The following is a 72,089-nucleotide window of genomic DNA, read 5'->3' on the forward strand; positions in this document are numbered from 1 at the left end:
CCTTGTAACTCTCTTAGTCCAGAAACCCGCAGGTGGAAATATCAGAGCAGTGTATAGCAGTAATGGAAGGATCACTGACTTCACAATAAGTACCTTCCCTCTCAGAGACAAGTTCCTTAATTTCCAATAATTCAGTTTCTGTTCCATTTTATTTTCCAGGATCCTCAGGCTCTTCTTCCCTTTAAGTTCCTTTTCAAAGATAACACCGAGGACTTCTATCTCTTCTTTTCTTTCTACTCCCATCACACTGACATCCACCTGCCTCCCAAAGTTGCAAAACTGACACTTACTCCAATTTACAGCCATTCCAGCCACACAACAAAAAATTCTTACATGAAGATTTATCCTATAAGGCCGGGATCACACATGCGAGAAACACGTCCGTACCTCGCATGTGAAAACCAAGCTCTGGCCCCGGCACTTGGGAGCGGAGCGTGCAGCTCCATGTGTTCCTATGCGGCCGCACGCTCCGCTCCACAGTGCCGGCGCCAGAGCTTGGGTTTCACATGCGAGACACGGACGTGTTTCTCGCATGTGTGATCCCGGCCTTAAGCTCAGCTTGCAAACCACAAATAAAAGCAATGTCATCCCTGTAACTTAATGATTTCACAGGACCCCCCATTCCTCCAGGGACAAAGGCACCAACCACACACTTATCGACTTGTACACTTTTTAAAAGAGCTTCAACCACGCAAATAAAAAGAATTGGTGATAAAGGGCACCCTTGCCTAACGCCAGATAGAATATTAAAACTAGAACTCACGTGACCATTAATTAAGATCTGACTACTAACTCCACAATAAAAAGACTTAATAATGTTCAATAATTTAATGGGGATCCCAAGGTGTCTAAGTGCAGCAAATAAAAATATGTGTGAAACTTTATCAAAAGCTTTTTCCACGTCAACTGACTGTACAAGAAGGGGGTTCTTATTAAAATTAGCGTAATAAATTAAGTCCCTTAAAAGCAACAAGTTGTCCGATATTCTCCTACCTGGCACTGCACATGCTTGGTATTCACCCACCATGTCCATTATTACTTCACTCAATCTACTTGCTACAATTTTGGAAATAATCTTGTAATCACAATTGAGCAAAGTTATTGGTCTCCAGTTTTTAATTTCTCTCACATCACCCTTCTTATGTATCAAAGTGACGAACCCTCTACGCATAGTTAGACAGAACCGCATGAGTAAAAACATATTCCACCACCCGATAAAATTCCACACCTAAAATGTCGCAAAATACTACATAAAATTCCACAGGAAGGCCATCACAGCCAGGCGTCTTCCCTTTCGCCAATCCATCCACAGCACTTCATCCTTTCTGAGCCCACCACTTAGAAAAGACACCTTTTCTTCAGGAATATTATTAGTCAAAATATTGCAATAATCATTGATTTCTGCATCACTGGCTCTGCTGTCATTCGAAAAAGGGTTTTATAAAAAGAATGAATACCATTAATTATTTCCTCCCCAGACTTCTCACCTGCAGGAGTAAAAACAGACTTAAAAACCCCTTTAGGCTTAAAACATTTCTTAAAAAAATATCTTGTACATTGCTCATCTTCTTCCATATGCTGTATTTTTGCTTTAAAGATAATAGATTTCCCTTTTTCAATTAATGTTTTTTTAAAATCCTCCTTCGAATCAGCAATCTCACTATCCACCTCCATCCCAGCTCTTATAGAGCGCTTCCATCTTAGAAATTATTGCTTCCTCTTGATCTTTTAGCTTTTGCCCTTTTAAAACACACCCCTTTAAAATATGCAAATTTCTCCTTAGCCCAATCCCACCATTCCAGTAGATTTTTAAAACATAGTTACATGGTTATTAAGGTGGAAGGAAGACTGTAAGTCCATCTAGTTCAACCCATAGCCTAACCTAACATGCCCTAACATGTTGATCCAGAGGAAGGCAAAAAAAACCCATGTGGCAAAGAGTAACTCCACCATGGGAAAAAAATTCCTTCCCGACTCCACATACGGCAATCAGACTAGTTCCCTGGATCAACGCCTCATCAAGGAATCTAGTGTATATACCCTGTAACATTATACATTTCCAGAAAGGTATCCAATCCCCTCTTAAATTTAATTAATGATTCACTCATTACAACATCATACGGCAGAGAGTTCCACAGTCTCACTGCTCTTACAGTAAAGAATCCGCGTCTGTTATTATGCTTAAACCTTCTTTCCTCCAGACGTAGAGGATGCCCCCTTGTCCCTGTCTCAGGTCTATGATTAAAAAGATCATCAGAAAGGTCTTTGTACTGTCCCCTCATATACTTATACATTAAAACAAGATCACCCCTTAGTCTTTGTTTTTCCAAACTAAATAGCCCCAAGTGTAATAACCTATCTTGGTATTGCAGACCCCCCAGTCCTCTAATAACCTTGGTCGCTCTTCTCTGCACCCGCTCCAGTTCAGCTATGTCTTTCTTATACACCGGAGACCAGAACTGTGCACAGTATTCTAAGTGTGGTCGAACTAGTGACTTGTATAGAGGTAAAATTATGTTCTCCTCATGAGCATCTATGCCTCTTTCAATACATCCCATTATTTTATTTGCCTTTGTAGCAGCTGCCTGACATTGGCCACTGAATGAGTTTGTCATCCACCCATACACCCAGGTCTTTTTCATTGATGGTTTTGCCCAGAGTTTTAGAATTAAGCACATAGTTATACATCTTATTACTTCTACCCAAGTGCATGACCTTACATTTATCCCCATTAAAGCTCATTTGCCATTTATCAGCCCAAGCTTCTAGTTTAAATAAATCATCCTGTAATATAAAATTGTCCTCCCCTGTATTGATTACCCTGCAGAGTTTAGTGTCATCTGCAAATATTGAAATTCTACTCTGAATTCCCCCTACAAGGTCATTAATAAATATATTAAAAAGAAGAGGGCCCAATACTGACCCCTGTGGTACCCCACTGCTAACCGCGACCCAGTCCGAGTGTGCTCCATTAATAACCACCCTTTGTTTCCTATCCCTGAGCCAGCTCTCAACCCACTTACATAAAATGAGAGTAATGGGGATAGGGGAAAATATGTGTAACAACCTTTTGTGTGGCACCGTATGTTGTTCAGACACACAGGATGTAAACACGTTTTTAAAACCACTTCTCACCTCCTCTTCTTCCAGCAGGCTTACGTTTAGCTTCCAGAGCCCCCTGCCAAAAGCAAGGGACTCAACAATACACAGATCCACCATTACCATCTTATGATCAGAAAAAGTGTTTGTCACATGATCACATTTGGCAACTTTAATCCTTTCAGACACAAAGACATAATCGATCCGGGAACTACAACGCCCACTGTCCGCCACAAATGTAAACTTGTTTTCATTCGGCCGAACCATCAAACCCACATCCGTGTAGCATAAATCCTGCACCACTTGTTTTAACATATTAGAAGTCACATCCGTCATGAATTCCGCAGAGCTCTTACGATCATTTGCAGATCTAATGCAATTAAACCGGTTTTTACTTACCGGTAATAGGATGTTACAGAGTCCACGACAGCACCCTACAAGAGAGGGGATCCGCCCACCATCTGGACAGGAACCTACAGGATTTAAAGGGGCGGTCCCCCTCACTACTCCAGTTTGTGTTTCAGAGAATAATGGACACCGCCATTGAGTTAGTAATGTTTAAGTATATATGCTTGTGTACTAATACCATCACCTTCTAAAGAGTGACAATTAAAGGCACACCTTCCAATAGAGTGCAGGAATCCAGTGATTAACTACGGGGGCAATGTGCGGGTGCTGTCGTGGCGATAGGAAAACCGGTTTTTACTTACCGGTAATGGGATTTTACAATCGCCACGACAGCACCCTATGAGAGACTTTCAAAGACTAATCACCTGGGAGGGACTACAGCACTAAGTACTGAACGGCCAAAGTCTAAATTGGCCTTAGATGATAGATCAAGACGGTAATGATTATAAAAGGTGGAAGGAGATGACCACGTTGCCGCCTTATATATCACGTCTATGGAGACGTCCGTTTTCTCCGCCCAGGATGAGGCCATGGCTCGAGTGAAGTGGGCCTTGATGCCTTCTGGTGGAATTTGACCTTTTGGCAGTATAGGCAAGACATATTGCATCTCTGATCCATCTGGCAATAGAACATTTTGTAACACTCGCCCCCTTCCTTGGGTTCTGAAAGGAAACAAACAGAGCCCTACTCTGCCTCCAAGGTTCTGTTTTGTGCAAGTATTCTAATACTGTTCTTGTAACATCTAGCATATGACATTTCTGCTCTTCTGCTGAAACTGGATTATCACAAAATGATGGTAAATATATTTCCTGACTTCTGTGAAATTTAGAAGCTACCTTTGGCAGATATGCTGGATCCGGTTTCAAAACTATCCTATCCTGAAAGACCATTAGATAAGGAGGGTCTACCAACAATGCTTGCATATCACTCACTCTTCTAGCAGAAGTCAAGGCCACTAGAAGAGCCGTCTTTAAAGTTACATTTTTAATGGAGACAGAATCTAACGGCTCAAAGGGGGGTTCTGTTAAAGCATCCAAAACCAAATTCAGATCCCATGGCGGCAATCTAACAATATGAACCGGGTTACTACATTCAGTAGCTTTAATGAATCTAGATATCCATCTATTTCCCGCCACATTGCTGTTATATAATGCTCCCAGGGCTGATACCTGAACTCTAAGGGTATTTACCGCCAAACCCAATTCTCAGCCCTTCTGTAAGAACTCCAGAATTGCCGAAATTGGAATTTTGTCCATAAAAGGATGTTGATAAAAAGCAAGGAATTTTTTCCAGATCTTAGAGTAGATTTTAGTAGTAACTTCTTTTCGGCTACTTAAAAGGGTAGATATCAAAGCGTCAGAAAACCCCTTTCTTTTTAATAACTCCCTCTCAAATTTCATGCCGTCAAATGCAGAGATTCCACATTGGGGTAACTAAATGGACCCTGAGAAAGAAGCTCCAGACTCACGGGCAACACCCAGGGGTCGGTCACTGACATTGCCCTGAGTAAGGAGAACCATGCCTTCCTGGGCCAGAAGGGGGCAATTAGGATTACTCTCGCCCCCTCCTTCCTGATCTTCCTGAGAACTAGAGGGCTCAGACCTATTGGGGGAAATGCATATGCTAGAGGGAAATCCCAATGAATCTGAAGCGAGTCTATTATAAAAGGTTTGTCCGCTACCTGAAGGGATGCAAACTTCCTGGTCTGCCTGTTTTTCCTCGTAGCAAACAGATCTATAACAGGTAACCCCCACAGACCCACTATCTGTTTGAACACTAGCCGATTTAGAGCCCATTCCCCCTGACGCAGAGAATGACGGCTGAGGTAATCTGCCTCTGTGTTGTGTTCTCCTCTTATGTGAACTGCTGAAAGAGAGCGAAAATGAGCTTCGGCTATGTCGAGTATGTCTGCGGTGGTGTTCATCAGAGACTTTGACTGTGTCCCTCCCTGATGGTTGAGATATGCCACTACTGTTGTATTGTCTGACTGGACTCTTAAGGTACCTTCACATTAAGCGACGCTGCAGCGATAGCGACAACGATGCCGATCGCTGGAGAGCTGTCACACAGACCGCTCTCCAGCGACCAACGATGCCGAGGTCCCCGGGTAACCAGGGTAAACATCGGGTTGCTAAGCGCAGGGCCGCGCTTAGTAACCCGATGTTTACTTTGTTTTTTTTTACATTTTACGCTGGTAACCAGGGTAAACATCGGGTTACTAAGCGCAGGGCCGCGCTTAGTAACCCGATGTTTACCCTGGTTACCAGTGTAAAATGTAAAAAAAACAAAACACTACATACTCACCTTCGCATCCCCTGCCGTCTGCTTCCTGGACTGACTGAGCGCCGTAAAGTGAAAGTGAAAGTACAGCACAGCGGTGACGTCACCACTGTGCTGTTAGGGCCGGCGCTCAGTCATTGCAGGAAGCGGACGGCGAGGGACGTGAATGTGAGTATGTAGTGTTTGGTTTTTTTTACATTTTACGCTGGTAACCAAACACTACATACTCACATTCACGTCCCTCGCCGTCCGCTTCCTGCAATGACTGAGCGCCGGCCCTAACAGCACAGTGGTGACGTCACCGCTGTGCTGTACTTTCACTTTCACTTTACGGCGCTCAGTCAGTCCAGGAAGCAGACGGCAGGGGATGCGAAGGTGAGTATGTAGTGTTTGTTTTTTTTACATTTTACACTGGTAACCAGGGTAAACATCGGGTTACTAAGCGCGGCCCTGCGCTTAGTAACCCGATGTTTACCCTGGTTACCAGTGTAAAACATCGCTGGTATCGTTGCTTTTGGTGTCAAACCTGACGATAAACGCCGGTCTGACGACCAAATAAAGTTCTGAACTTTATTCAACGACCAGCGATGTCACAGCAGGATCCTGATCGCTGCTGCCAGTCAAACTAAACGATATCGCTAGCCAGGACGCTGCAACGTCACGGATCGCTAGCGATATAGTTTAGTGTGAAGGTACCTTTACATGCGAATCCCCCAGGAACAGTAGCCATCTGAGCAGTGTATTTTTTACTGCCGTAAGCTCCTTCCAATTTGAGGACTCTTGGGTCTCTAAAAGAGACAATTGCCCTTGGGTCCAAACATCTCCTATGTGAGCTCTCCATCCTATCGGACTGGCATCAGTTGTGACCGTGTTGTCTGGTACTATTTCCCAATGTACCCCTTTTGCCAAATGTTCCATATTTAGCCACCATCTTAGACTGTCCAGAGTGGTGGTGGATAGTCTGAGTCTTCCGCTTAGGTGACCTTGAAGACTCCTTTCTGCATCCAGGACTTGAGCTTGCAATATCCAAGTGTGGAATTGAGCCCACTGAACAGCCGGAATGCAAGATGTTAATGACCCCAACAGGGACATTGCGTCTCTCAAGGTCAGATCTGTTTTTTTTACCACTGTCCTGACTTTGTGTATAATCTTCTGCTTCTTTTCTTCTGGAAGAAAACATAGCCGATTCTCTGAATTTAGCAGAATACCAAGGAAAGTCTGATTCGTTGATGGCTCTAGTTTTGACTTTTCTAGATTGACCAGCCAACCCAGGTCCTGTAGAGAAGATATTATACAGTTTAGGCAACTTTTACACTGGAAAAACAAACTTCCCACTACTAGGAAGTCATCCAAGTAGGGTATAACTAATGTATCCTGTTCTCTGATATAGGCCATTACTTCCGCAATGATTTTAGTTAACACCCTTGGTGCCATAGATAATCCAAAAGGCATTGCCGTAAACAAAGTGCCTGACCTGATCGTTTAAGCGCACTGGCATTCTGAGGAACCGTTGGTGATCCTTGTGAATGGGCAGATGGTAGTATGCATCTCTTAAATCCAGGACTGTCATATAACACCTGGGAAAAAGAAGTTTAGTCGCCGTTTTAATTGATTCCATTTTAAAGGCATGGTATTGTAGAAATTTGTTCAGCTTTTGTAAATTTATGATGGTTCGAAAGGAACCATCAGGTTTGGAGATTAAAAATAAAGGGGAATAGAACCCTTCCCCCTCCTGATCTTTTGGAACCTCTGCAATAACCTCCTTCTGTCTCAACATCTGAACCTCTTTTTTCAGGGCCTTCTGTTGGTCTAAGGAATCAGGGGTAGTCAATACATAGTAATCGGAAGGTTTTTCCCGAAACTCTAATTTTAATCCTGACCTAACTATACCCAGAATCCAATTGCTGGAAGTTATTCTGGCCCATTGAGTATAGAAATGTTTTAATCTGCCCCCCCCCCCCCCTACTGGAAGATGTGATTTAACGGTAATTTCGCCTACGTCTTGAAGAAGATGATGAGGTATTAAAGTCTGAACTTTTCTTCTTCGGCTCTGTCGACTCTCAATCTCGGGTTGATTAGGGTCTCCGGTATGGGAAGCGTTTCTTGAAGGTATTCCTAAAAGGTAGGATTGAATACTTTAGGAAAACCCTTCTTCCTATCCTCAGCCTTAGCCAGGATGTCATCCAGCACCGGACCAAATAAGTACTCACCACTACATGGAATAGTACACAGTTTAGCTCTAGCCTGCGCATCCCCTTTCCAGGTCTTAAGCCATAAAGCTCGCTGGGCAGCATTTCAGAGTCCTGCTGATCTGGCTGCAAGTTTCAGGGAGTCCACCGATGCATCCGCCAAATACGCCACACCTTCCCGAATCTGGGATAGTGAATTCAGTAATTTGTCACGAGGTACTTTAGTCTTTAGCTGCTCCTCCAGCTGGGCTACCCAGACCATAACCGATCTGGCAATGCAGGTACCGGCAATTGCCGGTTTAAATGCCCCCGACGATGCTTCCCAAACTTTAAGGAACATGTCTGCTTTTCTATCCGAAGGATCCTTCAGAAGACCCACATCCTCCAGCGGTAAGGTGTCTGATTTAGATGTTGAAGCCACAGCCGCATCCACTTTAGGAACCTTTACCCATTCCGCTAGGACCTTATCATCAAAAGGGTATCTTCTCTTTGCTGACGATGGTAGGAAACCCTTATCCTGCTTATCCCATTCGCGCTTTATAAGGTCCTTCACCGTATCTACTACTGGAAATGACCTACGGTTCCTCTGGCACAACCCTGCAAACATTATATCTTGGGTTGACCTTGGCTCCTTGTTCTCTGCAACCCCCATGGTTGTGCGAACCGCCTTAACCAACACGTCCATCCCATCTACTGAAAAACATGGTCTTCCCTCTTCATCCGAAGAGGATGGTGATGAGGAATGTGAACATTCACCTTCTTGCAAAGACGGGCTCAATCCTGGTGATATCTCAACGGATCTCTCATGCCGACTGCCTTTAAGGGAATAATTAATTTCTTCCCTTATGACCGCCCTGAGGTCTGATGCACGAAGGGAAACCTCTTCTTCTAAGGTCTGACAAATACAAGTTTGGCAGAGTCTTTTTTGATAGCTATCAGGCAAAGGAACCGCACATAAAGCACATTGCTTATGTTTGGATTTAGCTGTCTTCTTGGCTTATAACAAAGCACAAGAAAAAACGGACCATATCAGCTACTAGGTGCTTTCTGATAACACTCACCAAGGCTGAACTGGGCAGTACCGGTCTCTGAGGAGGAGAATCCATACGTGACGTTGAGGCACCTGCATGCTGCTGCCCCCGTACCACACTGCTGCTGCTTCTGGAGCGGCTGCTGTCACTCTTTTTGTGCTGGCCAGGCACCTCCACCTGAAGGTGCTCTGTGTCCGCAACCGAGGACATTTCTGCCGCTTATTGCCCCGCAGCCTCCGCTGCTTAATACTAGCAGCTGCTCCTCCTCTCCTAGCTTCTCCCGGAAGTCCTACCTTCCACTTCCAGGTCATCAGCTTGAAGAAACGCCGAGCTGGCACCGCGCCCACATGACCCAGGGCAGCACAGCCCGACCCCTGGGATCGCATTACCTAATGGCCAGACGAGGAGGGATCTGAAACAGAACACCCCCGACGCTGCTTCCAGAGTCCCCGATTCTGCCTTTCCTGTGGATACCGCGCAGAGGCCTAGTGGACCTGGGTAAGCGAATCCTGCAGGCTCCTGCCATCCGGACAGGAACCCAAACTGGAGTGGTGAGGGGAACCACCCCTTTAAATCCTGTAGGTTCCAGTCCAGATGGTGGGCGGATCCCCTCTCTCGTAGGGTGCTGTCGTGGCGATAGGAAAAATCACCTGCAATTATAGAAAAATCTCTACCTGGCAGAAACCACTTTACCGACTCCAAAAAGGACACCCGTGCTTTCTTGTCCGCAGGGGCATAAATATTAAAAACCCTTACCCGGTGACCTAAGAAATCTAATAACAAAAACAAACATCTTCCAGGTATAATAATTTTAAACTGTAATACTTTTAAATTATTATTTTTCAATAGTATGCCAACCCCCTCATTTTTATTGTCTGTACAAGGAGACCAAAAAGACTGCCCCCTTCTCCATTCACTTGCATGTGGTGAGGCTTTAATTGCACATTCTTTTAGACATATAATGTCAGCATTCACCCTCTCCATATAATCTAATATACCTGCTCTCCTGATAGAAGAACTGATCCCTCTCACATTCAGGGAAGCAACACAAACTCATCATGGCAAAAAAAAATATTTTCCACCATACATTCTCCATCATGATTCAGACAAAGGGATATTCCTACCATCCACTTTTCTACGTATATCAGGCGACTCAGGATCCGAGTCCCTGTTAGAAACACCTGGCCTTGGAGAGACAGGATCTCCCTGCCCACCAGACCAACACCCCTCCATTCTACTCTTTTTACTGAGCGAGGAAGCCATTTCCTCATCACCACCATGCTCAAAAACCCTTTCATCACTACTACTAGTCTCCCCATCTCTCTGCCCAGGGGTGAGTGTCCTATCTGAATCCTCCTCCTGAAACTCCATTCCTTCCCCATCTCCCTCCCCCACTACAGGGTCCACACATACGCCTGCACTAGCATATGCCAATTCACCACCAAGGCCCTGTCCTTCAGACACAGTCTTCATTGCATCCTTGGCCTCGCCCAGATCAACTATAGGAGAACTCGGAAAATCTTTTCCCCCTTCCTGGCCCCGCCCAGCATCCTCCATCTTAGATCCAGCATGGCCCACTTTACTTCCACCATTTTGTTTCTGACTCCTTTGCACTTTAGCTGCATTTGAAACTATCACACCAGCACGATGCTCAGGTGTGTCTTTTCCACCAAACTCACTTTTCTCATCTTTAGCACTTCCATGCTCCCCACTCTTACCATCACTCTTATTCCCCCAATGACCACTAGTTGCATCTGCATAGGACTTAGGGAATCTGCGTCCACAATCTACATTTCCTGGCAAAGTGACCTTCCAACCCACACAAATCACACACCTTTGCCTCAGGGCAACTATCCACCATATGGCCATGCTTCCCACAATTCTTACAAACAATTCCTTGCACCGGGCATTCTTTCTGCACATGTCCGTACATATGACACTTTCTACAATATTCAATTTGTCCAGTGTAGAAACAAAAAAAAAAACCTCCCTTCCAATTGAAAATTGTGCAGGAATGCTCAGAGCCCCCCCCCCCCCCCCCCCCAATAGCTGTTGCATCAGAAATTAATTTCACCAAGTATCTTCTTTTGCCATTATAATAGTTATGCCTATTTTTCATCTTCCCCAGGAATTTAACTTCATAGCAGTATCTTCTCAAAAAATGGGTTACGTTATCATCTGGAACCTTGGGATTATACATATGTACCACAACATACTTGTAAGTCTGCTGAAAAAGGGGCTCCACTACAATAAACTCCAGGCATTCCACTTCTTTCTTCTCCTTCATCCGCACCAGCTCCATGTAGACTTGCTGACATATACCCAAGGAAACAAACGTGATATCATAAATTCCCTGCTTTTGAAAATCCTGCAGTGCTAATACATCTGTTACCTTTGTGATAGAAATATACAGTATATATCATGTAGATCTCACTTGCATGTATACTGCTCTATAATCATATATACTCATATACTCACAGCTAATATATACATTATAATCAATGGTTTAAAATGGCTGACAAACTCATATAAGCCAGACAGACTTAGTTAATAGAAGAGAACAAAGGAAGCTTTCTCAAATATATAAAAGCGATAAATTTATTAGTTACAAAAAACACTCATACAAAAAAGACCAATAAAATAGACATGATACAAAAACACATGAACACGTTATCTGTAAATACCCGTGTACAGAACACAAGAGTGTAAAGAAAGACACCAGGATTAATAGAGGAGCGTACCACATAAACCATTAGCTGTACATGTTCTTAATGTGGACCATAACTAAGGTGCTACCAAGCCAAAATCTCCATGTGTAACTATGAATAAAATACTATGTCTATCACCCTCTGTGTGTCCTATGCCATATGGACACGAGTGGTGAAAGAGCTATAGACCATGCGTTATGTGCACCCTAAGGTCCTAGACACAAAAACCTTGTGGACCCTGGAAACGCTAGTGGTCCTGAAACAACGGTTATCATATTGAACACATGGGAGGCTGGTCTCACCTGGTATGCGGACGCTCCAGCACGCACCCCGACGCACGTTTCGCTACCTGTAAGTACTTGCTTTATCAAGGGGAATAGTGTGGATTGAGAATGGTTTTCAGGACCTTATATCGTCCTGACAACGGTCATGTGACCATCATGTGATGGTAACCACCCCCCGGCCGTGTTGGACGGCGCACGCCCACATCACTGCAGTCATCTCCCCGCCCCCGCCCGGACCTGCCCAGCCACACATAGGAGCAGGCACCGATAGGTCCCGATCCCATGCGCAGATGGGCGCCGCCGGACGAGAGCGGGTGACCGACCCCAGTAACACTGTTAGTGCGCACCACGGCCAGGGTGTATATAAGGTGACCATATGCTAGATAAAAACTAAAAAATACATGTGTGACACATAAATAAACGATAGAGGTTCTCCCATATAGCAGGGGGTCCAAACTTTTGCAAAAATTCTCCCAATATATTGGTATTGTCCGATCTTGTGTTCCAAATAACCATATAGATCTTTTGCTGCTTGTAGCATAAACGGGACTAAGTCATATTGCAGTATTCACTGCTCACTATGGAAGACACTTGCATCATGTAGAACTAAAAAATGTATCCATATGTGGCACATAAGTATACGGTGGAGGCTCTCCCATGCGACAGGGGGTCCAGACTTTTGCAATTGTTCTCCAATATGATGGTATTGTCCAATCTTATGTTCTCAAGTGACCATATAGATCTTATGCTGCTTGTAGCATATACGGAACTTAATCATATTGCTATATTCACTGCTCACTATGGAAAAACCTGCATCATGTGAAACAACAACAAATAAAAAAAGTGTGATTAAAACCAGACACAAAAACACATACAAATAAAATACAGGATGGTAAAGGGGAAAAACAATAATATATTGGATGGGGAGATAATTCTACAAAAATGCAGCGAAATTCAGGGATTCATTTAGCCCAGCCGGTTTCATAGTTCCCAATGTTACAATCCATCGCAATTCACGTTGCGCTAACAGCTTTTTAACATCCCCCCCTCTAATGCCAGTGTGTATGACATCTATACCTCTTACAAAAAAATTTTTTGGATTGCAATTATGTACCATACGGAAGTGCCTCGGTATTGTTTTGAGGGATGACACATCTTCTACTGTTGCCGCAGCCTCAATGTCACGCACGTGCTCTCTAATGCGTACTCTTAACTCCCTAGATGTTAACCCGATATATATAAGAGGGCAACCACAAGTAGCGTAGTAAATTACATTCTGTGTACTACACGAGATATACTCCCCTATTTTGTACTCTTTATGATCCACTGACGCAAAAGATGACGTTTGGCATGTATTACTGCATGCCAGACAGTGACCACATTTGAAAAATCCTTTTCTGGGTTGTGTGTTGCCAAAATACTTTTTAGTTGGGGCCACATAGTGGCTCCTGACCAATAGGTCTCCAAGATTTTTTGCGCGTCGGGAAGTCATAAGAGGTCTGTCTGACAGAAAGGGTCTCAGGGAGGATTCCGCCCCAAGCACAGGCCAGTATCTAGTCAATATGTCTCTCATGCTGTCCCACTCATGGTTATATGTCGAAATAAATCGTATGTTGTCATCCTTTTTCTTATGCTTTTTTTGATACAACAGAGAGGTGCGGGACACTGACTTGGCCTTATTATACCCGTGCTTAATGCACCTCCGACTATAACCTCGATGTTGAAACCGTTCTCTCAAGTCTGAAGCCTGCATTTCGAATCTCTGGTCTGTCGAGCAGATCCGCCGCATCCTCAGGAACTGTCCAACCGGGACGGCCCTTACTGTAGACTGGTTGTGCGCAGTCGTGGCGTGAATCAGTGAGTTGACAGACGTTTCTTTGCGAAAGACATCAGTCTGGATGGTGGATGTGTGGTCCACCTCCAGGCTAATGTCCAGAAAGTCAATTTTGGTCCTGTTATATTTGTATGTCAACTTGATGTTATAATCATTTCTATTCAGATCCGCCATGAACTCCTCCAGCTGCTGCACTGTCCCCCGCCAAAACATCAAGATGTCATCAATATAGCGTAACCAGCACAGCACATGGTCCGTGGCCCCCGACCCGGCGTCACCGAAAACCAACCTCTCCCAGAAACCCAAAAAGAGGTTAGCGTACGCCGGGGCACAGGCCGCGCCCATGGCTGCGCCGCGCTTTTGTTGATAAAACTGATCTTTAAAGGTGAAGAAGTTGTGCGTGAGGACAAAGTGCAGCAGCTCAAGAATGAGCTCACACAGGGGGCCGTCCAAGTTGGAGGTCCCGAGGAAGAAGCGGACCGCCCGAATACCATCATCATGGTTAATGCAGGTATACAAGGTTTCTACATCAGCTGTTACTAGAATAATATCACGACCCACAAAGGCACCGTCAACCCTCGTGAGGACATCCGTTGTGTCCTTAACATAAGAAGGTAAGGTCTCTACAATTGTTTTTAAATAATAATCAACAAATTTACAAATGGGGTCACACAGACCACCTATTCCTGACACGATCGGACGTCCCGGAGGATTGACGGCGTCCTTGTGCACCTTTGGGAGTAAGTAAAAGGTAGGTATCTTTGGGAATTTGACACTGAGGCCCTCAAAAACTTTTTTGTCAATGACCCCCGAATCTAAAGCTCTCAGTAAGATTTTTTGGAGTCGTGCAGAGAAGGACACCACTGGGTTATATCCTATTTTTGTATACACATCATTATTACGTAACTGTCGATAGGCCTCCCGTTCATATTTGGCCACTGGCCAGATCACAATATTCCCTCCCTTGTCAGCCGCTTTAAATACAACATCATCCATGGATTGTAACTGGCGGATGCTATCTCTCTCTGCATGGGTCAAATTGTCGTACCGGCGGTAAGTAGACAGTTTCTTCAAATCATTGCTCACTAATTTAGTGAAAACATCTACCGCCGGGCAGAGTGACAAGGGAGGGAAACTTGTAGATCTGGGAAGAATATCTCTGGGGAACCTACCTTCCGTAGTTGGAATCTGTTCCTCCAATAATTCCTCCAAAATTCTTATGGTGTCTCTCTCTGCAGCACTCCAACCTTCCAGGTCATTACCACCTTTGCCAGACAGACTGTATGGGGGTTTTCCATCCAAAAGCGGAACAACATCAGATGTATTAAGTGCTGATCAGATGTCTCAACTCTGTCCTAGATGCAGAGAGCTCAATTTTAGTTGTTTAATCAGCAGTAGTGTTGAGCATTCCGATACCGCAAGTATCGGAATTCCGATACCGAGATCCGATACTTTTGTGGTATCGGGAATCGTATCAGAGCAACATTAATGTGTAAAATAAAGAATTAAAATAAAAAATATTAATATACTCACCTGTCCGGAGGCCCTTGCACCTTACCGCTGTTAACCGGCAGCTTCCGTTGCTTAAAATGAGCGCGTTTAGGGCCTTCCATGATGTCACGGCTTCTGATTGGTTGCGTGCCACTCATGTGACTGCCACGCGATCTATCACAAGCTGTGACGTCATTCTCAGGTCCTAAATTCCTAGAATTCGGAATTTAGGACCTGAGAATGACGTCACGGCTTGTGATTGGTCGCGTGGCGGTCACATGAGCGGTACGCAACCAATCAGAAGCCGTGACGTCATGGAAGGCCCTAAACGCGCTCATTTTAAGCAACGGAAGCTGCCGGTTAACAGCGGCAGGGTGCAAGGGCCTCCGGACAGGTGAGTATATCAATATTTTTTATTTTAATTCTTTATTTTACACATTCATATGGATCCCAGAGCCTGAAGGAGAGTTTCCTCTCCTTCAGACCCTTGGAACCATCAGGATACCTTCCGATACTTGGTGTCCCATTGACTTGTATTGGTATCGGGTATCGGTATCGGCGATATCGGATACTTTTCGGGTATCGGCCGATACTATCCGATACCGATACTTTCAAGTATCGGACGGTATCGCTCAACACTAATCAGCAGTCATATGTGCATTAATCACAATATTCCATATATGTTTAGATAACCAATGACAGAGGAGCTAGACAATATGGTAATTAACTAACCACCCCTAACAACCCCTAACCACTCCTTTCTATATGCAATTCTAAAACTATGTATGTACAATAAAGTATCAGTATTGATGGAATGTTCTGTAACAATGGTGTACAGTCCATTCTTGATGAGCGCTCAAAATACTCAGTCTTATTGGGATCGGCCGCAGCACACACAGGGATAAATTTATCCAAACCAAATTTCCATATCACCTTAAGGCTTCTTATGTTCTTCAAGACACCCATTCAAATTTGGTCCAGGCCAATTTCTTCCTCATGTCCAGACAGGACTTATAGACGGACAGAGTCCTCTAATCCACGTGCCTTCTCCACCATTTTCGTAGCAGATAAACACAGTCGCCACTCTATCGCACACCAGGGCCCCACAAGGGGAACCCCGATCGCAACCGCCAACCAACAAGAAACAGAAGTAGTCTCCCACCACTGCTGCCCGTCAGAAGGCTGAGAAGCGATACTCACCCAGAGAGAATGGTATCTCCCCTGCCAGGTAAGTATGAGTTGGGGCCCGCTGGCCCGACGAGCGCCCCTCCGACGCAGCTCCCCAACATCGCAGAGTCTCGGGCCCGAAAGGGAGGGGGCGGGGGTGGCGTTCGGTACAGACCGCACGGAGGCTCCTCGAGTGGGAGGCGCCGGTTGCTCCCGACGCCCAGTCCGACCCCCACAGGGCAGGCCGAGCTCAAGTCCAAAGCCGCCCAAGATGCACAGCAGCAGCCTGAGTCATTTGCATAGAGGAGCGTTGGCTCTGCCCCAGCCTCACGCTGCTGCGCTGGCCTGAGAACATGCTGTACACAGCTCCAGCTGCCGGCACCTTTTCGTGACTCATTCATCGCCGGTCAAGAGGATTCACGCTGGAGGGAGGCTCAAGGGCAGGAGGACCAAACCGCAGATAGCCACGCACCAGCGGCCCACTCACAGCTCCAGCTCCAGCCCGAAGGCTGCAAGATGGGGATGCTGCAGGTGCCCTCCCGTGAGCGGGCCTGCCTGCCCCTGCAGACAAGCCGAGCAAGCCATGTCGTCACCAAGTCAATGAGATGCAAATTAGTTGATCAATCCACACCAGCCAGGGGGGGCAAAAAGGGCAAAAGTGTCAAGGCAGCAACATGAAACAAAGCAAGAAAGCTGTGGCGACACAGAGAAGGTGGCATCCTTCCCCCACAAGGGGGAACCAAAGGCCACATCTGCCTGCTTTGAGCTTCTCCAAAGTCTCACTTTGGCTCAGCAGAGCATCTTTAGTGTTCTGTCTTTGACCATAGGAAATCAGGGGAAAGTGCGAACGCAGTCCCCCACTACCACAAATTATGCAGTCGAGTTTCCCGCATTTGGGGAAATCACACCCGGAGTGCAATGGATGAGCCTCACCCTGGGAGAACCTTTTTCCTCAGATTGGAACTCTCATTAACTCATGCATCATCTGCTCGTTCAATTAACAAGTTTCCTGATCATCATATGGAAAAATCTCCCATAAACAAAAAAAACAATCCCGATCACCAAAAATGAATCAAAATCCTACTTACAGTAATCGTTCCACTGGGAGTACTTCCAAAGTGTTTCTGCTGTTGTTTCACCGAGTCTCTTCTTATCTAATAGATAAACAAACATAAAACAACCTGGCAAGAAAAATGTTCTTACAGTCCAGTGGAGAGAGACACACCTTTTTAAAAATAACCAGGTTCCGAGAATCCCACAAAACTCCCTTATATATGGCAAAAATAATCCAACTCATCCTTCTCCTTTCCAAGTGATTAAAATCTTGACCTCTTAATATCCTTCTAAAATCAAAGCAATGGAACCCAACGAGAGCAATAAAAAAAGGGAAATTAGACTTACCGGTAATTCCATTTCCAGGTAGTCCCTCAGGACAGCACCATGGAGGACGTCCTTCCTTGACCTATAGCGGGACAGGATCACAGAGAGGTTAAAAGGACCCTCCCACCTCCACCCTCCAGTGTTCTTTCAAAGTACCACCGAAGGATGGAAATAAATGGTCTAAATGTGCCCTTACAAACACGTATGTAATAACCATTAAACTGCTTCATCTTAATTTCGATCCGTGGTGACCCGAAGGACGAATAATCTGCCGGTAGATTAATCCCGAACAATCCTAAAACGGAAACATAAGGGAGGGAACTGTGGGTGCTGTCCTGAGGGACTACCTGGAAATGGAATTACCGGTAAGTCTAATTTCCCTTTTTCCATTACGTCCCTCAGGACAACACCATGGAGAATACCAAAGAAACTCTCCCAGGGTGGGTACAGAAGCCCAGGAATCAAAGTCCCAGGCAAAAAACAGACTAAATATATACAGGATCTGAAAGATCAGAAAAAACAGATATCGAAAGAGTTCCGCAAAGAAAATCACCGTAGTGAGTGTCCAATATACATCTATAATGGCCAATTTCAGTATGAATGTGGTAAATGAAATAAGCATCAGGAGCAGAGAGTGAGATACAAACATTGTACTCCAATACCAATAATGAACCACAGCAAGTTATTTATTGTGATAGATACTTATAGACATCACAGCCCCAGAATAGGGTTAGAAAACGTTATTGCCCAGCAAAATATGGTGAAAGTCACAGCCACCACACAATGAGGACTGTACCGACCAATAATAAGCTGCATGTGCTTATAACCCAGGACTGTTCCTTCTTCGGACCTTCTGGGCTCAGGTTAAACCTTGGTTACAGACCAGCTTACTGTACTACAAGGAGACCTGCAGGACAGAGGCCCTGGACTGGGAAAGATCAAACCAATAACAGTTAGTACATGGATAATGGCACAGCATTGGGATGGACGCACATTACTCATCCAGGAGATCACGTCTATTCCAAATTCTTAGATGTCTAACCCCAAGAAGGGTTATATTTTATTGAAACTAAGGAATACGCCATCCGGCAGGTAATATCTCCTGCCATTACCAACGTCGGGCTTCTCATTAGAAGCCCTGAAAGAGAAACGTGGATCATCACTCCTGTTTTACTTGATGTTAGACACAGGGTGTCCGGACTGAATCAATGAAGGTGGTGGTAGAGCTAGTAAAAATCTTCTGACACTTGGAATTATTCGGAACTGCATTTATACGAGTCATTAGTCCAGACATTATAAGTACGTCAACTTATTTGTCCATATATGCATATTATGCACATACATATCCCAAGAGGCAATCTTCTCAGGAATCTTTATACACCCAGACTGCCATTGTGGGAGTAACCATATTCCATGGCTAGAGAAAAAGTAGGTTTCTTCCTCATTACGGAGGGAGATTATCTACTGTGAGGCAGTGATACTATGGGGTCTTAACAGTAAGAGCCCTGGACACAGTTTCATTTATCTTAGGAGCCGAGACTGCTGTAAAAGCCGCGAGTATGGGATCCTCTGCCACACGACACAGTGCTGCTGCTTCACCACAAGGTACAAAAGGCAGTGCTGATGTCCCTGGAAAACAAACCGCAACAGACTTATGGGACAAGAAACTGTCTATCTGATTGCCGAATGTGGAGTTTGGGAAGGATTAATAATGACAATAAACTTCCATCCATATAGTGTTCACATATTCCGCAGCGCTTTACAGTTTGACAGTCTCAAACACAATGGTCATAAGTAAAAACCATATAATAATTAAAGCAAAATAAACCCACCTTGCTCCTGAGAGCTTACACTCTACAATGAGGCAGGGAAGATACAAAGTATAGGTGTGTATCAAGAAGGTTTTATTTACAATGATGGCACAGCCATCTTCAGGGGGGGGGGGGTGATAGATGGAGATAGTGAATGGGCTACACACACACAAACATAAAATGACTGATTAGGCAATGTGATAGGCCGCTCTGAACAAATGTGTCCTGAGGGTGCCCCCAAAACTATGCAAATTTTAGATAGTCCTAATATCTTAAGGCAATGCATTCCATGGCTGAAGGAGTCCCTTCTTTCAATTCGTGGGATTTTCTGCTCCCAGGACAGTAGTATGTCCTTTTTATAGGATGTACCAAAATGACGTATGTCATCTTTTAAAGCTAATTATGTAATAGACTTGCCTTTAGCACTCAAAGTAGAATCTACCTGAGAGATCTGTTCCAAACAGAAGAAATGCATATTTTACTAAGCCAATTCAAGCCTGTTTGCTTGACTTGTTGTAAAGAATGAAGTAGCAGAAGCTGGATCTGGGTCCAAAACACAAGGACTCCATATCCAGAGTTGAGGCCCAAGACAAAAATGTAAAGTGGTAGGCCGATGATACAATGTGTGGCCACACAACAAGGCACGAGACAGAAGGTCTGACCCAGTGGCTCACAGCCAGAGGCGAAAAAGGCACCAAACCCGACACTAATAATACCCCCTGAGGCAAAGGGCACCGAAACCCTATGATGCAATATGATGCATATAGGAACTATGAAGCAATATAATGCAATATGATGTCCAAAGGCACTATTAGTCTGATTCAATATGATGCACATAGGAATAATGAAGCAGTATGATGCATGAAGTAACTATGAAGCGCTATGGTGCATATAGGAACAATGAAGCACTCAGTGCTTCATAATGCCTTTGATGCATATAGGAGCTATGAAGCAATATGCTGTAATATAATGCATAATGATGCATATATGAACCTTGAAGCAATGTGATGCATAAAGGCAATATGAGTACTATGATGCATATAGGAACCATGAAGCAATATGATACATGAAGTCACTCTGAAGTGCTATGATGCATATAGGAACCATGAAGCATTATGATGCAATAAGATGCAGAAAGGCAATATGAAGCACTCGATGCATAACGGAACCATGATGCAATATGATGCACAAAGTCAATATGAAGCACTATGATACATATAGGAATAATGAAGCATTATGATGCATATAGGAACCATGAAGTAATACAATGCAATATGATACATAAAGCAACTTATGAAGCGCTATGATGCATATGGGAACTATGAAGCAATCTGATGCACAAAGGCAATATGAAACAGTATGATGCCACAGAGGCATTCAATATGATGCATAGAGGCACTATGATGCAGTATCATGCACAGAGGCACTCAATATGATGCATGGAGGTACTATGATGCAGTATGATGCATGGAGGCACTCAATATGATACATAGAGGCACTATGATGCAGTATCATGCACAGAGGCACTCAATATGATGCATAGAGGTACAATGATGTAGTATCATGCACAGAGGCACTCTATATGATGCATGGAGGTACTATGATGCACGCAATATGATGCATAAGCAGTATGATGCAGTATTATGCACGGAGGCACTCAATATAATGCATAGAGGCACTATCATGCAGTATTATTCATGGAGGCACTCAATATGATGCATAGAGGTACTATTATGCAGTATTATGCACGGAGGCACTCAATATGATGCATAGAGGCACTATGATGCAGTATTATGCACGGAGGCACTCAATATGATGCATAGAAGCACTATGATGCAGTATTATGCACGGAGGCACTCAATATAATGCATAGAGGCGCTATGATGCAGTATTATGCACGGAGGCACTCAATATAATGCATAGAGGCGCTATGATGCAGTATTGTGCACGGAGGCACTCAATCTGATGCATAGAAGCAGTATGACTTACACTTAAGCAAAAGAGCCATCTATCAGAGTTCCAGATAAATCTCCACTCTGAACAGTACATCTCATTTGTCAGACTGACTCCACCCGAAGGCTAATTCATGAGCAGCAGCTGGAGGGCAGTCTTCATGGAGACAATGTGCTGAATTAACACCTTGTGTCCTCCTATGGACGGAGTAGTTAGGTTGCAAAGAAAAGTGAAACACTTGCTTATTGAACCAGAAAATGGAAAGCATGCTTCCAAAAAGTCACACTGAAGCCCAATCATAAGGCTCTGTGCAGACAAGACCTGCAACTAACTGAAGTCCAGTCATGAGATGAAGCCTGGACATATGGCCCTACCATAGCCTAGAGGTCCAAGGCCTAGCTGTAAATGGGTTCCAGGTACAGCTTTGGCACAAAGGCATGAGACTAGAGTCAGCCCAGAGGCCCAGGCCATCAATGCAACATTAAACCATGCACTCACCTGTGCTGGCTCCATACCTGCTAGAAGATAGAATGAGCTGGTAATGCCGAGAGCCTATCATGGAAGGAAGCGGCGTCCTGTCAGGAATGCTGCATTACTGCCTGTGCCCCCTTCCGTGTTCCATCGAAGAACGCACGCCGATCCTATGTGCCGGCGCCCCTTTCTGATGTCATCAGAAACACAATGGACTTCACCACCACACAACTTTCGGGAGTTTTGTTTTGTTTTGCCGGACGGCGTCCAAGCAGAGAGCCCCCCACCAGGAGGAAGCGGCTCTACCCAGGAGCCCGTCCGCTCGACTGGTCTCTGGGGCTGAGGGACTCCCCACCGGGGAGTTTCCACCCTGGGCTACTTGACAGGGGGAAGGATTGGACCTGCCGCACGATCCCCCTAAGCCAATTGCACAGGCTGACTGTTGGCTGAGGAACCTCTCAAAGAGGAGTCGGACACGGTCCGTCTGACCAGGAAAAGGGGAGATTGAGACCCCCAAACTCTGAGTCCATCTGGTACAGCACTGGTAGCGGAGGGACGTCTACCCAGTTAGGTGTCAGCCACGGACCACTTGATAGCCTGTGGATTCTCTTCCCCCTATCTTCGCTCTAGGAGCAACCTCTCATACGTCCATCCCTGTAGGGACAGGAAAAAACACTGGAGGGTGGAGGTGGGAGGGTCCTTTTAACCTCTCTGTGATCCTGTCCCGCTATAGGTCAAGGAAGGATGTCCTCCATGGTGCTGTCCTGAGGGACGTAATGGAAAACCGGGTTAAAAGGGAAAAAAGTTTTTTTGCATTAGAACAGTCCCAAAAAATGTGCTGTATTGTCTCTGGATCCTTACATCCCTCCCTTGGATAAAAAAAAATTCTTGAACCCTTATCCCTCTCCCATTCAGAAAAGCTCATGTTGGCCAATATCCTTTTAATGCCATCCAAGTTACATCCTTTTGCTGATTGTTGATCCCTATAACAAAAAACAGCTTCCAAACTTGCCTTGATTGCGCAGTATTGCAGGATGGCACATCACATAATTATCTCTCCTTTAATCTCTTAACAATCTTTGTTTTATCAGGTCTATCTGTGGAGCTTAAACCAATTTGATCATAGAAGGACTTAAGTACTACATAAAAAGACGGAACCACAAACGCGATCGGCTTCCTCAAATCCTTCTCACACCAGCTCCATTTCTGAAGCAGCCATCCTGCCAAAAACCTGCACATGTCAGCAGCCTTACTTTTGCTCTGGGAAAGTCTATAAATATTCAATAAATAGTGCATCTTTAAAAACCTTTCTGTATTTGGAAAGTCACAGCCCCCCATTTCCACAGAAAGCATCACTTTTTCTCTCCTTAGTTTCTCCATCTTTGACCCCCCAAAAAAGGTAAACCGTTTCCTTGCAACTCTTAGTCCATAAACTCGCAGGCGGAAATATCAGAGCAGTATATAGCAGTAATGGAAGGATCACTGACTTCACAATAAGTACCTTCCCTCTCAGAGACAAGTTCCTTAATTTCCAGTAATTCAGTTTCTGTTCCATTTTATTTTCCAGGATCCTCAGGCTCTTCTTCCCTTTAAGTTCCTTTTCAAAAATAACACCGAGGACTTCTATATCTTCTGTTCTTTCTACTCCCACCACACTGACATCCACCTGCCTCCCAAAGTTGCAAAACTGACACTTACTCCAGTTTACAGCCATTCCAGCCACACAGCAAAAAATTCTTACATGAAGATTTATCCTATTAAGCTCAGCTTGTGAACCACAAATAAAAGCAATGTCATCCATGTAACTTAATGATTTCACAGGACCCCCCATTCCTCCAGGGACAAAGGCACCAACCACACACTTATCGACTTGTACACTTTTTAAAAGAGCTTCAACCACACAAATAAAAAGAATTGGTGATGAAGGGCACCCTTGCCTAACGCCAGATAGAATATTAAAACTAGAACTCACGTGACCATTAATTAAGATCTGACTACTAACTCCACAATAAAAAGACTTAATAATGTTCAATAATTTAATGGGGATCCCAAGGTGTCTAAGTGCAGCAAATAAAAATCTGTGTGAAACTTTATCAAAAGCTTTTTCCAGGTCAACTGACTGTACAAGAAGGGGGTTCTTATTAAAATTAGCGTAATAAATTAAGTCCCTTAAAAGCAACAAGTTGTCCGATATTCTCCTACCTGGCACTGCACATGCTTGGTATTCACCCATCATGTCCATTATTACTTCACTCAATCTACTTGCTACAATTTTGGAAATAAGCTTGTAATCACAATTGAGCAAAGTTATTGGTCTCCATTTTTTAATTTCTCTCACATCACCCTTCTTATGTATCAAAGTGACAATCCCTCTACGCATAGTCAGACAGAACCGCATGAGTAAAAACATATTCCACCACCCGATAAAATTCCACACCTAAAATGTCCCAAAATACTACATAAAATTCCACAGGAAGGCCATCACAGCCCAGGCGTCTTTCCTTTCGCCAGTCCATCCACAGCACGCCTCACTTCGTCCTTTCTGAGCCCATCACTTAGGCTGGTTTCACACTTGCGTTTTGATCTGCATGTGTTTTTGAAAAAACGCATGTGGTGAAAAAACGCATGTAATCGCGGCAAAACGCCGCGTTTTTTAGACGCATGCGTTTTTGTTTTTTTGTTTTTTTTTCCATGAAAAAATCAACTAGAAAATCCACTAATAGTAGAATTAGCTAGGGTTAGGGGTAGCTTTTTATTAGAAGAATGTCCTGGTCACCCTAACCCTACCCCTAACCCCTAAATGTAACTGAAATACGTGGCACTGAAATACGTGGCACTGAAATACGTGGCACTGAAATACGTGGCACTGAAATACGTGGCACTGAAATACGTGGCACTGAAATACGTGGCACTGAAATACGTGGCACTGAAATACGTGATACGTGGCACTGAAATACGTGGCACTGAAATACGTGGCACTGAAATACGTGGCACTGAAATATGTGGCACTGAAATATGTGGCACTGAAATACGTGGCACTGAAATAAGTGATACGTGGCACTTAAATACGTGGCACTTAAATATGTGGCACTATGACTGTCAGAAAATGTTCATTAAACGGTTAGGGGTGAGGTTAGGGGTAGGGTTAGGGTTTGGATCCCTTTATCACCTTGATGGTGGTGGGTGGCTTTTCAGTCTGTTTTCTGGGTTTTTTCTATAAAAACGCATGCGTTTTTAACGCAAACAAACGCATGTGCTTAAAAACGCATGCGTTTACATAGACCGCAATGCATTTTTTTGCCGCGAAAAAACGCATGCGTTTTTAATGTTAAGTATAGGAAAAAAACGCATGTGTTTTTTTGCGTTGCGTTTTTGTAAGCTGCGTTTTAGCGCAAAAAAAAAGTGTGAAACCACCCTTAGAAAAGACACTTTTTCCTCAGGAATATTATTAGTCAAAATATTGCAATAATCATTGATTTCTGCGTCACTGGCTCTGCTGTCATTCGAAAAAAGGGTTTTATAAAAAGAATGAATACCATTAATCATTTCCTCCCCAGACTTCTCACCTGCAGGAGTAAAAACAGACTTAAAAACCCCTTTAGGCTTAAAACATTTCTTAAAAAAATATCTTGTACATTGCTCATCTTCTTCCATATGCTGTATTTTTGCTTTAAAGACAATAGATTTCCCTTTTTCAATTAATGTTTTTTTAAAATCCTCCTTCAAATCAGCAATCTCATTATCCACCTCCATCCCAGCTCTTTTAAACTTATAGAGCGCTTCCATCTTGGAAATTATTGCTTCCTCTTGATCTCTTTTTGCTTTTGCCCTTTTAAAACACACCCCTTTAAAATAATATGCAAATTTTTCCTTAGCCCAATCCCACCATTCCAGCAGATTTTTAAAACTGTGTTGTTCAGACACTCAGGATGTAAACACGTTTTTAAAACCACTTCTCACCTCCTCTTCTTCCAGCAGGCTTACGTTTAGCTTCCAGAGCCCCTTGCCGAAAGCAAGGGACTCAACAATACACAGATCCACCATTACCATCTTATGATCAGAAAAGCCGGATTACTTACCGGTAATGCTCTTTTAATGAGTCCACGACAGCACCCCACATGAGAGAGAGGGATCCACCCATAGGAATAGGAAACCTACAGAATAAAAGGACCCCACATGAGAGATTTTTAGAGAGTCATTATCTGGGTGGGATTACTGTACCAAGAACAGCTCTACCAAAGGTTAGATCAGAAGATGTAGATAGATCAAGTCTATAATGGTTGTAGAAGGTAGGTGCAGACCAAGTTGCGGCCTTACATATCAAATGAATTGGTACATCCGCCTGTTCCGCCCAGGAGGAAGCCATGGCTCGTGTTGAATGTGCGTTTATCCCCGCTGGAGGAATTTCGCCCTTTGACATATAGGCCAAACAGATTGCTTCTCTGATCCGTTGAGATATTGTAGCTCTTGTAACCCCATGTCCTTTCTTGCGACCCTGAAAGGAGACAAACAGAGCCCTACTCTGCCTCCATGTCTGAGACCTCTCTATGTAAGTCAGGATGGCTCTTCTGACATCTAAGGTGTGGAACTTATGATGTTCTGGGATTTCAGGGTAATCAAAAAAGGAAGGGAGAAAAATTTCCTGAGATCTGTGATAGGTGGATGCCACCTTAGGGAGGTGAGGGATCAGATTTTAGGACTATTCGATCTTGAAATACTAGCAAGAAAGGTGGGTCTACTGATAGGGCCTGGATGTCACTAACCCTCCTAGCTGAGGTCAGGGCTACCAATAGAGCTACTTTATATGTCAGAACATTTAGAGGTATGGAATCTAACGGTTCAAACGGGGAGCCAGTTAAGGACTCTAGTACTAAATTTAAATCCCACAGAGGTAGACGGGGAATATGGACCGGATTAATTCATTCACAAGACTTTATAAATCTGGAGACCCATCTATCAGCTGCTATATTACATCCATATAGGGCTCTTAATGCTGAGACCTGAACTCTTAAGGTGTTTACCGATAATCCTAATTCTCTACCTTTTTGTAGGAACTCTAGAATAGGTGTCACCGGAACTTGCTTAGTGAACGGTATTGTATAAAAGTTTAAGAATTTATTCCATACCCTACTATATATTAGGGTGGTAGATCTTTTTCTACTTAGTAACAGGGTGTTTACTAGATGTTCTAAAAACCCCCTTGAACTTAATAACTGCCGCTCAAAATCCACGCTGTCAAGTGAAGCCCTTTCACTTGCGGGTGGAAGAAGGGCCCCTGGAACAGCAGTTTCTTGTCTAATGGAAGAATCCATGGATCGCATAGACACATGCTCTGGAGACAAGAGAACCACGGTCTCTTTGGCCAAAAGGGTGCAATGAGGATTACCCTTGCTTGTTCCCTCCTGATCTTCCTGATCACTAGTGGAATTGGAGACATTGGAGGAAAGGCGTATGCCAGTTTGAACTTCCAAGGATGGTGGAGAGAGTCCAACATGTCTGGATGATCCATGAAGTTCAGGGAAGCGAACCTTTTTACCTGTCTGTTGTCTCTTGTGGCAAACAGATCTCATTATTTCTCTGAATAAGTTTCTGTTTAGGGTCAATTCTCCCTGGCGTAGCATGTTTCGACTGAGGTAGTCTGCTTTGGTATTTTCTACCCCTCTGATGTGTAGGGCTATTAAGGATGCAAGATGAGTCTCTGCCAATTGGAAGATCTCTGCTGCTATGGTCATCAGGCTTCCTGACCGTGTACCACCTTGACTGTTTACATAGGCCACTGTGGTGGAATTGTCCGAGGAAACTCTTACATGTGCTCCTTGAATCTGTGGAAGGAAATGATTTAAGGCAATTTCTACCACTCTTAATTCTTTCCAAATGGAAGAACATGTTAATTCTGCCTGATTCCAGGTGTCTTGGACCAAATTATCCTCCATATGTGCACCCCACCCCGTAGGGCTGGCGTCGGTAGTAATTATTTTGGAAGGGTCTATTATCCAAGGTACACCCCCTGAAAGGTGTTCCATATCTAGCCACCAGGATAGGGATCTTATGACATCCCTGGAAAGAGTTAGTTTACTCTCCAGATGTCGTTTTCTTCCCTGGACTGACAACACTTCATACTGCAACTGGCGGGTATGAAATTGAGCCCATGGTACAGCTGGAATACATGAGGATAATGATCCTAGTAAGGACATAGCCTTCATTAGTGTCATGTGGGGGTTTTCTATTGCCTCTGACACCTTTGACTGTATAGTTACTTTCTTTGAATGCGGGAGGAAGCTTTTTTTGACTTACGGAGTCTAGCTGGATCCCTAGAAATATTTGAATGGTCTCTGGGTTCAGTCTGGACTTTTCGAAGTTGACGATCCAACCCAACTCCTGTAGGGATGAAATCGTATTAGACAATCGCATTTTACATTGAGCTATAGAATCTCCTACCACCAGAAAATCATCCAGGTAGGGTATTATCAAAGTGTCCTGTTGGCGTAGATGAGCCATCACTTCTAATATCACCTTTGTGAAGATGCGGGGGGCCATAGAAAGCCCGAATGGCATTGCTACATATTGAAAGTGACGAACCTGTACTGCCAGGATGACTGCTACTCTTAGGTACTGCTGATGTTCGGCATGTATGGGAAGATGATAGTAGGCATCTTTTAGGTCTATCCCGGCCATGACACACCTAGGGAACAAAAGTTTGATGGCAGAACTAATAAGATTCCATCTTGAAAGTATGGTTACGCAAAAAGGAATTTAATTTTATGAGATTTATGATGGTTCTAAATGAACCATCTAGTTTATTGATCAAAAACAAAGGGGAATAGAACCCCTTCCGTCTTTGATCCCGGGGAACCTCTATCAATACTTTTTTAGACAAGAAGAGATAGGATTTCTGATTTTAGAGCTTCTTGTTGTTCCCGTCCTTTTGGAGATGTTACTATAAAAGAATCCCAAGGGATTCTATCAAACTCTAATTTTAATCCGTATTTAATAATGTCCAGAATCCAATGGCTAGATGTTATTTGCTCCCATTTAGAAAAGAAATATCTTAATCTGCCGCCCACTTCATAGTTAGCGGTACTTGCTACGTTTTGAATTATAGTGTGAAGGGTTAAACTAAGATCAAAACTAAAGGCTTCATTTTTTGCTTGAAACTCTGTCCTGTTTCTCACAAAGATAACATTTTGTTACTTAATTAGGCTATGGTTTATAATTGGTGTAAAGACCTTGAGTGTTCTAACTCGAGCCAAGGAAGGGACTCGGGGGTGTATCGCTAGATAAGACTTTGAGGCACCTGTTAACATGTTGTTTTATGCCAAAAAGACACAACCATATATGTAGTTTCCGTTTTTTCTGTATCCTCATAGGTTAAGTTTTCCTGCATTTTTATAGGTTAAGTGCTGAAAGTGTGTTTTTATACTATTGGTTGAAGTAGAATTTGCTAACATGATAAAAGTACAACACAACAAACGGGGGCTAGGAATCTCCTTTGATTCTCCCAAACAGAGCTTCGTCTCCGTCTGGTCATTCTCAGTTGCCGGCAACACCCTGTTAATTAATTTGAAAATCACTAAGGTCAACCGTGAAGGGTCACTTTCGATCCTCCCTCAACAGCTTGGTGCCCATACGTGGGGCTCCCAATTAGGGACTCCCATTTCCCGGAGGACAACAAGATAAAGGACCCTCGGACCGGACACAGGCACTGGAAAATTGGGACTGATCATCCCCCACGACAACCACGGTAAGTTGGCAGTTATACTGTTCAGACTGACCGTTTGGTGTGGTTTTCCTGTGTTTGTTGCTGCAAAGAGGATCTGAGGTTGTCCCCTATGGTGGGGTGATTCTTGGGTGGAATCATATAGAGGTGTAGTTCCGTTGGGGGCCCAGTGCTCGAACCGTACCTCATAAGGGACGGACACCCCGGATTGACCAGTGATTGTAATTCTCTTTTTAGTCAAAATATCCTGAATTCCTGATCATTGTTAGAATCAGGCGTGGTGAGGTGATCGAAGATTGGGTAGGATACGTAACTCAGGAATATATAGAAGTATACAGTATATATCCAGAGGTGTCTGGAGGGAAGTCTAAGACTCCCTCCTCCTTTCACTGAGTACCGCATTTTTGGGTTGTCCCAGTGGGGGACAGAGAGACCCGTGGAACAACCGTAAGGCCACTCTGTATTGTGCACAAGTAAAGTAAGGATATTTAGCTCAAAAGATGAATCATGTTTCCGTGGAACAAAAAGAAGACTTTGAATTTGTGTGATGAATCTGATACCGTTAGTCTTATGATTCAAAGACGGGGAAAGAAATCTGTCAGGAATGCAGGAAAAATATTCTCAATTATGGGTTTTCCTAAGGGCGGGAGGCTACAGCCTACGTTATGGGACTAAGGTATCAGAAAGAAAAAGGGAAGGTTGATTGATAAGGGTTTGTTTAAAGATGCTGTGGAATTCCGTGGTCTGGCACATGAATTATGTGACGAAGGGTATGTGGAGGTAGAAGAGGAAGTGAGTTCTGGTTGTCTCTGTTATTGCTACGTTGAAAAAGGAAAGCTGTCTACTCCTATGATAAAGTCTGGATGTTTTGTGGTGCAGGAAGGTATTGAGAAAGCGATTGAGAATAATGTGTCAGAAAGACAAACAATTAAAAATGATGATCTGGAACAGGGGGTCTCCCTGCTAGATGATAATGTCCCTCCCCAGGAAATCAAGCCTCTTCTCCCGACTGTAAGCTCTGTGCCCCCTTAACCCCAAAGCTCCAATATATCCTGGGTTGCCAAAACTCAGTGCGCCCCCACCCTATGATCCTGCCGGGTGGATTTGTGATGTATGCAGAGTTACTAATTGTCAGTGGAGACAGGTCTGTTACAATTGTGAAGCAAGAAGACCCGGAGTTGTAGCCCCCACCTTTCAGCTGTGTGAAGTTAGCACCCCATGTTCTCAAAAGATGAATAAAAATACACCATTCGTTTGTGCTGCGTTTGTGCTGGTTTGTGCCGCAAAAATGAACGTTTGCGCCGCTTTGGTTCGAGAGATATTGCGCGTTATATTTTTATGAAGCTCCGCCCACTTTCCACCCCATGTTCTTAAATTTTAAAAATGAATACACCATTCGTTTGTGCTGCAAAAATAAACGTTTGCACCGCTTTGGTTTCCGAGATATTGTGCGCTCAATTTGCTGAAACTCCACCCACTTTCCACCCCATGTTCTTAAATTTTAAAAATGAATACACCATTCGTTTGTGCTGCAAAAATAAACGTTTGCACCGCTTTGGTTTCCGAGATATTGTGCGCTCAATTTGCTGAAACTCCACCCACTTTCCACCCCATGTTCTTAAATTTTAAAAATGAATACACCATTCGTTTGTGCTGCGTTTGTGCTGGTTTGTGCTGCAAAAATAAACGTTTGCACCGCTTTGGTTTCCGAGATATTGTGCGCTCAATTTGCTGAAACTCCACCCACTTTCCACCCCATGTTCTTAAATTTTAAAAATGAATACACCATTCGTTTGTGCCACAAAAATGAACGTTTGCGCCGCTTTGGTTCCAGAGATATTGTGCGTTATATTTTTATGAAGCTCCGCCCACTTTCCACCCTATGTTCTTAAATTTTAAAAATGAATACACCATTCGTTTGTGCTGGTTTGTGCTGCAAAAATAAACGTTTGCACCGCTTTGGTTTCCGAGATATTGTGCGCTCAATTTGCTGAAACTCCACCCACTATCCACCCCATGTTCTTAAATTTTAAAAATGAATACACCATTCGTTTGTGCTGCGTTTGTGCTGGTTTGTGCCGCAAAAATCAATGTTTGTGTTGCTTTGGTTCCCGAGACATTGAGTGCTAGCTTTGCTAATGCCCCATTTTAGTTGCATCAAAAAACATGGTGGTCATCAGAGAAGTTAATTTAGCATTAAGGGATTACAGTAGCATACATGGTTTATTATGACATACACAGGGTTAATACTTCATACACCGTGACTGGTCAGTGATGGGAAGAGGTTATACCTGGCAGAGGAGGTAATGTCTGTATGTACATCTCTGCTACCTGAGTTTTAACTCCGCCTCCAGCGATGTCATAGTCATGTCATAAGCCAGGGGTCGGCATTCTGTGGGGGCTAATGTCTGTTTACATTTCATTATGCAGAGTCGAGGTTATTTCCTGAGCAGCATTAGTTGACACTCTCACCTATTGAGTGGGGATAGTTTCGGCTTCCACCATATTCGTGACACCAGACCATTCACCCTGGAGGGAACCGCAGACTAGTAAAGAGTTTGCACCATCACTGAGGAACAAGGTCAGGTTACTCCTGGATTTATAACCTCTACAGCTAAGCACAGTGGCGTAGGAAGGGGAGTGCGGGGGGGTGGGCCGCCCCGGGCGGCACAATGCCGTGGGCGGCTCCGACCCAGAGAGGAGGAAGAAAAAAAATAAAATAAATTGAGACGCGGGCCCTTTAAATCTTGACCACTGCCGCCCAGGGCCGCCCCCGATACCAGCGCTGGCATTGGGCCCCCCCGCTCTAATCCTCACCTCTCCTGGTTCCTGCGGCAGCTGCAGCGTCTTCGGCGCCCTCTGACTCTGCGACGTCTCAGGGCAGAGGGTGCGATGACGTCATCACTGCGCGCTCAGCCTCTCTGTCCTGAGCGTTGCAGAGCCGGAGAGATGCTGAGTGCACGGGACCTGCGCTGGGAACGGGAGAGGTGAGGATTTTACTTTTTTTTTTTTTCCTTTATGTCTGACTCAGACAGACTGGGGGCAATATGCTGCAGACACACTGGGGGCAATATGCTGGAGACAGACTGGGGGCAATATGCTGGAGACAGACTGGGGGCAATATGCTGCAGACACACTGGGGGCAATATGCTGGAGACACACTGGGGGCAATATGCTGGAGGCAGACTGGGGGCAATATGCTGGAGGCAGACTGGGGGCAATATGCTGGAGGCAGACTGGGGGCAATATGCTGGAGGCAGACTGGGGGCAATATGCTGGAGGCAGACTGGGGGCAATATGCTGGAGGCAGACTGGGGGCAATATGCTGGAGGCAGACTGGGGGCAATATGCTGGAGGCAGACTGGGGGCAATATGCTGGAGGCAGACTGGGGGCAATATGCTGGAGGCAGACTGGGGGCAATATGCTGGAGGCAGACTGGGGGCAGATTGCTGGAGGCAGACTGGGGGCAGATTGCTGGAGACAGACTGGGGGCAGATTGCTGGAGACAGACTGGGGGCAGATTGCTGGAGACAGACTGGGGGCAGATTGCTGGAGACAGACTGGGGGCAATGCTGGACACTGGGGCAGATTGCTGGACACACTGGGGGCAATGCTGGACACTGGGGCAGATTGCTGGACACACTGGGGGCAATGCTGGACACTGGGGCAGATTGCTGGACACACTGGGGGCAATGCTGGACACTGGGGCAGATTGCTGGACACACTGGGGGCAATGCTGGACACTGGGGCAGATTGCTGGACACACTGGGGGCAATGCTGGACACTGGGGCAGATTGCTGGACACACTGGGAGCAATGCTGGACACTGGGGCAGATTGCTGGACACACTGGGGGCAATGCTGGACACTGGGGCAGATTGCTGGACACACTGGGGGCAATGCTGGACACTGGGGCAGATTGCTGGTCACACTGGGGCAATGCTGGACACTGCGCCTGTGCGGCCGCCCTACTTGTGAATCCCAGCCCCGAACTCTGCATAATGCATAACACACTGCGGGGCTGGGATTACCAAGGTGGGTGGCCGCACAGGCGCAGTCTGCAAGCCTGGCTGTGACATCAGACGGCCAGAGCTCTCTGCGCCTGCACCAAACAGCGATACACAGCGCAGGCACCGGATTTCATGGGTAAACAGTGCTGAGGGGGCGGTGCTCGGCGTTGAGTGACGGCAATGGGGGGGGGGCGCCAAAATCGGAAACAGCCCCGGGCGGCAAAAGCTCTAGCTACGCCAGTGGCTAAGCACGAGTGCCATTGGTTGTAGTCATTCATTTATTTTCACCCCAGTAGTAAGGCAGGGCGTGTTAATGGGTGGAGCCAATGGGCGGGGTCAAGGGGGCAGCAAAATCAGCTTTCACCTAGGGTGGCAAAAACCCTTGCACCAGCCCTGAAGCCCATTATACCTAGCAAACATTGTTTAGCCAAATTACGTTGCACTATAAAAAGAATTCCAGGGAAAAAAAAGATTGTGATTACTTTTGACGTTGGCCAGTTTATGTAAAGTGACTGTCATCTTCTATGAAAATCTTTGCATAAATATGCAATGACCGTAGACATCACCACTTTGTGTGTGATGGCTTTGGATTGCAGTGTGAATATGGCTGGGTTAACATTACATTTTGGCATACTGGGCATACGCTCCATTCATTTCTATGATCTGGCTGGGGTCCGCAAGTGACTCTAGTTGGCTAATTTTTGCTCCATATGCGGTTTTCTTGCTGGACTCAAAACCGTGGTAGACCATGATTTTGTGTCTGGCTCAAAACAAAAGTATTGTTATTTTAATATAGCTGTCCAACTAAACAGGACCTTCAGAGCTTAATAAATCTTTGCAAATCAAACACAGATAAAAATGGAATTACCAATAACAGATGAAACTTTGTAGACAGCAGAACTGTTTAGGCTACGTTCACACTAGCGTTGTGCGCCGCTGCGTCGGCGACGCAACGCACAACGCACGCAAAAACGCGGCAAAACGCACGCAAAAACGCTGCGTTTTGCGACGCATGCGTCGGTTTTTGCCGAAAATCGGACGCAAGAAAAATGCAACTTGTTGCGTTTTCTTGGTCCGACGCTTGCGGCAAAAAAGACGCATGTGTGGCACAACGCAACAAAAAAAAACGCATGCGTCCCCCATGTTAAGTATAGGGGGCGCATGACGCATGCGTCGCCGCTGCGTCGCCGACGCAAACCCGACGCACATTAGCTTAACGCTAATGTGAACGTAGCCTAATGTTTAAAGAACCATGAAACGGTTTAATCATAATGGGAAATCCACATTAACAAAATGTTAACAGAATAAAAAAATATTGGTAAGGCATATTTTAGGTTATTTTAAACATACACTTTACGCCCCAAAACAACCTTAGAGGAAAGCATTACTAACACTTTGTTTGGTGCCAGGATACTTTTAAACTTTCCACAACAATCTTGCAGGCTGTGACTTGCCACGGGACTCATGATGAGACAGATTCTCCACATATTCACTCCTCCTTTGTAAATATTACAACATGGGGTTGTATCTTGGTCTTTGCAGTGGCTGTTGTAATAAATTCACACAGGTCATCATATTTCTCCCAGCCATTAAATTTTCTTCTACAATAGGCAACATAATGACCAAGAGACATATTGCCAGTTCCTGGAATGAAGGCAACAACCCCTCGTAGCACAAATGAATGACTGTCCAGATGTATGTTCACAGGTATTTCGGACAGTGTATACTGTGTTTCTGCACTTATTTCAATACAAAGTACTTGTCCAGTGGTGCAGCTGTGCGTGACCGAACCACTGCAAAGGAATTTCAATGAAGATGCATCCTGAATTTTCAAGCCATCTGGACACTCTTGAGGTGACTTTAATGGCTTTAGACATTTTGAAACATTTAGGTGTAGCCCATCTTCCAATGCTAGCTGAAGTTTACTAAGTCCATTAGTTTCTAAAATATGTATATTGATTGGCAGAAGAGGGATTGCTCTTGAATTAGCTATATTTCTATTGCCGTACACAGAAGAACACTGTGTTTTAATTATTACACTTGGTACCTGTCTCATTGTCATTGAGATTATGTGTGCAACATTACATTCAGCATTGACCTGCCTCACACCTGACTTCAGCTGAACATATTCAAATATTCCGGACAGTATTTTAGCCCTCATTGTATAAACTTCCTTTCCAACTCCCTTTGTCACAATTGTCTGCACCAATTCAAAAATTTCAACGGTGTTCTCTTTGTTGACATAATTGCAAAATAATCCACTGTCCCAGAATGCACAACAAAGACACTGGCAAAATGAATCAAATGCACATGATACTTATAAGCTTTTTGTTTACTTGTATTGGTTTTTTAGCTAGATGGTTACCATTTTTCAAAATGCTCACCTTTTTTTTTCGGTTAAATTTTGTGTCCATGTGCAGCAACTCTGAACATATGGGGTTAGGTAGGACAATCTCTTTTTTGGAGGAATACTGAGACCTTTCCAATTTTCAACAGGCTGCTCCTGCAAGCTACTTTCATCACCCAATTTTATGTGAACTTGTGAATCCTCCCCACAGTTGCTGTTTTTTTGCCCATTCTCTTGGCTCATATTTTCACTGCTTTCGGTTTTCTTTATGAGAACTGAGGAGTGTCTCATTTTGCCTTCCATAAATTCAAGGTGACGAATTACAAATCGGTCGGTTCTAATAGGGAGACATTCATGTTTAAAGAGTCCATTTTTTATGTTCTTAAATTCAGCCTCAACATTTGCAGAACTTGCTGTCATGTTCACACTTTAAAGTGTGGAACCATTATGGCTGTCCAAAGTGGAAGGTAACATGCCATTCTTAAAAGATTTGGAACAAGTTCTGGAAGGAAATGTAAATTGTCTCGGTCACCATGATTTGCTGCAAGCAACTTACTCCTTTCACAAATTTCTGTTGCCCATATTTTCAGGTCTGTTTCGCATGGTTGAATTGGCTCATCCTCTTGTTCTTTCATCTCTACTCCATAGTCATCTTCAGTGACAGTGGGTAAAACACGTCCCTCTGCAATCCGTCTCTTCAGTTGAACTTTGCTAGTCTCTGATAAAACTGGTGTGCCTCTGTCATCATTCCCTTCTGATTCACTAAAAGCAACAACTAAAATTGAATGAATGAGTTCTCTCGCATCATCAAGTGATTGTAGACTGTAGAAGTTGTGCCATTGCTCTGAGATAGAATTCCCTTACTCTGTTTCCAGCTTGCCTCAGACATTCCCATCGGCTAATAAGCTTGATACAGTGCGCAACATCAATTCGAATAAAGCATGGTGGTAGTTTTGATGCAACATTCCTGGTCAACACTCCAAAACACTGATTTATATATGTCTTCAAGTCGGGGTAAGGAGTGAAAGCCTTAACTAGAGCTCCAAGCAAAGCGAGGGAGAAATCACAAACTGCTTCCTTTGGAACAGTAGCACCTGCTTGTTTCCATTCTGTCAGCCATTGTGCTATAGAATTAATAGTATGGCTCTCAGAAAGCATCTGCACTACTGGGATATGATCTCCACTCGAACACAAAACCCCTTGGTATAAAAAGATGTGTCCAGAAATGCCAACAGGTCTTTTTAGTTTTCTCACTACTGAACCTGTTGCATCAAAACTTACATAGGAACCCAAGTTCTTTGACTTTATTTGGTACACTTGCATCTGAGACGGGGTCCAGTAATGGCAAAAAAAATTATCTAGACCAATGTTGTGTATGCTTCCAGTCTGAGGAACACTGTATTTCAGGAGATGTAATGAAAGAATTGGGTCCTTGTGCATTAACTCTTTTGCCAATCTCTTGCTTGGCTTTTCTTAACGTTGCTAGATTTGGTAGATGGCTAGGCTCAGGGTCACCAACATCCATAACTTTATAAGCCTCAGCTGCTCGCCATACATGTGCTTGTTTTCGTCCTTCCCAGAGTTCTTTTGACAACCTTTTTCTTAAATCTCCTGATAATTTACGTTTTGATTTTCCTGTGTGGAGACTGTCATCAATATTGCAGATCATACACTTAAGCACTACTGGCTTAGCAATCTCTGGTATTTCTTCAACTTTTATGGATAGTTGTGCATCACACTCTGTGCAGCACCCTCTTAGGCTACGTTCACATTTGCGTTGTGCGCCGCAGCGTCGGCGCCGCAGCGCACAACGCAAACAAAAACGCGGCAAAACGCACGCTAAAACGCTGCGTTTTGCGCCGCATGCGTCCTTTTTGACCGAAAGTTGGACGCAAAAAAAATGCAACTTGAAGCGTTTCTTGCGTCCAACACTTGCGGCCATGCGGCGCAAAACGCAGCACAACGCATGTCCATGCGCCCCCATGTTAAATATAGGGGCGCATGACGCATGCGGCGCCGCTGCGGCGCCCGACGCTGCGGCGCTGACCGCAAATGTGAACGTAGCCTTATATCTATGTAGTTAGATACAACATTTGGATAAACCTTTGCCCTCCTGAATTTAAGTGTGCACGATGACTTGATATTTTTCCAGATCTCCTCATTCAATATGTGAGTCCATGTACCAGGTTTTAAGATTGTGTATTCTCTTTTATCAGCATACATAGATTTGTCATTGTAAGTTACTTTTTCAGGCCAAATTTTGATCCAGCTCTGAAAAGAAAGACTGAACTCAAACTGAATGTCATAGCACTGAACTGATGAATGACTCTCTGTTCCTTCTGAGCTCTCACTGTTGGAAGGTTGTTTTGGGATATTTGTAACATCTTTGTACAGACCAAGGGCATCCCATACATTGTGCCGATTTGTCTTTACAAATGTGTAAAGGTTTTTTGGTGAAATTTTGTTATTTAATTTTTGACACAAGTCTACCCATACTTTTTCTGAGGGGAATGCTATTGCCTGTCCTGTAATAATTTTTTCATGTGAAGAACAGATGACATTTATAATGTCATCATAGTCACAGGCTGGCTTCCTGGGCATCTGATCAAAACAAAAAATGTTTTTTTTAGTTTTACATGCAGTGTATTATATGGAAAATAATTGATTACATAATTTTTAATAGTTAAGATACAGTGGTCCCTCAACATACAATGGTAATTAGTTCCAGGTGAATCATCGTATGTTAAAACCATACTGGAGCAGCAGGTGATGCTGCATTCAACAGAGTCCTTCATATGTTGAAATGATCGTATGTTGGGGCCATTGTATGTGTTGAGGGATCACTGTACTGAGATTAAATAATCCTATTCTTAGCACGCTCACTTCTCTCTACTTTTACAGATGAAAAGTGTATTGTGTATCTCTGCCTCTCCCATAGTAATAAATGGTGGGGGCATGCCTGCCACAGCAAAGCCCTGTGGTTGGCAGCCACTCTGCACAGGGCGGTGATTGCTCCATGCAGGGGAGCACTGAGGGCCACTGCAGGAGATTGCAGGGGGTCCCAGTGGTCAGTAGGGGGTGGGATAGGGGATAAGTTTTGCAGCAGAGTACTCTTTTAATGGGTTAAAGCATTACTGTAATTACAAACAACTTGATGTGTTGGAGAACTACAACCCCTAGCATACCCGGACAGCCTTTGACTGTCCGGTCATGCTGGGAGTTGTAGTTTTGCAACACCTGCAGGCACCCTGCTTGGGAAACACTGTTGTAGACAGATAAAAGTACAACTCCATGATTGAACTAAAGTTTCTTTGCTCAGGTAATAGCTTTGCAGAAATCTACCAAGACAGTTTAGCACATTTTCAGTTCAAATAAGTACACTTGATTTACCCTGGGAGTCTCTCAGCTAGTAGTCAGATGGTTAGGCATACATTTGCTTAGGCCTTTCCCCAAGTTACAGTGTGTGGGGGAGGGGCATCACAAGCAGGAAATCGAAATGAAGTATGGGGTCTAGTAAGGAACAATTTATACATTTTTTTTTTTATTATAAAATTGCTATGGCTAGCCGGTGTTTTTCATTTCTTTTTATCTCCCTTTATCCATATATCAGTTACAGTGATTTGAGGCACAAACTCAGTGCGAAATTTCAAAAACCAAAGCAGCACAAACCAGCACAAATACAGCACCAATGAATGGTGTATTCATTTTTGCAGCACAAACGAATGGTGTATTCATTTTTAAAATTTAAGAACATGGGGTGGAAAGTGGGTGGAGTTTCAGCAAATTGAGCGCACAATATCTCGGAAACCAAAGCGGTGCAAACGTTTATTTTTGCAGCACAAACGAATGGTGTATTCATTTTTAAAATTTAAGAACATGGGTTGGAAAGTGGGCGGAGCTTCATAAAAATATAACGTGCAATATCTCTGGAACCAAAGCGGCGCAAACGTTCAAGTTTCAATCCATGTAACACGCCCTTGTTTCCCTGGTACAAGATCTACGGGCAGTTAATGCAGTTACTGTTTTAGAAACTCCGGTGGTGCCTAATCCACATACTCTCTTGTCCCAGATACCTCAGGATGCTGCTTGGTTCACAGTCATCGACCTTGCCAATGCCTTCTTCAGCATTCCATTACACCTAGATTGCCAATTTCTGTTTGCATTGACTTATCAGGGATGACAATTGACATGGACAGTTATGCCACAAGGGGCCCAAAACAGTCCCAATCAGTTTGCAAAAAATATGGGCGAGTGTCTTTTACCCTGGCAGTTAGAACATCTCTATGTCACGCTGCTTCAGTATGTGGATGATCTTTTGTTGTGTGCACAAACAGAGCAGGAAGCCATTGCTGCCACTGTTAGCCTCCTCAAGTATCTGGCAGATCTGAACTGTCGGGTTTCGGCCTCGAAACTTCAGTTTTGCCTTGGTCAAGTGATATTTTTGGGTCACTGTCTCCTTCAGGGTGCCAGACACCTCACAGAAGAAAGAAAAATAGCAGTCAGCTCCCTTCCTTTCCCAAAAGATGAGACTGAACTCCAGCGTTTTCTTGGACTATGTACTTATTGTCGTCAGTGGATACCGGACGCATCCCGCATAATGCAACCTCTCTACAATGCCTTAAAAGACTGTATAATGAACTATAAGGAAAGATCACCGGTTTGTATGGAAAGCCTTTATCGTGCCTTCTCTGAATTAAAGCGGCTTATTGCTTCCGCCCCTGCCTTGGGCATCCCGGACTATACTCAACCGTTCCATTTGTATGTGTCTGAGAATGAAGGACACGCAGCAAGGGTACTTACACAGTCGCATGGCAATAGGCAACGACCAGTGGGCTATTATTCGGCCCGCCTCGACCCTGTGGCCCGAGCATCACCAAGTTGCATGAGAGCAGTTCATGCCACTCACTCGTTGCTTGACAAGACTGCAGACATAATTCTTGGACATGAGACGCACATTTTTGCCCCGCATGATATCGCAGCAATACTGACACTCCAACAGCCAAGACATTTGACCGTACAACGACACTTACGGCTGCAGTGTTCACTCCTTTTGCCTGACTACGTCAAATTGCATCGCTGTACTACAATCAACCCTGCTACTATACTGCTGGTGCCCAAGAAGGATGGCAGTGATGAGGGTTACCTCCAACATGACACTTCCCAACTTCTGACTGAAGAAACAGCTACTCCGCCAAATGTCAGTGAAAATCCACTTCCAAATCCTGATCTGGTGTTCTACACGGATGGTTCAAGATATGCTGATGAGTTTGGCAGATTCCACACCGGATACGCTGTTACTACGGAAGACACTGTAGTGCACGCAGCTGCACTCCCTCCCTCACAGTCAGCACAAGAAGCAGAACTTCAGGCTCTATCTACTGCATGTGTTCTGGCCAAAGACAGGCGGGCTAATATATACACGGACTCACAGTATGCATTTGGTATTGCTCACGATTTTGGGGCTCTATGGGCCAATCGAGGGTTTATTACTACTGCCGGAACTCCAGTGAAGAATGCTGAAGCTGTTAAAACCCTCATGGACTCAATCAAATTACCTACCCAGGTGGCCATTATCAAAGTCAAGGCACACGGTCCTAGGAACAGTCCACAGAGTGTTGGTAACGCTTTTGCGGATATGCAAGCAAAAGCCGCTGCTCTTCTGCCTGTTGAACTGACCATACCAACTATGGTGACCACACGCTCTCAGCGTAAACAGTTACAAGAAACACTGACTCTACAGGAACCTGATGATCCACGACAGACTGAGGTTTTCTGCCGGACCCCACGAGACCGCTTACTGACGATGCAGAGAATGTCTCCAAAGGAAGAAGTGAAGCAGTGGAAGGCTGATGGAGCATGTATGGACAATGGTCTCAGGGAGACACACAAGTTGGTCCTTTTTCCAAAGCGGATGTACCCTGCTATTGCCACGTGGGCACATGGGCCCACACATCGAGGAAAAAACCAGGCCCTTGCCCTGGTACAAAAATTCTACTGGGCTCCAGGTATTTGTACAGTCCTGACAGCACTCAACCGTGCATGTAATATCTGTCAGACCTGCAATTCCGGTCAACTTCAACGTGTACCCCCGAAACACCTTGCTAAGCCTGACTATCCTTTCCAAAGGCTCCAGGTGGACCACATCACGTTGCCTAAGTCTGGAAGGTATGAATATTGTCTGGTAGTTGTCGACATGTTCTCCAGTTGGCCAGAAGCATTCCCTGTTACCAACATGACTGCAAAGACCACAGCGAAGAAACTGGTGATGGAAGTTATATGCAGATACGGTGTTCCAGAAGTCGTCGAGAGTGATCAAGGTCCGGCTTTTTCTTCTCATGTGTACCAGGAGGTTCTGACAATGCTTGGATCCACTGTAGCCCTCCATACTCTGTACCATCCACAATCCAGTGGGAAGGTTGAGAGGTTGAACGGCACACTGAAGGGACAATTGACCAAAATGATGCAGGAGACTACGGCTCCATGGCCAGAGCTCCTACCCATTGTACTGTACCACATTCGCACTACCCCTATTGCAAAACATGGCCTGTCCCCATATGAGATATTGTTTGGTGCTAGGCCCCCAGTTGCAAATTTCCAGCCTCAGCAGTTGTCAGAGGAAACTGACCGTACTGCTCAATATGTTATTCAGCTTAGTAAAAATCTTGCTAACACCCATGCTCTAGTTTCTTCTTCCCTTCCAGATTCAGCAGAAATGGACACTTGTCACAACTTGAAGACTGGTGATTTTGTGGTCGTGAAAAGGCATGTCAGAAAACACGGACTAGAACCCTTGTACGACGGTCCCTACCAAGTCCTCCTCATCACCCCTACATCAGTGAAACTGGAAGGAAGGCTGACGTGGATCCACGCATCGCACTGCAAGCTGGTCAAACAGACTAGTAGCAAATAAGAGAACTTAATGTTTTGGTTTTTCGCATTTTCCATATTATTATTGGTAACCGCATGGGACAGCCTAAATTCCCCAACTTCCTTGAATAATAAGTTTGTACAACATCATGAAAGATTACTGAGAGATTTGTTGGATAATTCCCAGTCTCTGGCAGATTGCTGGATTTGCACACATTCACCAGTGTCAGCCACAAGTATCCCTTTTTTGGCTATTCCCGTCCCACCTGAGGAGTTGTTTGCCTGGACTAACTGTTCTGACACATTTGCTAACAATGCCACAGATAATGCTAAATTATGGAATACTACTGTTGGTATACCTATTGTGGGATGGGTGGGGTACCCCTGGTGGCAAGGTAACCTTTCAGGAAGCGATACACACCTTTAATATCTAGCCTATAAAGGAGCGACTTGGGTACCTAAGAATAAGACTAGCCTAACCAATCTAGGGCAAGTTCCAACGTATGGTTTACAAATTAGTTTTGATGTGACCTCATACTCTACTGATGCTTTCAAACCAATAATGTTAGAAATAATGATATATAATACGTCGTGGAAATTTTCTAGTCTGTTTTTACAAGGTTCTAAAGATATCTGCGCTAGCATTCCTGGCAATATACCTTGCAATGAGTCCTCTGGATATGTGCCAGGAACCCCCACTTGTGGGAATCCTAATGTAGGTTATTGTAGTCCTCTAGGACAGTCTCCACCTTGGTGCATGCTCCAGAATGTCTCAGCCTTCATAGACTTAGCGCATAGATTGGTACTGCAACATTCAGCCTTATGGGATTTACCTGTTGATATGTTCTGGGTGTGTGGAGACAATGCTTATAAATGGTTGCCAGTAGGGGTAAAGGGCACTTGAACTCTAGGTCGATTGACCCCGGCCACCTTTGTCCTCTCAAGTAAACAGTTGGATACGCAGGCTATACCCAAACATACATTGTACAAAAGAGCTGCAGATAACTCACCCCGTCCTTCGGGGAGACCACATGTAGTACAGATGGGTATAGCCAATAAAATTGTCAGTTCTATTTTCATTTACCCTATGATTACACAAATGTGGGATAAATTGGTTAGGGCCACAGACTATCTAGATGATCAAATTTGGAATATATTGGATATACTTAATACTACTGTTGCTGTTCAAAACCAACTTATAATAGTTACTAATCAACATACTGTAGTACTGGATTACTTAACAGCAGCATAGGGTGGTATGTGTCAGGTTATTGGACCCGCATGCTGTCATTATATAGATCCCAATAGCACTATGAAGTTAAAGTTAGAGGACATTCAAAGACTTAGAGATCAATACGATAAAGACAATGACCGTAATAAGGACAGTTGGTGGACAGACACCTTCTCCTTTCTTAATCCAGCCAATTGGTTTAAGGGATTTGGGGGCTGGATAGCTGGAATCTTGCAAAGTTTGTTACACATCACTGCCTTTATCCTTGTTATGTATGTAATACTAAAACTTGTTTTTTGGTGTATTCCTGTATGTATTAGGAAATTCTGCACTAGGACAGCTAATGATGATACCAAAAGCGCTGCCACCCCTGTTCTTCTCTACACCAATTTCACAAAGTTATCTGATGAAGATGTTGAAGCCAAGCGCATGGCTACTTTCAAAAGATCCCCACCATTGTCATCAACAATTGTTATTCGTAAATTTTAGCATACATGGGGGACGGGTACGCCGCAACAGCCATGGCTGGTAACATGGCACCAGTCATGTGAAGACCAGTACCCCTCGAGCTTATAGCTTGGGATAGTACCTCTGATGCTGGACATTAATTAACAAAATTTATCTAGGGGGGATTGTGAAGGGTTAAACTAAGATCAAAACTAAAGGCTTCATTTTTTGCTTGAAACTATGTCCTGTTTCTCACAAAGATAACATTTTGTTACTTAATTAGGCTATGGTTTATAATTGGTGTAAAGACCTTGAGTGTTCTAACTTGAGCCAGGGGAAGGGACTCAGGGGTGTATCGCTAGATAAGACTTTGAGGCACCTGTTAACATGTTGTTTTATGCCAAAAAGACACGACCATATATGTAGTTTCCGTTTTTTCTGTATCCTCATAGGTTAAGTTTTTCCTGCATTTTTATAGGTTAAGTGCTGAAAGTGTGTTTTTATACTATTGGTTGAAGTAGAATTTGCTAACATGATAAAAGTACAACACAACAAACGGGGGCTAGGAATCTCCTTTGATTCTCCCAAACAGAGCTTCGTCTCCGTCTGGTCATTCTCAGTTGCCGGCAACACCCTGTTAATTAATTTGAAAATCACTAAGGTCAACCGTGAAGAGTCACTTTAGATCCTCCCTCAACAATAGGATCCGGAAAACAGAGCACCTTTTTGTTTTGGATCCTTTGTCTCCCAGCGCTCCCTTTGCTCAGACGGTTTGTTCCTGGTAAAGGGGCGTCTTCTGTAAGACGGAAGATATTGGTTAGGGAAGCCCTTTTTTCACTCTCCCGCTTTATTTAAGAGCTCATCCAGTGTTTTTCCAAAAAGGAACTAACCCTGGCAGGGGATCGCACAAAGTTTTGCTTTGGCCTGTGCGTCCCCTTTCCAGTTTTTTTAACCAGAGTGCTCGCTGGGCTGTGTTCACTAGGCCGGCTGACCTGGCTGCTAGGCGTAACGAATCCACAGAGGCATCTGCTAGGAACGCTACTGCCTCCTTTATTAGAGGGAGTTTCGGTAGAGGTAGAGCTTCGAGAGAGACAATCCTAATTTGTTCCTCCAGCTGCTCCATCCACACTAGCAGCGACCTTGCAGTACAGGTACCAGAAATAGCTGGCCTGAATGCCCCCGTGTTAGACCGAAAAGCAGAAGCCTTACTTAAAAGATCATGTGAGGCTAACGGGTCAATTAGAGTCCCCGAGTCTTCAACAGGCAAGACCGATTGTTTGGAGGTTGAGGCTACTGCAGCATCAACTTTTGGAATTTTTGACCAAGAATTCAGCTCCTCATCGCTGAAGGGATAGCGTCTCTTAGCGGATGATGGTAAGAATCCTCTTGTATTCTGTTTATCCCACTCCTTTTTAATTAGTTCTTTAACCCCTTCACCCCCGGAGCTTTTTCCGTTTTTCCGTTTTCGTTTTTCGCTCCCCTCCTTCCCAGAGCCATAACTTTTTTATTTTTCCATCAATTTGGCCATGTGAGGGCTTATTTTTTGCGGGACGAGTTGTACTTTTGAACGACATCATTGGTTTGCGCATGTCGTGTACTAGAAAACGGGAAAAAAATTCCAAGTGCAGTGAAATTGCAAAAAAAGTGCAATCCCACACTTGTTTTTTGCTTGCCTATTTTGCTAGGTTCACTGAATGCTAAAACTGACCTGCCATTATGATTCTCCAGGTCACTACGAGTTCATAGACACCTAACATGACTAGGTTATTTTTCACCTAAGTGGTGAAAAAAAATTCCAAACTTTGCAAAAAACAAAACAAAACAAAATTGCGCCATTTTCCGATACTCGTAGCGTCTCCATTTTTCGTGATCTGGGGTCAGGTGAGGGCTTATTTTTTGCGTGCCGAGCTGGCGTTTTTAATGATAGCATGTTGGTGCAGATACGTTCTTTTCATCGCCCGTTATTGCATTTTAATGCAACGTCGTGGCGACCAAAAAAACGTAAATCTGGCGTTTCGAATTTTTTTCTCATTACGCCATTTAGCGATCAGGTTAATGCTTTTTTTTTATTAATAGATCGGGCGATTCTGAACGCGGCGATACCAAATATGTGTAGGTTGGGTTTTTTTTTAATTGATTTATTTTGATTGGGGCGAAAGGGGGGTGATTTAAACTTTTATATTTTTTTTATTTTTTTCACATTTTTAAAAACTTTTTTTTTTTACTTTTGCCATGCTTCTATAGCCTCCATGGGAGGCTAGAAGCAGGCACAGCCCGATCGGCTCTGCTATGCAGCAGTGATCATAAGATCGCTGCTACACAGCAGATTTGCAGGTGTGCTGTGAGCGCCGACCACAGGGGGGCGCTCACAGCCACCGGCAATCAGTAACCATAGAGGTCTCAAGGACCTCTATGGTTACAATGGAGGAGCATCGCCGACCCCCGATCATGTGACGGGGGTCGGCGATGCGCTCATATCCGGCCGCACGGCCGGATGCGGTAGTTAAATGCCGCTGTCTGCGTTTGACAGCGGCATTTAACTAGTTAATAGGCGCTCGCAGATCGCGATTCTGCTCGCGCCTATTGCGGGCACATGTCAGCTGTTCAAAACAGCTGACATGTCCCGGCTTTGATGTGCGCTCACCGCCGCAGCGCACATCAAAGCGGGGGTCCCGACATGTGACGTACTATACCGTCACATGTCGGGAAGGGGTTAATTGTGGGTATGACGGGGAAGGATCTACGCTTTTTCTGTCCTAACCCTGCAAACATAATGTCTTGAGCTGACTTTCTCCCCTTCTCGTCTGGGCACCCCATCGTGCTTCTAACAGCTTTTACTAGGTTGTCTACACTACTATTGGGTAGACAAAGTCCCCCTTCATCTTCGGATGAACTCGGCTAAGATTCATTTTCATCTGAGGATCTATGTACCACCTCTGACTCTGAACTTGCTGGAGATTGGGACCTGCTTGGCTGTCGGGTACTGGTGCTACTTGCATGCGCCAAACCCTGCATTTCTTCACGGATTATGGCTCTAACGTCAGACGGAGTCATTACATTTTCCTGCCGTAAGATTAGTATGATGCATTCTGAGCATAACCTTTTTGTGTAAGAATCCGGAAGGGGTTGTGAACATAAAGCACATTCTTTGTGTTTGGATGTATGTGTCCTTTTCTTAGTCTAGAGGAAGGGGATACAGGAGGAACATACATCAGCATATGGGAAGAGGATTTTAAAAACTCACCCAGTGAAGCTGACAGGTACCGATTCTGGAGGCGGATTCTTTGATAAAAGATCTCTCTGTTTGGTGGTAGATCTCTTTTCCTGAGGTTGACCCCCGCTCTTAGTGCTGCTCCTGGCGCTTATCTCCTTGCTGGGAGAGCACTCTGTCGCAGGCAAGAAGGCATACTTGCAGACACCGGCTGATGCTAGCGCTGCATTTTTAAATCTGGCGCCGAATCTCCTGCCTCCCCGGACCCAACCCGGAAGTGCTCCAGCGACTTCCGGGTTAGAAGCGCCGCTCCTCCTCACCATACGGCGGCTGCTGGATAAGAAGCCGGCCACTGAGCGTGCGCGTCCTCATGGAGCCGGGCGGACCAGCGGTAACTGGACCCGGACCATGGCGACTGATCAGACGAGGGGGGAGGCTGCAAACAGTGGCTCCCCCGCCGCTGCATCTGGAACCGCAGCCCATGCAGTTCCCACAGTCACCGACGCAGGCGGGTGCATGGCCAAGGATTCTCTTGACTGTAGGTACTTCGGATTCCCATAGAAACAGGAAACCTAAACTGAGGATGAGAGGGGACCGCCTCCTTTTATTCTGTAGGTTTCCTGTTCCTATGGGCGGATCCCTCTCTCTCATGTGGGGTGCTGTCGTTGCGAATGGTAAAAAAGTGTTTGTCACATGATTACATTTGGCAACTTTAATTCCTTCAGACACAAACACATAATCGATCCGGGAACTACAACGCCCACTGTCCGCCACAAATGTAAACTTGTTTTCATTCGGCCGAAGCATCAAACCCACATCCTTGTAGCGTAAATCCTGCACCACTTGATTTAACATATTAGAAGTCACATCCGTCCTGAATTCCGCAGAGCTCTTACAATCATTTGCAGATCTAATGCAATTAAAATCACCTGCAATTATAGAAAAATCTTTACCTGGCAGAAACCACTTTACCGACTCCAAAAAGGACACCCGTGCTTTCTTGTCCGCAGGGGCATAAATATTAAAAACCCTTACCCGGTGACCTAAGAAATCTAATAACAAAAACAAACATCTTCCAGGTATAATAATTTTAAACTGCAATACTTTTAAATTATCATTTTTCAATAGTATGCCAACCCCCTCATTTTTATTGTCTGTACAAGGAGACCAAAAAGACTGCCCCCTTCTCCATTCACTTGCATGCGGTGATGCTTTAATTGCACATTCTTGTAGACATATAATGTCAGCATTCACCCTCTCCATATAATCGAATATACCTGCTCTCCTGATAGAAGAACTGATCCCTCTCACATTCAGGGAAGCAACACATAAACTCATCATGGCAAAAAAAATTATTTTCCACCATACATTCTCCATCATGATTCAGACAAAGGGATATTCCTAGCATCCACTTTTCTACGTATATCAGGCGACTCAGGATCCGAGTCCCTGTTAGAAACACCTGGCCTTGGAGAGACAGGATCTCCCTGCCCACCAGACCAACACCCCTCCATTCTACTCTTTTTACTGAGCGAGGAAGCCATTTCCTCCTCCTCTTCCTCATCATCATCATCATCATTATCATCATCATCACCATCCTCCAAAACACTTTCATCACTACTACTAGTCCCCCCATCCCTCTGCCCAGGGGTGAGTGTCCTATCTGAATCCTCCTCCTCCTCCTCCTCCACCTCCTGAAACTCCATTCCTTCCCCATCTCCCTCCCCCACTACAGGGTCCACACATACGCCTGCATTAGCATATGCCAATTCACCACCAAGGCCCTGTCCTTCAGACACAGTCTCCATTGCATCCTTGGCCTCGCCCAGATCAACTATAGGAGAACTCTGAAAATCTTTTCCCCCTTCCTGGCCCCGCCCACCATCCTCCATCTTAGATCCAGCATGGCCCACTTTACTTCCACCATTTTGTTTCTGACTCCTTTGCACTTTAGCTGCATTTGAAGCAATCACACCAGCACGATGCTCAGGTGTGCCTTTTCCACCAAACTCACTTTTCTCATCTTTAGCACTTCCATGCTGCCCACTCTTACCATCACTCTTATTCCCCCAATGACCACTAGTTGCATCCGCATAGGACTTAGGAGTCTGAGTCCAAAATCTACATTTCCTGGCAAAGTGACCTTCGAACCCACACAAATCACACACCTTTGCCTCAGGGCAACTATCCACCATGTGGCCAGGCTTCCCACAATTCTTACAAACAATTCCTTGCACCGGGCATTCTCTCTGTACATGTCCGTACATATGACACTTTCTACAATATTCAATTTGTCCAGTGTAGAAACAAAAACCCCTCTCCCCCCCCCCCCCCAATTGAAAATTGTGCAGGAATGCTCAGAGCCCCCCCCCAATAGCTGTTGCATCAGAAATTAATTTCACCAAGTATCTTCTTTTGCCATTATAATAGTTATGCCTATTTTTCATCTTCCCCAGGAATTTGACTTCATAACAGAATCTTCTCAAAAAATGGCTTACGGTATCATCTGGAACCTTGGGATTATACATATGTACCACAACATACTTGTAAGTCTGCTGAAAAAGGGGCTCCACTACAATAAACTCCAGGCATTCCACTTCTTTCTTCTCCTTCATCCGCACCAGCTCCATGTAGACTTGCTGACATATACCCAAGGAAACAAACGTGATATCATAAATTCCCTGCTTTTGAAAATCCTGCAGTGCCAATACATCTGTTACCTTAAGGCTTCTTATGTTCTTCAAGACATCCATACAAATTTGGTCCAGGCCAATTTCTTCCTCATGTCCAGACTGGACTTGTAGACGGACAGAGTCCTCTAATCCACGTGCCTTCTCCACCATTTTCGTAGCAGATAAACACCGTCGCCACTCTATCGCACACCAGGGCCCCACAAGGGGAACCCCGATCGCAACCGCCAACCAACAAGAAACAGAAGTAGTCTCCCACCACTGCTGCCCATCAGAAGGCTGAGAAGCGATACTCACCCAGAGAGAATGGTATCTCCCCTGCCAGGTAAGTATGAGTTGGGGCCCGACGAGCGCCCCTCCGACGCAGCTCCCCAACATCGCAGAGTCTCGTGCCCGAAAGGGAGGGGGCGGGGGTGGCGTTAGGCACAGACCGCACAGAGGCTCCTCGAGTGGGCCCACTCCGACCCGCACAGGGCAGGCCGAGCTCAAGTCCAAAGCCGCCCAAGATGCACAGCAGCAGCCTGAGTCATTTGCATAGAGGAGCGTTGGCTCCGCCCCAGCAGCCTCACGCTGCTGCGCTGGCCTGAGAACATGCTGTAGACAGCTCGAGCTCCAGCTGCCGGCCGGCACCCTCTCGTGACTCGCTCATCTCCGCTCAAGAGGATGCACGCTGGAGGGAGGCTCAAGGGCAGGAGGACCAAACCGCAGATAGCCGCGCACCAGCGGCCCACTCACAGGTCCAGCTCCAGCTCCAGCCCGAAGGCTGCGAGATGGGGATGCTGCAGGTGCCCTCCCGTGAGAGGGCCTGCCTGCCCCTGCAGACAAGCAGAGCAAGCCATGTCGTCACCAAGTCAAGGAGATGCAAATGAGTTGATCAATCCCCACCAGCCAGGGGACCAAAAAAAGGGCCAAAGTGTCAAGCAAAGGCAACAACCTCAAACAAACTAAGAAAGCGGCGACACAGGGAAGGTGGCATCCTTCCCCCACAAGGGGGGAGCCAAAGGCCACATCTGCCTGCTTTGAGCTTCTCCAAAGTCTCACTTTGGCTCAGCAGAGCATCTTTAGTGTTCTGTCTTTGACCATAGGAAATCAGGGGAAAGCGCGAACGCAGTCCCCCACTACCACAAATTATGCAGTCGAGTTTCCCGCATTTGGGGAAATCGCAGGGATCAGCACACCCAGAGTGCAATGGATGAGCCTCACCCTGGGAGAACCTTTTGCCTCAGATTGGAACTCTCATTAACTCATGCATCATCTGCTCGTTCAATTAACAAGTTTCCTGATCATCATATGGAAAAAACTCCCATAAAGAAAAAAAAACAATCCCGATCACCAAAAAATAATCAAAATCCTACTTACAGTAATCGTTCCACTGGGAGTACTTCCAAAGTGTTTCTGCTGTTGTTTCCCCGAGTCTCTTCTTATCTAATAGATAAACATAAAACACCCTGGCAAGAAAAATGTTCTTACAGTCCAATGGAGAGAGACACACCTTTTTAAAAATAACCAGGTTCCGAGAATCCCACAAAACTTCCTTATATATGGCAAAAATAATCCAACTCATCCGTCTCCTTTCCAAATGATTAAAATCTTGACCTGTTAATATCCTTCTAAAATCAAAACAATGGAACCCAACGAGAGCAATAAAAAACCGGGATAAAAGGGTAAAAAGTTTTTTTGCATAAGAACAGTCCCAAAAAATGTGCTGTATTGTCTCTGGATCCTTACATCCCTCCCTTGGACAAAATTCTTGAACCCTTATCCCTCTCCCATTCAGAAAAGCTCGTGTTGGCAAACATCCTTGTAATGCCATCCAAGTTACATCCTTTTGCCGATTGCTGATCCCTATAGCAACTCCCACCAGACTGACATCCACCTGCCTCCCAAAGTTGCAAAACTGACACTTACTCCAATTTACAGCCATTCCAGCCACACAGCAAAAAATTCTTACATGAAGATTTAACCTATTAAGCTCAGCTTGCGAACCACAAATAAAAGCAATGTCATCCATGTAACTTAATGATTTCACAGGACCCCCCATTCCTCCAGGGACAAAGGCACCAACCACACACTTATCGACTTGCACACTTTTTAAAAGAGCTTCAACCACACAAAAAGAATTGGTGATAAAGGGCACCCTTGCCTAACGCCAGATAGAATATTAAAACTAGAACTCACGTGACCATTAATTAAGATCTGACTACTAACTCCACAATAAAAAGACTTAATAATGTTCAATAATTTAATGGGGATCCCAAGGTGTCTAAGTGCAGCAAATAAAAATCTGTGTGAAACTTTATCAAAAGCTTTTTCCAGGTCAACTGACTGTACAAGAAGGGGGTTCTTGCTAGAATTAGCGTAATAAATTAAGTCCCTTAAAAGCAATAAGTTGTCCGATATTCTCCTACCTGGCACTGCACATGCTTGGTATTCACCCACCATGTCCATTATTACTTCACTCAATCTACTTGCCACAATTTTGGAAATAATCTTGTAATCACAATTGAGCAAAGTTATTGGTCTCCAGTTTTTAATTTCTCTCACATCACCCTTCTTATGTATCAAAGTGACGATCCCTCTACGCATACAGTCAGACAGAACCGCATGAGTAAAAACATATTCCACCACCCGAAAAAATTCCACACCTAAAATGTCCCAAAATACTACATAAAATTCCACAGGAAGGCCATCACAGCCAGGCGTCTTTCCTTTCGCCAGTCCATCCACAGCACGCCTCACTTCGTCCTTTCTGAGCCCATCACTTAGAAAAGACACTTTTTCCTCAGGAATATTATTAGTCAAAATATTGCAATAATCATTGATTTCTGCATCACTGGCTCTGCTGTCATTCGAAAAAAGGGTTTTATAAAAAGAATGAATACCATTAATCATTTCCTCCCCAGACTTCTCACCTGCAGGAGTAAAAACAGACTTAAAAACCCCTTTAGGCTTAAAACATTTCTTAAAAAAATATCTTGTACATTGCTCATCTTCTTCCATATGCTGTATTTTTGCTTTAAAGACAATAGATTTCCCTTTTTCAATTAATGTTTTTTTAAAATCCTCTTTCAAATCAGCAATCTCACTATCCACCTCCATCCCAGCTCTTTTAAACTTATAGAGCGCTTCCATCTTGGAAATTATTGCATCCTCTTGATCTCTTTTTGCTTTTGCCCTTTTAAAACACACCCCTTTAAAATAATATGCAAATTTCTCCTTAGCCCAATCCCACCATTCCAGCAGATTTTTAAAACGGTGTTGTTCAGACACACAGGATGTAAACACAGTTTTAAAACCACTTCTCACCTCCTCTTCTTCCAGCTGGCTTACGTTTAGCTTCCAGAGCCCCCTGCCAAAAGCAAGGGACTCAACAATACACAGATCCACCATTACCATCTTATGATCAGAAAAAGTGTTTGTCACATGATTAGTGTTGAGCATTCCGATACCGCAAGTATCGGGTATCGGCCGATACTTGCGGTATCGGAATTCCGATACCGGGATTCCGATACTTGCCGCGCATCGGATACCGGAATCGGAAGTTCCCAGATTCAAACTGCACGAAATCAGCCAATGAGACTGATTCCAAGTGTGGGCACATCCTGTTCAGCATGGAGGGCATGAAACTACTGGCAAGGCTGTGATTGGCTGCTGAAATGATGTCATGATGCAGTTTAAAAGTCGCTGGCGCCATTTTGCGCTCACTCTGCTGTGAATTCAGTTAGTGACAGGACGCTGTTTGCTGACTGAGGGCCAGTTTAGAGATAGCGATTTGCTTCTTTGTGCTTTTCAAAGGCTAATTTAGCAACGGCTGTGTTCACCTACTAATCACCTTGCTTTTGCCTTGTAGCGCTGTTTTCACAGCGATCTGCAAGGTCTGTGTGTGTGTGTGTGAGTGCAGCCCACTCTCTAGTCTGAGTGCAGCCACATAGGCCATCCATAGCTGGTTGTATTCAGTTCAGGGAGGGTGGTTCATTGCCTCATACTGTTCTTTTTTTTTTTTCAAGTAGTGTAGTCTGCTGCTAATTTATTCAAAAAAATCCTATTAGTGTCTTTCCACCCGTCTCCAGCTAATTTGTGGAAAAACACTACATAGGATAACGTAGAGGAGGGTTTTTGGGCCTTGCAGCGCCGTTTACGGCTGTCTGCACGGTCTCCGTGTGACTGCAGCTCGCCCTGTAGTCTGTGAGCAGCCATAGCCTGGTTGTATCCAGCTCAGGGTTCTTCACTGCGTCATACCGTAAAATCAATTTTCCTTTTCTTTTAAGTAGTGTAGTCTGCTGCTAATTTTTTCAAAAAAATCCTATTAGTGTCTTTCCACCCGTCTCCAGCTAATTTGTGGAAAAACACTACATAGGATAACGTAGAGGAGGGTTTTTGGGCCTTGCAGCGCCGTTTACGGCTCTCTGCACGGTCTCCGTGTGACTGCAGCTCTCTCTGTTGTCAGTTCAGCCCAAAAAAAATAAATAAATAATAAAGTTCACCAAACACATCAGTGACACCACTTTACATTTGTGTAGGCCACATTAGCTCATATTAAAGTCTAGTCCACACTTTAGAAAATTAACGTTTCTTATACCTGTTAGGAGTTGTTCAGGAATAAGCACACAAAGCCGTTAGTACTTTTCTGCTTATCTTTATCAGTCAACCAAGATGAAGAAGGCAGTGAGTAAGGCACGTGGGTGTGGGCGCGGAGCAGGGAGGGGACGTGGGGATTCTGTGCCTGCTGCGGGCACCGGTGACTCATCAGCACCCACTTTCACCAGGCAACAGTCATTCATGTGCAGCTTTGTCGCAGAGCGCCGTACACCGCTGCTGTGTGAAGAACAAATTGAAGCCGTTGTCGGATGGATGGCAGCTAATGCATCAACTTCAATTAGTGCCACATCCTCTCAGACACAGAGCACTGGAGAGCAGCCATCTGTCTCTTCACCACCTGCCAAATTGCCCAGGCAGACAGAGAGCCCAGGACAGGAGCCGTCTCTACTTCTGTTCTCTGAATCTCTTGGCTTGGAAACAGGGGGCCAGCCAAGCAGCATTGGAGAAATGGAAGAAGAGGCAGGGTGCAGTGATGCCCAACAGCTTTTTCTCTCTGAGTCTGAAGAGGCGGGTGGGCCAGTGCCTCCGGTCACCACATCGCAGGCCGCATCCGCTGATGATGACACTCAGGTGCCACTTACTGGTGCGTGCTCTGCTGCTGAGACTACCCAGGAGGAGCAGTTGGGGGCAGAGGGTAGTGTAGATGATGAGGTCCTTGACCCATCTTGGCGTGAGGGACAGGAAGGTGGTGGGAGCAGCTCTGAGGAAGAGATTCCCCGTACGGCCCAAAGAGGGAGAGGGAGGGGGAAGACTGCGGATCCTGCAGCCTCCGCTTTGGCACCCGTTAGGAGCATGTCTCTTCCAAAAGCCAAAAAGGGCGCTCCCAAGACTTGCAGTGCCTGGTCCTTTTTTGACACAGTTGCAGATGACATTTGCTATGTCAAATGCAAGGTGTGTCATCACAAAGTAAAAAGAGGTCGAAATGTCAGCAACCTCAATACCTCCAACATGTGGAAACATGTTCGCAACAGGCACGCGGCGGAGTTACAAAAACACACTGAAGAGCTAGGCCAAACAACAGCGGCAGCTACCACCTTCTCAGCTCGTGTTGCCTCTTCCTCCAGCTCACACGCAGCTGGTTCGGCTTCCTCCCAGGATCGCCGTGGAAGAACCTCTGGCCCTGTTGTCCAGAGACCCGCTGTAATTCCACCCGCAGCACCACTTTCCCAGTCATCCACACACTCCCAGCCCAGTGTACAGCCATCGGTAGTACAGGCATGGGAGAAAAGGCGGCCTTTCTCGGCAAACCACCCACGAGCACAGGCTCTGACTGCAGGCATTGCCAAACTTCTGTCACTGGAAATGCTGTCATTCAGGCTGGTGGAGACTGACAGCTTCCGTGACTTGATGTCATTGGCAGTCCCACAGTACAATGTGCCCAGCCGCTTTTATTTCAGCAGGCAAGCCGTCCCTGCCCTGCACAAGCATGTGGAGGGACACATAAAACACGCGCTACTGAACGCCGTCAGTAGCAAGGTCCACCTCACCACCGATGCGTGGACCAGTCAACATGGACAGGGGCGATACCTTTCCCTCACTGCCCATTGGGTTAATGTCGTTGAGCCGGGTACAGACCGTGCGAGTGGCGCAGGACGTGTCCTGCCCACTCCAAGGATTGCAGGAATCCATTCTGTACGCATTGACTCTTCCTCTTACACCAGTTCCTCAGAATCATCGCTGCAGGAGCCGTCACAGTCCACCTCCACATGGACACGTGATGAACGTTTACCTGTTACGACCGACATGAGCACAGCCGTGGCCAAACGTCAACAGGCCGTCTTGAAATTAATTTCTTTGGGGAATCGAAGCCACACAGCGCAGGAGCTCTGGAATGCCATCAAGCAGGAGAGCGATGTGTGGTTTGTGCCAGCGAATCTCCAGCCAGGCATGGTAGTGTGTGATAATGGCCGAAATCTGGTGGCAGCTCTGGGCCTCGGCAACCTCACTCACATCCCTTGTCTGGCACATGTGCTCAATTTGGTCGTGCAGAGTTTTTTGAGGGACTATCCGGATCTTGATGCACTGCTGCACAAGGTCCGCCTAGAGTGTGCTCACTTGCGGCGTTCCAGCACGGCAAAAGCGCGCATTGCGGCTCTGCAGCGCCGACACCGCCTGCCGGAACATCGCATCATATGTGACCTACCTACCAGGTGGAATTCCACGTTACATATGTTGGAGCGGTTGTGTGAGCAGCAGCAAGCTGTAATGGAGTACCAGCTGCATCAGGCGCAAAGAAGTCGCACTCAGCGCCGTTCAGACTTCACAACCACAGAGTGGGCCACTATGAATGACGTCTGCCAGGTTTTGCGTCCCTTCGATTATTCCACGCGGATGGCGAGTGCAGATGATGCACTAGTCAGCATGACTGTCCCCCTTATCTGCCTGCTTGAAAAATCCCTGCAAGCGCTAAGGGATGATGTTGTGGAAGAGGTGGAGGATGAGGATTCAACATTTCCATCATCTTCTGGACAGTCAGCGCCACGTGGTTACTCACAAACGCGTAGGCAGGGGACAGTTTGTGAGGAGGATGAGGAGGAGTCAATGGAGGAGGAAGACATCCGTCCAGAGGAGGGAGTTACACAATTGTCCAGTACTCAGTGTGTACAGCGAGGGTGGGGTGATGACGAGCGGGCAGAGATCACGCCTCCAGCAGGGGACAGCGTTTCTTGGGCAGTTGGCAGTCTGCAGCACATGGTGGATTACATGCTGCAGTGCCTGAGAAACGACCGCCGCATCGCCCACATTCTCAACATGTCTGAATATTGGGTGTTCACCCTCCTCGATCCTCGCCACCGGGACAACGTAGAAAGCCTCATCACACCGTTGAACCGGGAGCGAAAAATGCGGGAGTACCAAGACACACTGGTGAATTCCATCATCTTCTCCATTCCAAGTGAGAGAAGTGCTGCTAGTGCATTACAAAGCAGCTCATTGCGTCCAGGCAGTGGTGGAGGCTCTGCACAAAGAGGGAGCAGAAGCAGTGCCTCTGCCCAAGGCAAGACCAGTATGGCCCAACTGTGGCACAGTTTTCTGTGCCCCCCACAAAAGTCTACACCATCACAGACGGCTCCAGTCAGCAGGAGGCAACGGTTCCGTCAGATGGTGACAGACTACATGTCTTGCCCTCTTGCTGTACTCCCAGACGGCTCTTCCCCTTTCAAGTTTTGGGTCTCAAAGCTGGATACATGGCCAGAGCTAAGCCAGTATGCATTGGAGGTGCTGGCTTGCCCTGCGGCTAGTGTATTATCGGAACGCGTCTTTAGTGCTGCAGGTGGTGTACTAACTGACCGTCGCATGCGACTATCCTCCGATAACGTTGACCGGCTTACTTTCCTGAAAATGAACAAGGCCTGGATCTCGCAGGAATTTGCCACTCCTCTTCCTGATTAAATAATTAGGTGACTGTCTACGTTATCCAGGTCTCCTGTTGTGTTCATCTTTCTACCACCTGAACTTAAATTCCTGGGCTCCAACACCGCCAGTTGAGGCTCAGAAGTGCCGTCTGCACAGTCAAAACATACGACCCAGTGTTATTGGGTTTCAGTAACGTCAGCTGATCCCCAGCTGTGTAGCCGGCAATGTGTCCTGCGACCGCCACGCTGACACAACAACTGAAATGTAAGGGAACCTTTTCCCCCCCCCCCCAAGGCGTTTGTTACTGAAAGAGCCACCTTGTGCAGCAGTAATGCTGCACAAGGAAAAGGTAGCTATTTTTGTTTAGCTCCTTGCACACGCAGAACTTAACACACTTATAAAATGTGTCCACTGATACCATAAAACCGTCCCGGAGGTGGGACTTTCCTTCGTAATATGACGCAGCACAGCTGTCATTCCTACCCCCTTGGCGCCGTGCCCCGGCTCCTCAGCGTTGTTTAAATCTGTCCCGGAGCCTGCGCTGTTATGTTATCCCTTGGCCAGGCACACTTAGCGCTGCCCATCTTCTGACATCAATTGGTGTCAGGCTGGCTGCGCCTGTGAGGCCGCGCTGGCCGAGAGCCCGCCTCGCATTGTCTTCTGATTTCATCCCACTGGGGGCCTGAGATCCATGGACATGCGCAGTGCATATCTGAACCTCCGCCTCTCACTCATCTCCCTACGCCTTCTTCAGACTGTGCGCCGTCAGCTGATCCCTAATAGCATGCCACGGCCGTGACGCCGCACAGTCTGAAGAAGCCGTAGGGAGGGGAGTGAGAGACGAGGATATGCACTGCGCATGGCCACGGATCCCAGGCCCGCGGTGGGATTACATTAGACGACACTGCGAGGCGGGATCTCGGCCAGCGCGGCCGCACAGGCGCAGCCAGCCTGACACCAAATGATGTCAGAAGATGGGCAGCGCTAAGTGTGCCTGGCCAAGGGATAACATAACCGCAGGCTCCGTGACAGATTCAAACAATGCTGAGGAGCCGGGGCACGGCGCCAAGGGTGTAGGAATGACAGCTGTGCTGCGTCACATCACAAAGGAAAGTCCCACCTCCGGGACGGTCTCACGGTTTCAGGGGACACATTTTATAAGTGTTTAGTTCTGTGTTTGCAAGGAGCATAATGAAAAGAGCCACCTTTTCCTTTTGCATCTTTTGTGCTGCACAAGCTGGCTCTTTCAGCTACAAACGCCTTGGGGGGGGTTAAAGGTTCCCTTTCTCCAATCAGGCTTCGGCCTACATTGTGTTCCTCTGCTTCTCCTGCTGTCCCTGGGCTCCAACACCGCTAGTTGTTGCCTGGTAGTGCTGTACGCACAGTCAACAGTCGCTCCTCTGTTATTGGGGTTCAGTAACGTCAGCTGTTCCCCTGCTGTGTGTGTGGCAATCCCTCCTATCTCCTCCACCACCTCCTCCTCCTGTCCCTGGGCTCCAACACCGCTAGTTGTTGCCTGGTAGTGCTGTACGCACAGTCCCAACAGTCCCTCCTCTGTTATTGGGGTTCAGTAACGTCAGCTGTTCCCCTGCTGTGTGTGTGGCAATCCCTCCTATCTCCTCCACCTCCTCCTGTCCCTGGGCTCCAACACCGCTAGTTGTTGCCTGGTAGTGCTGTACGCACAGTCCCAACAGTCCCTCCTCTGTTATTGGGGTTCAGTAACGTCAGCTGTTCCCCTGCTGTGTGTGTGGCAATCCCTCCTATCTCCTCCACCTCCTCCTCCTCCTGTCCCTGGGCTCCAACACCACTAGTTGTTGCCTGGTAGTGCTGTACGCACAGTCCCAACAGTCCCTCCTCTGTTATTGGGGTTCAGTAACGTCAGCTGTTCCCCTGCTGTGTGTGTGGCAATCCCTCCTATCTCCTCCACCACCTCCTCCTCCTGTCCCTGGGCTCCAACACCGCTAGTTGCTGTCCAGAAGTGCTGTACGCACAGAGCCAAACACCTCGCCAATGTGTTAGTGGGGTTCAGCACCGCCAGCTGTTCCCCTGCTGTGTATACGGCAACGTGTACTGTGACCGCCACGCAGGCGCAACAAGTTAAATTTAAGGGAACCTGTCCCCCCCCCAGGCGTTTGTTACTGAAGGAGCCACCTTGTGCAGCAGTAATGATGCAAAGGGAAAAAGTGCCTCTTTTCGTGGTGCTCCTTGTACATGCTGAACCTAACACTTGTGAAGTGTCCCCTCCTACCGTGATACCGTCCGGTAGGTGGAACTTTCCTTTGTGATGTGACGCAGCACAGCCGTCATTCTTACCCCCTTGGCGCCGTGCGCCGCCTCCTCAGCGTTGTTTGAATCAGTCCCGGAGCCTGCGCTGTTAGGTTAGCCCTTGGCCATGCACACATTTTGCGCTGCCCGTCTTCTGACATCATTTGGTGTCAGGCTGGCTGAGCCTGTGCGGCCGCGCTGGACGAGATCCCGCCTCGTAGTGTCTTCTGATTTAATCCCACTGGGGGCCTGAGATCCATGGACATGCGCAGTGCATATCTGAACCTCCACCTCTCACTCATCTCCCTACGGCTTCTTCAGACTGTGCGGTGTCAGCTGATCCCTAATAGCATGCCACGGCCGTGACACCGCACAGTCTGAAGAAGCCGTAGGGAGGGGAGTGAGAGGTGAGGATATGCACTGCGCATGGCCACGGATCCCAGGCCCGCGGTGGGATTACATTAGACGACACTGCGAGGCGGGATCTCGGCCAGCGCAGCCGCACAGGCGCAGCCAGTCTGACACCAAATGATGTCAGAAGACGGGCAGCGCAAAATGTGTGCATGGCCAAGGGCTAACCTAACAGCGCAGGCTCCGGGACTGATTCAAACAACGCTGAGGAGGCGGTGCACGGCGCCAAGGGGGTAAGAATGACGGCTGTGCTGCGTCACATCACAAAGGAAAGTTCCACCTACCGGACGGTATCACGGTAGGAGGGGACACTTTTCATAAGTGTTAGGTTCAGCATGTGCAAGGACCATAATTAAAAGAGCTAAATTTACCTTTTCCAGCATTAGTGCTGTACACGATGGCTCTTTCAGCTACAAACGCCTGGGGGGGGGGGTGTTAAAGGTTCCCTTTCAACTTGCTCCAGTGCAGGCTTCGGCCTACACTCTGCTCCCTCTCCTCCTCCTGCTGACCCTGGGCTCTAACACCGCCAGTTGGTGCCTGGTACTGCTAGCTGCACAGAGAAAAACACCAGCCAAAGTGTCAGTGGGGTTCAGCAACGCCAGCTGTTCCCCTGCTGTGCAGCCGGCAACGTGTCCTGCGACAGCCACGCAGTTACAACAGACCCAAAGCTGCCGACAGTGCAGGCTTCGGCCTACACTCCACTCCCCCTGCTCCTCCTCCTGCTGACCCTGGGCTCTAACACCGCCAGTTGGGGCCCAGATGTGCTAGCTGCACAGAGAAAAACACCAGCCAATGTGTCAGTGGGGTCCAGCACCGCCAGCTGTTCCCCTGCTGTGTAGCCGGCAACGTGTCCTGCGACAGCCACGCAGACACAAGAACTGAAATTGAAGGGAACCTGTCCCCCCTCCCCCAGGTGTTTCTATGTTTTACAGCCACCTTGTACAGCAGTAATGCTGCATGTATGCAAGGGGGCTCAGAAACTTATTCTCCTCGCCCATGGGGAACTGAACACGTCTAAAATGAGTCCTCTGCGACCATTAAAACGTCCCTCAGGTGTGATTTTCCTTTGTATTGACACGCAACAAGCTCCTTGGTAGCGCTGCCCGTCTTCTGGCATCATTGTTTGGCTGCCTGTGCCTCTGCGGCCGCCTTGCCCCACACAACGCCCCTCGGTGTCTTATTTATTTGTACTGCAAGGGTGTGATTGATGGGCATGAACGGTGCATTTCTTCGCCTGTCCCTCATCTCCTTCCGCCTTCTTCGGACTGTGCGGCTTCATGGCCGTGGCATGCGATAAGGGATCAGCTGACGCCGCATAGTCTGAAGTGGGTGTAAGAACCCAAGCGAGAGGAGAACATATGTAATGCGCCAGGCCATGAATCCCAGCCCCGCAGTGTTTTAACAATGTTAAGATACTGCGGGGCTGGGATTCATGGTCATCGCATTTCGCAACGGCCGACATTACATGATGTCAGAGGATGGGCAGCGCTAACAGCGCAAGGCCAAGGGATAACACGACAGCGCAGACTCCTGTGCAACAAATAACGATGCTCAGGAGGCCGCGCCAAGCACCAAGGTGGCATTTTTGCCAGCTGTACTGCGTCTCTTTACGAAGGGAACTCACGCCTCAAAATCAGTTTGACTGTGTAAGGGCCTAAATGTTATACGTGTTCCTTTCAGCGTGTGCAAGGAGAAAAATTAAAAGAGCAACCTTTGACTTGTGCAGCACTACTGCTGCATAAGGCGTGGCTCTTCTAGTTTGTAACACCTGAGGGGGGGTTAAAGGTTACCTTTAAAATTGGTTCAATTAGGCTTCGGCCTACACTCTGCTCCCCCTGCAGAGCCTGGGCTCTAACACCACCAGTTGGTGCCCGGTACTGCTAGCTGCACAGAGAAAAACACCAGCCAATGTGTCAGTGGGGTTCAGCAACGCCAGCTGTTCCCCTGCTGTGCAGCCGGCAACGTGTCCTGCGACAGCCACGCAGGCACAACAGACCCAAAGCTGCCGACAGTGCAGGCTTCGGCCTACACTCCACTCCCCCTGCTCCTCCTCCTGCTGACCCTGGGCTCTAACACCCGCCAGTTGGGGCCCAGATGTGCTAGCTGCACAGAGAAAAACACCAGCCAATGTGTCAGTGGGGTCCAGCACCGCCAGCTGTTCCCCTGCTGTGTAGCCGGCAACGTGTCCTGCGACAGCCACGCAGACACAAGAACTGAAATTGAAGGGAACCTGTCCCCCCTCCCCCAGGTGTTTCTATGTTTTACAGCCACCTTGTACAGCAGTAATGCTGCATGTGTGCAAGGGGGCTCAGAAACTTATTCTCCTCGCCCATGGGGAACTGAACACGTCTAAAATGTGTCCTCTGTGACCATTTAACCGTCCCGGAGGTGTGACTTTCCTTTGTAATGACACGCTGCAACCCCCTTGGTAGCGCTGCCCGTCTTCTGGCATCATTGTTTGGCTGCCTGCGCCTCTGCGGCCGCCCTGACCCACACAACGCCCCTCGGTGTCTTATTTATTTGGACTGCGAGGGTGTGATTGACGGGCATGAGCAGTGCTTATGTTCGCCTGTCCCTCATCTCCTTCCGCCTTCTTCAGACTGTGCGGCTTCATGGCCGCGGCATGCGATAAGGGATCAGCTGACGCCGCACAGTCTGAAGCGGGTGTAAGGACCCGAGTGTGAGAGGCGAACATATGTGCTGCGTCAGGCCATGAATCCCAGACCCGCAGTGTTTTAACAATGTTAAGACACTGCGGGGCTGGGATTCATGGTCATCGCGAACCGCACCGGCCGACATTAAATGATGTCAGAAGATGGGCAGCGCTAACAGCGCAAGGCCAAGGGATAACACGACAGCGCAGACTCCTGTACAGCAAATAACAACGCTCAGGAGGCTGCACCCAGCACCAAGGTGGGATTCTTCACATCTGTGCTGCCAGGGCCGGCTCCAGGTTTTTGAGGGCCCCGGGCGAAAGAGTCTCAGTGGGCCCCCCCCTTTAACACATACCACGATTCATGATGCACAGATACAGCAGCAAAATATAGATATAGTACAATGCCAGATTTCACTTCTTACATGAGTGATAGCTATTGTAAATTCTACAATACCATACAGCAGAGGGGCTTTATATAAGTCATCCCCTTATATGCCAATTATGCGAGAGCGATGCGCGAGCCTTGCATTGCCTCACCCAAATCGTCCGTTTTTCTATGCAGCTGCACACTCCTGTCCAAAGAACGGGCGGCTGTGCAGGGTGAAGTGATGCGAGGTTCTTGCAAGTATATACACTACTATATATAGTAGTATAATTCAGCGCCATAGTGTATAATATGCCCCAAGCGCGGCTTTACAAAAAAAATCCAAGTGTCCTCCACTCGATGCATCTGAGGCCCGGACCTTCGCTCCGGCGTATGACAGTGATGTCATATGCCGGCTAAGGGCCTCCTGATGTCAGCTGCTGGCCTGTGATTGGCTGGCAGATGTTAACTGTTGCCGTGCAGTAGCAATCTCCCACACAGGAACAAATTTTAACTGCCTGTGCGTCTGAGGACACCCGATCAGATGCTGAGGTGGCAGAAGCCTTTAGGCTATGTGCACACTTTGCGGATTCCACTGCGGATCCGCAGCGGATTTGACCGCTGCGGGTCCGCAGCAGTTTCCCATGAGTTTACAGTGCCATGTAAACCTATGGGAAATGAAAACCGCTGTGCACATGCTGCGGAAACGCAGCGGATTACATTCCGCAGCATGTCACTTCTTTGTGCGGATTCCGCTGCGGGTTTCCACCTGCTCCAATAGGAAACTGCAGGTGAAAACCCACAGAGGAAACCGCACTAAAAACCGCAATAAATCCGCAGTGAAAAACCGCAGCGGTTTTGCACTGTGGATTTAGAAAATCTGCTGCGGAAAAATCCTCAGCAGAGTCCGCAAAGTGTGCACATAGCCTTAGCTGGGGCCCGCTGAGCAGAGGAGAGGGGGCCCATCTGCTCATCGGGCCCCATCCAGTAACGGCAGTAATGCCCTGATGACGGCCCTGCTTAGGTCAGTGGGTTTGGGAAGAAGGATACTTATATTATAAAGTTTTCGGGAATATTAGGAATAATTAAAATATATAAAATAATTGTCCAGCTGAAAAAAGTGTAAGGCCGGGGTCCCACGAGTGATGATTCTCTCATGTGAGAGAATCGGCTCAATTATGCCACTGACACTCGGATCAAACTCTCATCCGAGTGTCATCTGATTCTCTTGCATGAGATAATCAGAGCATATTGAGAAGACAAGGACACTTAATTTCTACATCTTCTCTACTGTCTGAGGCCGTGGATGTCAGACTGCACTCAGATGACAGCTGAGTGCAGCCTGAAGTTTCACATGCATCCATAGATTTCAATGGGTCCGTGTAATCCGAATTCCAGAGCCACTCGAAGCGTGCTGCAGATTTTTCCACAGACGATTTTTCCACACGTCCTCAGCTGTGTTATACGCTCGTGTGAGCGAGGACTAAGACCCTTTATTCCCTCTGCAGATCTTCTCTCATTAGCCTCTCATGCTAAGTCCGGCCTCAATTACTTTTCTATAGTACTGTGGAATTTGTGGCATACTTTTACCATATACTGTGTTTGTATGTATCTATCTATCTATCTATCTATCTATCTATCTATCTATCTATACATGTCTATCTATATATATCTCTATCTATCTATATATATGTCTATCTATCTATATATATCTCTATCTATATATATGTCTATCTATATATATATATATATATATATATATATATATATATATATATATATATATATATATATATATATATATATATATATATATATATATATATATACACAGTGTGTGGTCATGTTACATAACATCTCTAGAAGAGGAGCCTGTTCGGTGGCTATAAATCCTGACGAGCCCCCTCCAGAGAACAGAGAAGGATAAGGCTTCTGTGCCTCACATCTGCCCCCTGACAGGACACCACAGCTCCATTCTGAAGACTGAAGTTTGGAGAAGTGCAGGGAATTTTGAGAGGGGGTTGCTGTGTCCTGTCAGGGGGCAGGTTATGCTTCTCTGCAGGAGGTGAAGGTGCACTCAGCTCTGCTATTTTCATGATAGACGGGTCAGACTCAGGACATACTGTGGCAGCTGCTGTGCTGATTAACGCTGTCAATGAGCACAGTAGCCAACTCACTGATGATGGTCGGCTGCAGGGACTAGAGCCTGTCAGGACACCGTCCATAAACTTAAGCAACACAGGCTCAGACAACACTCACCGGGGGAGGGGGGCTGCTCCGTGACTCACTCCTGACTGTACTGTGTGACGGGACGGGAGCACAGCACACTGGAACTGCACTAAGCCCGCTCAGCCGGGATTGGATGCTGGAAAGTCCCGCCCTCCTGTTGCTCAGCACTGGCTGCCTCTCCCAGCTGTCTGTCACAATGCTGACTCCTGCTTCCTCCGCACACACACCGCTCTGGTTTGTAAAAATTCTGACCGCGGGCCCCTCCAGCTCCTGGGTCCCTTACACGGTGTAAGGGACACCAATGTGTGTGCACTGTATCCCAGACAGCGTGAGTGGGCCCCCCCGTCTCCCCAGGGCCCCGGCACTTGCCCAGGTGCGCCGGGTGCTAACGCCGGCCCTGTGTGCTGCGTCTCATTACGAAGGGAACTCTCGCCTCCAACACAGTTTGACTGTGTAAGGGCCTAAATGTTATACGTGTCCCTTTCAGCGTGTGCAAGGAGAAAAATGAAAAGAGCAACCTTTGACTTGTGCAGCACTACTGCTGCATAAGCTGTGGCTCTTCTAGTTTGTAACCCCTGAGGGGGGGTTAAAGGTTACCTTTGAAATCGGTTCAATTAGGCTTCGGCCTACACTCTGCTCCACCTGCAGAGCCCGGGCTCCAACACCGCTAGTTGCTGTCCGGAAGTGCTGGCTGCACAGAGCCAAACACCTCGCCAATGTGTCAGTGGGGTTCAGCACCGCCAGCTGTTCCCCTGCTGTGTAGCCGGCAACGTGTCCTGCGACCGCCACGCAGACACAACAGACCCAAAGCTGCCGCCAGTGCAGGCTTCGGCCTACACTCCCCTCCCCCTGCTCCTCCTTCTGCTGACCCTGGGCTCTAACACCGCCAGTTGGGGCTCTAGGAAGACAAGCTTGAATAGGTCCCCATCCGGGTTCCAGCACCGTCAGCTGGTTCTCGGCAGTGTCTTTTGCTCTTGTACCTTCTGCTCCCCATCCTGGTTCCAGTACCGTCAGCTGGTTCCGGGCAGAGCCTTTGGCTTAGGTGCCTCCCTCTGGGTATCCGAGTTCCACCAACGTCAGGTGGTCCTTGGTAGTGCTTTCAGGCACGGGTACCTCCTGCTTAGTAACTGGGTTCCAGTAACGTCAGCTGGTCCTCGGTAGTTCCATTGGCTCTTGGACCTTCGGCTACCCATCCGGGTTCCAGTACCGTCAGCTGGTTCTCGGCAGTGTCTTTTGCTCTTGCACCTTCTGCTCCCCATCCTGGTTCCAGTACCGTCAGCTGGTTCCGGGCAGAGCCTTTGGCTTAGGTGCCTCCCTCTGGGTATCCGAGTTCCACCAACGTCAGGTGGTCCTTGGTAGTGCTTTCAGGCACGGGTACTTCCTGCTTAGTAACCGGGTTCCAGTAACGTCAGCTGTTTCTCGGCATTTTCTCAGCCTTCTTGTACCTTCTGCTACATTTCCAAGTTCAAGACCCTAAAGACGATGACCCGGAAGACCACCCCTAAGATGATGACGACACCAGAGACGACAACCACCGAGATGACGACGACCCTGGAGACGATGACCCTGAAGACGACCCCGATGACGATGACCCCGATGACGACGACCCCGGAGACGACGACCCTGGAGACAACGACGACAACCTGGAAGACCGAGAAGCAGAAGAACAAGAGGCTGCAGAACAAAGAGCAGAAGAACATTAAGCATAAGACTAAATATAAGAGCAAAAGATATTATCTAAATTATAAGCAGAAGAAGACTAAGCAGTGTATGGGGGTGAGTCCGTTCCTCCTCGTGGTGCCCCTGGATAAAGCCTGATGCTGCAGGCCAAACTGAACGCGGACAAATGTACCTCTTTTGTGACAGGCAGAACGGAAGGTGTAATCTTCAAACTTTTATAGATAACAACTACGGGAATGCCTGTCACAAATAAGAATATGATGAAGAAGTTGAATATGAAAAAGATAATAGTTAAATAAAAAGAATATGAACAATGTAAAAAAAAAAAATTATAGGTAGAAGAAGAAGATGAATAAGGTGAAGAAGTTGATGTCAAAGAAGCTGATGATGAGGATAATGAAGAAGAAAGTGTGGGAGAAGTAAAAAAGAAGGTGAAGGACGTGGAAGTAGTGAAACATCAATATCTGACAAAATAAAAAAAAAAAATAGTCAAAATCTTTCTAACGCCGAACGTCATAAAAAAAAGCAAAAAAACCTGCTATTCTATTACATTGGGCTAAACCTCTGTGCCTTTAATGTCTCCGCCACCTCCCCCAATACATCCTACATTATTCTTAGTTGTTTTCCTTCATGTAGAATTAACCTACAAGGAAAGAAAGGGTTTATTTTAATTCCGATATTTTCGTCCCATTGACTTGCATTGGGATCGGGTATCGGTATCGGATTAGATCCGATACTTTGACGGTATCGGCCAATACTTTCCGATACCGATACTTTCCGATATCGGAAGGTATCGCTCAACACTACACATCTTCCAGGTATAATAATTTTAAACTGCAATACTTTTAAATTATTATTTTTCAATAGTATGCCAACCCCCTCATTTTTATTGTCTGTACAAGGAGACCAAAAAGACTGCCCCCTTCTCCATTCACTTGCATGCGGTGAGGCTTTAATTGCACATTCTTGTAGACATATAATGTCAGCATTCACCCTCTCCATATAATCGAATATACCTGCTCTCCTGATAGAAGAACTGATCCCTCTCACATTCAGGGAAGCAACACATAAACTCATCATGGCAAAAAAAATTATTTTCCACCATACATTCTCCATCATGATTCAGACAAAGGGATATTCCTAGCATCCACTTTTCTACGTATATCAGGCGACTCAGGATCCGAGTCCCTGTTAGAAACACCTGGCCTTGGAGAGACAGGATCTCCCTGCCCACCAGACCAACACCCCTCCATTCTACTCTTTTTACTGAGCGAGGAAGCCATTTCCTCCTCCTCTTCATCATCATCATCATCATCATCATCATCATCATTATTATTATCATCATCATCACCATCCTCCAAAACACTTTCATCACTACTACTAGTCCCCCCATCCCTCTGCCCAGGGGTGAGTGTCCTATCTGAATCCTCCTCCTCCTCCTCCTCCTGAAACTCCATTCCTTCCCCATCTCCCTCCCCCACTACAGGGTCCACACATACGCCTGCATTAGCATATGCCAATTCACCACCAAGGCCCTGTCCTTCAGACACCGTCTCCATTGCATCCTTGGCCTCGCCCAGATCAACTATAGGAGAACTCTGAAAATCTTTTCCCCCTTCCTGGCCCCGCCCACCATCCTCCATCTTAGATCCAGCATGGCCCACTTTACTTCCACCATTTTGTTTCTGACTCCTTTGCACTTTAGCTGCATTTGAAGCAATCACACCAGCACGATGCTCAGGTGTGCCTTTTCCACCAAACTCACTTTTCTCATCTTTAGCACTTCCATGCTCCCCACTCTTACCATCACTCTTATTCCCCCAATGACCACTAGTTGCATCCGCATAGGACTTAGGAGTCTGAGTCCAAAATCTACATTTCCTGGCAAAGTGACCTTCCAACCCACACAAATCACACACCTTTGCCTCAGGGCAACTATCCACCATGTGGCCAGGCTTCCCACAATTCTTACAAACAATTCCTTGCACCGGGCATTCTCTCTGTACATGTCCGTACATATGACACTTTCTACAATATTCAATTTGTCCAGTGTAGAAACAAAAGCCCCTCTCCCCCCAATTGAAAATTGTGCAGGAATGCTCAGAGCCCCCCCAATAGCTGTTGCATCAGGGATTAATTTCACCAAGTATCTCCTTTTGCCATTATAATAGTTATGCCTATTTTTCATCTTCCCCAGGAATTTAACTTCATAGCAGTATCTTCTCAAAAAATGGGTTACGTTATCATCTGGAACCTTGGGATTATACATATGTACCACAACATACTTGTAAGTCTGCTGAAAAAGGGGCTCCACTACAATAAACTCCAGGCATTCCACTTCTTTCTTCTCCTTCATCCGCACCAGCTCCATGTAGACTTGCTGACATATACCCAAGGAAACAAACGTGATATCATAAATTCCCTGCTTTTGAAAATCCTGCAGTGCCAATACATCTGTTACCTTAAGGCTTCTTATGTTCTTCAAGACATCCATACAAATTTGGTCCAGGCCAATTTCTTCCTCATGTCCAGACTGGACTTGTAGACGGACAGAGTCCTCTAATCCACGTGCCTTCTCCACCATTTTCGTAGCAGATAAACACAGTCGCCACTCTATCGCACACCAGGGCCCCACAAGGGGAACCCCGATCGCAACCGCCAATGAACAAGAAACAGAAGTAGTCTCCCACCACTGCTGCCCGTCAGAAGGCTGAGAAGCGATACTCACCCAGAGAGAATGGTATCTCCCCTGCCAGGTAAGTATGAGTTGGGGCCCGCCGGCCCGACGAGCGCCCCTCCGACGCAGCTCCCCAACATCGCGGAGTCTCGGGCCCGAAAGGGAGGGGGCGGCGTTCGGCACGGACCGCACGGAGGCTCCTCGAGTGGGAGGCGCCGGTCGCTCCCGACGCCCACTCCGCCCCCCCCCACAGGGCAGGCCGAGCTCAAGTCCAAAGCCGCCCAAGATGCACAGCAGCAGCCTGAGTCATTTGCATAGAGGAGCGTTGGCTCCGCCCCAGCAGCCTCACGCTGCTGCGCTGGCCTGAGAACATGCTGTAGACAGCTCGAGCTCCAGCTGCCGGCACCCTCTCGTGACTCGCTCATCTCCGCTCAAGAGGATGCACGCTGGAGGAGGCTCAAGGGCAGGAGGAGCAAACCGCAGAGAGCTGCGCACCAGCGGCCCACCCACAGTTCCAGCTGCAGCCCGAAGGCTGTGAGATGGGGATGCTGCAGGTGTCCTCCCGTGAGCGTGCCTGCCTGCCTGCCTGCCTGCCCAGGAGGACGCCTGCACCTGCAGACAAGCAGAGCAAGCCATGTCGTGACCAAGTCAAGGAGATGCAAATGAGTTGATCAATCCCCACCAGCCAGGGGACCAAAAAAAGGGCCAAAGTGTCAAGCAAAGGCAACAACCTCAAACAAACCAAGAAAGCGGTGACACAGGGAAGGTGGCATCCTTTCCCCACAAGGGGGAGCCAAAGGCCGCATCTGCCTGCTTTGAGCTTCTCCAAAGTCTCACTTTGGCTCAGCAGAGCATCTTTAGCGTTCTGTCTTTGACCATAGGAAATCAGGGGAAAGCGCGAACGCAGTCCCCCACTACCACAAATTATGCAGTCGAGTTTCCCGCATTTGGGGAAATCGCAGGGGTCAGCACACCCGGAGTGCAATGGATGAGCCTCACCCTGGGAGAACCACCTTAGTGATCATGGTATCTCCCCTGCCAGGTAAGTATGAGTTGGGGCCCGCCGGCCCGACGAGCGCCCCTCCGACGCAGCTCCCCAACATCGCGGAGTCTCGTGCCCGAAAGGGAGGGGGCGGGGGGGTGGCGTTCGGCACAGGCCGCACGGAGGCTCCTCGAGTGGGAGGTTTGCCGGTCGCTCCCGACGCGGCTGCTGCCCAGCCCCACCCCCA

General features: G+C 46.4%; 1 long non-coding RNA gene, 1 other non-coding gene and 1 pseudogene across 2 annotated transcripts; 1 reads left to right on the forward strand and 2 right to left on the reverse strand.

Moving 5' to 3' along the window:
- The first annotated feature begins 32,273 nt into the window (after positions 1-32,273).
- LOC143793720 (uncharacterized) lies at positions 32,274-39,554 on the forward strand. Its single transcript, XR_013220221.1, has 3 exons — positions 32,274-32,404; positions 35,443-35,686; positions 39,499-39,554. It is a non-coding gene; the product is annotated as an uncharacterized LOC143793720 (long non-coding RNA).
- Positions 39,555-51,715: 12,161 nt separating this feature from the next.
- Positions 51,716-51,895, reverse strand: LOC143801314 (U1 spliceosomal RNA; annotated as a pseudogene).
- Positions 51,896-71,746: 19,851 nt separating this feature from the next.
- Positions 71,747-71,910, reverse strand: LOC143800869 (U1 spliceosomal RNA). Its single transcript, XR_013220548.1, has one exon. It is a non-coding gene; the product is annotated as a U1 spliceosomal RNA (small nuclear RNA).
- Between the last annotated feature and the right edge of the window lie 179 nt (positions 71,911-72,089).

The sequence above is a fragment of the Ranitomeya variabilis genome, chromosome 1, assembly GCF_051348905.1.
Source record: "Ranitomeya variabilis isolate aRanVar5 chromosome 1, aRanVar5.hap1, whole genome shotgun sequence".
Lineage (NCBI taxonomy): Eukaryota > Metazoa > Chordata > Amphibia > Anura > Dendrobatidae > Ranitomeya > Ranitomeya variabilis.